Source organism: Gymnoscopelus braueri (genome assembly GCF_963280865.1).
Source record: "Gymnoscopelus braueri genome assembly, chromosome: 12".
NCBI lineage: Eukaryota > Metazoa > Chordata > Actinopteri > Myctophiformes > Myctophidae > Gymnoscopelus > Gymnoscopelus braueri.
In genome coordinates this window covers 1,019,715-1,091,803 of record NC_137614.1, presented here as the reverse complement: position 1 = coordinate 1,091,803, position 72,089 = coordinate 1,019,715, and the positions used below count along the sequence as shown (strand labels likewise).

Sequence of the window (72,089 nt, the reverse complement as noted above, 5' to 3'; positions counted from 1 at the left end):
TATTTACTTAAGTAAAAGTACCAATACTGCAATATAAAAATACTCTGTTACAAGTCAAAGTCCAGAATTAAACATTTACTTGAGTAAAAGTACAAAAGTATTGGCATCAAAATGTACTTAAAGTACCAAAAGTAAAAGTACTAAATATTTGAAAATAGCCTATGTATAAAATAGTGTTAAAGTGGTTAATGTGTGTTTCATTATATCATAATTTATATCTGCAAAGTAAGTAGTAACTAAAGTTTTCAAAGAAATGTTGATAGAGCTGTTTTTCCTTATCACCCACACAGAGTACAAATTATGATCAACAAGATTAACTGTAGTGGAGTAAAAGTACAATATTTGCCTCTGAGATGTAGTGGAGTAGAAGTGAAAGTATTGGAAATTGGAAATACTCAAGTAAAGTACAAATACCTCAAAAGTAAACGTAATTAGTTACTTTCCACCACTGATCATTCCAATGATTTAGACACGTTTCATTCACGCTCTGCCAACATGATTCAGTCATGTTATTTTAACATCATTCCATTTATTTATAAATATTTTAATCATGTTCTGGTAACACAATTTAGTCATGTTAATTATTCCATCTACATGATATGATCACATTAGTCCAACACAATTCAAACAGTGCAAATTGATTTTATTTCAAATGCAGGGAAACATTACAGTAAAGTGCATTCTGTAAAACTTTAATTAAAAACACCCCCTTCCCCATTAGTCACATTCAGAGAGATTCACAGTTTGAGATAGTGGTTTTCTCTTATATCCAAACAGAGGCAGAAGCTATTGGAGTAAGATGGACTAAGCCATAATACTCAGTATAGGGTCACTAGGCTGTTCAGTGATTATTACTTACACGGGGTACAAAGGTGTGGTGCACCTCCATAATGCCACGTGCCATGGAATGATGGAGGTTGAAACGCTGGGCTCCCACATCAGGTATTGGCCTCCTGTAGGGAGTGATGAGGGGGAGGGGGTGCTGGAGGCATGGGTACCCTCCATCTGCCAGGATGAAATGGCCTGGAGGAGGGTAGAGTGACCTCAAGTACAGTGGGCTGTAGTGGAGCACTCTGATTGCAGACTGCCTGCAGGATGATGGATGAGAACAGTTCCCTGTTCTGGTAGCACTTGGTAGGGTCTTGGACCTGGTAGGGTCTTGGCTGAGTTAGGGAAAGAATGAGAAGAATTAGGTTGGTCTGTATCTACTCAACCAGTTTTAACTGAGTGACAGCATTGTAACATTCAACACAGGGTCCTCTCAATCATGAGCTAAAACTGTAATATAGCTCTGATTCTATCTGTGGTTTATGAGATGCACTATGCTTTGAGACTGTCACTTTAGCTTTTTCCCCAGAACTATACAGAGTGGTTTGATCAAGTCTGATTTCACTTGGCTGTGCATCGTGTCTGGACACACACACACACACACACACACACACACACACACACACACACACACACACACACACACACACACACACACACACACACACACACACACACACACACACACACACACACACACACACACACACACACACACGCAAAGTAACAAAGTACATTTACTCAAGTACTGTACTTAACAGTACAGTTTTGAGGTAGGCCTACTTTTACTTTACTGGAGTATTTCCAATTTTTTTATACTTTTACTTCTACTCCACTACATCTCAGAGGCAAATATTGTACTTTTACTCCACTACAATTATTTGAAAACTTTAGTTACTTTGCAGGTATAATTCATAAATGATTACATTATTATAAAACATACACTAACCACTTTAGGTCCATTTTATACTATTTGAAAAAGGTAGATCTACAAGCTCACATGCAACGCGTTGTGAGCTTGTCGATCTGCTATTTTCAAATATTTTTGTACTTTTACTCAAGTACATTTTTAATTCCGGACTTTTACTTGTAACAAAGTACTTCTACATTGCAGTGTTGACACTTTTACTTAAGTAAAAGATTTCAGTACTTTTTCCACCACTGCATACACACACACACACACACACACACACACACACACACACACACACACTACTTACATTTGAAATTACATTCTGGGGCACTGGGGCCAGTATCAATGGGGTCTTCCTCCACTGTTGATGAGAAATGCAATAAAAACATTACTCAACATGGGCTCCTACGCTAATAACGACCAAAGTTAATCCAGAGCTTAATTTGACCATTAACATAATTTAAAACAAATACTAATCGGACTTGTGACATACAACCCACTACATATCATGTTTAACCACAATTAAACCAGCCGTAATATCTCATGTTTAACCACTGACTATCTCAGAGCGGGGGGGGGGGGGGGCATTTGAAAAGGACTAGCCGAAAACAGCTGGCTGTGTTCGGGTATAAGCAGCACCGCTGGCCGCTGCTGTGGATACATCCCCCGGTTCTCGGAGTTGTCCGATAACGCATAGGTTCTTTTTAAGTAGGCTCTTTCATGATACATTTACCACATATGAAGTTTAAACAACTACATACTATCCTAAAAAAAAATTAAAAGTACATTCCGTGTCACAGCAAGACTTTTAAAAGGTTTTAAAACTTACAGCTTTGGTCCGCCCTTACGGCTGGCTCAGGCTGGCTCCAAGTTCGTTCCACAGACAACCGTAGGAGCAACGGGACAACGGGAAGAGTCAGGCCGAAAACAGGCTGCATTAAACGGCTACATGAGTTTCACTGACCGCCCCAGGACCCGACGTGACGGTTCTCTGAATTATTATTTTCAAATAGTATCACCAGATATATGTAGTTTAAACAACTTAATGCTATCCTAAAATATCTTAAAAGTACATTCTGTGCCACAAAAAAGAAGTATGAGAGCGTTTTAGAAGTTATTAAATTATAGCGGACAAAAATAAATAATGGCGGACGCTCAGATATTTTCGAGCTCTCGGGCTCAGTTCGCGTTGCATTGTGGGCCTCGGCCATCCCCCGAAGTGCTTGAAGCGTACATCGGGTGTACGCTTAGGAATGGGGGAAAATAAGGCACATTCAAAGGGTAGATTTGAAGGGGTCTTCGAATTGGGACAGCACTTGGCGCGCCACTGTGACGTCATCGCCCTTAAAATCCGCACTTCGCAGGGCGCAACCCCTGAATTGAGACACACCTAATGTCTCTCCACAAACACATTCAAGCTGACTGTGTGAAGAATGTGCTTATAGTGATCCAGAACTTCAGGAGAACATCATGGTCTTCCTCACAGTGATGAAGGATCTTCTGGTGAAAAGTCTGCTTCAAGCCACATCTCTGTGCGCTACACTTCAGTGGACAAACTTACACTGTAATAGAAATGCTTTCACAAACGCCACACTATTTTATCGTGCTTGTGTGCATTGTCATATTTGATGAGGATGAGGATTTCCATTTTCTTAAGTCAAGTCATCTTGAAAAAAGTATCCTTAACCACATATTGCCCTATTCTGGGGGCGAATATCGGGGGAAAATAGCAAATCAAGAAGCTCACAATACGTCACCATGCTTACGGATCATTTACATTATATTACAGTAAAGTGGAATAATGCTGTGGAATAATGTTTGTGAATCTCACATTGTTGTGCAGGCCTTTAAAGAAAGATCAACATGATGCATTTAAACTAAAGTGTCACAATGCAGACCTCAACAGATTGAATATTATATATTTTAAATGTCATGTACTTTTTTCTACAATGATGAGGATTAAAAGGTTCAGTTTTCAGCAGGTTCACTTAATTTAAAATCACTCAATATAGGATAATGTCCTTGGTGTTTTGTCTGTCGTTTTGATCGATTGAATTCTTCATTAGTCAGAAATTTAATCAGCATGGAGGTACAGTATTTTAGGCTAAAAGGACAACACAAAAAGTCCTGGGGACTTGTTTCCATTGTATTCAATTCCAATAGAAATTATGGGATCATTTTTCTTGTGTGTACATTGCCAAAACTTTCAAATGAATATCACAACTATATATATATAACTATATAGAGATATAACTGTATACATACATACATACATACATACATTTACATATACATATACATATACATATATATATATACACACACACACTGTATATAAGACCGCAAACCTCACTTAGAAATAACAAAACGATTGTCCAAGTTAATTATTGCTGAAAATATTGTTACAAACATGGCTCTGGTGGTACAGAAATGTAATTGAACTAGCCAGTAAACTACAGCAATTAACAATGCCATTACTTTTCCAAAAATATGTTCTATGCAGCTCTTTGGGTCCTGGTCAATCAGTTTCAGAAAATATGTCAAAACTACTGCATGTTCCCATTGCTGTCTTTTGCAAACGGTTTAGTGAATCAAACCCATAACTGACGGAAAAAGAAATCTCAAGTAATCATTCAGCATCATTATAAACTCAAAGTGAAAACTTATACACACATCATAAACTGAGGAAATAAACTTTAAGGATTAAATGGGTAAAGTCAAGTACAAAAGTCAAACTTTAACACAATATATTTTTAATTAACACTTTCCTATTGTGAAGGTTTGGAAAAAGACTGTCATTGTAGTGAAACATGACTGATATTTTTAAATTTTTAAAGTGTTCGGCGCGAGTAAATCGGTACAAACACGGAGAAGGACACCAAACCAGCTAGACGGCCTTACAGTAAGAAAGATTATTTGGTTGAGTTTATTGTTGTCGGGAAATGTACATCCTAATCCCGGCCCACCGACCGTGAAGAGCACGGAGACTCGCTATGATCACAACTACAATGGCCTAAGCAACTTCACAGCTGATTTCAAACGCGACGGAAGCGCCCGACAAGGTCCGGTCCACAACATGCAGACAAATAACTTTGTTTGGCAACGGCCCACCTCACCTGATAAGAACGAACCCCAGCAAAGAGCTGGAGAAACAAGGATGGATTATTTGTCCCGGTTAACATCCGTGCTGGCTCCAAGACCTGCATTCTCAAGCAGACGACCACCGCCTGAAGGAATGTGGCCGGTGACGAGACAAGGGCTTCCCCAACAGCAGCGTCACCAAGAGGATTTCCTCATGCGCCACACGGGCCCAAGACAACCGCAGGGTATCTCTCAGAGAAAAGCACAAGAAAAAGGTGTTTTTTCCCCTGTTTCTACCATCTCCTGGCACCACCGCTTGGCGTCGACGCGGGACAATAGCTTCACCCCTCCCCCACCCCCATTGAAATAAAGGGCTACAATGTCATCAGAAAAGACAGAAATCTCTCTGGGGTGGGGTTTGCATCTATGTGAGATCAGACATTATTTACGATGTGATCCCAGATATGGATAACAACCCCACTGAATCGGTTTGGGTCAACACATGCAAAACCACTGATAATTGGCGCCATCTACAGACCCCCAGATCAAAATGCTTTTTATGACTTGATTGAGGATCATGTGGCGGGTTTAGGAAACTCTGAGACGGTACTAATTGGTGACTTTAACACCTGTGTTCTGAAGAAAGACTCAGCTACCTTTAAGTCCCTCAGAAAGTTCTGTGACCTGCACAGCTTTACCCAGCTGATAAAGCATTTTACAAGGGTAGGCATTGCTTCTCAATCAATCATAGACCTAGTGTTGACAACGGACCAATCCAGAATTTCCAAGAGTGGGGTGATTGAGTGTAGCTTAAGTGATCACAATATCATTTTCTGCACTCGGAAGATTCACGGACCTGGAGCTTATTGTCACAGGACAATCAGCTGCAGGTCTATGAAACACTACTCAAGTGATCTTCTAACAACAGCTCTTGGAAAAATGGACTGGTCCCATGTCCTAAATTGCACCTCTGTGGAGGAGTCCTGGTCCTGTTTCAAAAAAGCTTTTTTGTGTGTACTTGATAACATCGCACCCACAAAGGTGGTGAGGGTCAAAGCTAGCACAGAACCTTGGATGAAGGGTGACATTTTGAATGCCATCAAACTCAGAAACAAAAGCTACTCCGAGCTCAGGAAAAACAAAAGTGAGCAGCTACTTGAAAAGTGCAGAAATCTACGAAATGTAGTTACTAAATTGATCAGAAATGCCAAAAAGAATTTCTTAAATGAGAACATAGAGGCAAACAAAAGCCACCCACAAAAACTGTGGGAGGCACTAAAACAATTAGGCTGCAACAGAAAAATTCAGACTAAATCTACAAACATTTGCATTATTTCAAGTGGCTCGCTCACTACCGACAAGCAATTGGCAGCGGACTGTTTTAACAAACTAGATCCTGGCAACTATAGGCCTGTTTCCATCCTTTGTTCCATCTCAAAGGTTATAGAGCGATCAATCCAAGAACAAATCAACAGCTACCTCAGCGAGCGTAAACTGTTGTTTGAATTCCAATCAGGCTTCAGAACATCCCACTCCACTGACACATGCCTACTATATTTGACCGACTACATCAAACGTGAGGTAGACTCGGGCAAATACTGTGGCATGGTCATGCTGGACCTCCAAAAGGCGTTTGACACTGTAAACCACGCAATTCTACTTGTTAAGCTGAGGGCGATTGGTTTTGATTGCACATCACTAAATTGGATGAGATCTTACTTGGAGGGTAGAGAACAAGTGGTTGACATCAACGGAACCATGTCCTCATCCCTCCCGGTGAGCTGCGGGGTTCCTCAAGGCAGCATTCTAGGGCCGTTACTGTTCCTTCTATACATTAACGACATGAATGCTGCCTGTAACTGCAAACTGTTCCTGTTCGCTGATGACTCGGCACTACTGATCTCGGGTGAGGACAAGTTGCAAGTTGAGGAAGCTCTCAGCTCTGAACTCTCAAAAATCCGTACCTGGCTTACCGATAACAAACTGTCTCTACACCTTGGGAAAACTGAATCCATCCTATTTGGGACCAAACATTCCCTCAGTACAATTAAGGTAAATGACTTCAAGGTCAAAGTCGATGACACAATCATCACTAGCAAAGAAGAGATTACCTATTTGGGATGTATTCTTGACAAATACCTGACAGGTGAAAGCATGGCAACAAAGGTGGTCAAAGGAGTAAACCAGAGAACCAGATTTATGGGCAGAGTTTCCTCTTTTGTCAACCCTCAGGCCCTCAGGACCCTCTCAGGGGCCCTGATTCAGCCCCTTTTTGACTATGCTAGCTCCTCTTGGTACTCCAACACCTCAGTGTCACTGCAGACTAAGCTTCAAACCTCCCAAAACAAACTGATCCGACTACTTCTCGGACTGGGGCCCATGACCCACCTCTCTCCCACTCACTTTGCCAGACTAGGCTGGCTCAGGGTGGAAGACTAAAAATGGGTCTGGTCTTCAAAATTGTAAATGCAGATTTTCCCGATATGCCCCCTATACCCGCATATCTGTATAAATACCTCGAAAAAGTTAGTGACACCCACAGCCACGAAACTAGAGGGAGCGTAAACAACAATCTGGTACCACCCACCCATAAAACAAACATGGGCAAATTCTCCTTCTATAGCACAGCCACCAAGGAATGGAATAGTCTAACCCCATCCCTCAAAAAATGCAGTTCGCTGGGCTCATTCAAAACAGCCCTAAAAACCCATCTTTCTGGAGGCCGAAAGAGGAGCTAGTACCAGTTTCCCTGTAGACAGACGACCCCCCCCCTCCTCTTTTTGTACATATTTTGTATTTCCTCATGCTTTTTTTGTATGTCATTTTTATTTTTCCATGCTCCCCCCCCCCTTTTTTTGTACATATATTTTTTAAATGCTTTTTTTGTACATAGTGGTATTTTTTCTGTATTATCTGTATTTTCATGTTGATTTTTGAACTGTTTGGTTGCTACTATATATGTCTATGAAATTAACTCAAGGACCCCAACGGAAACAAGTCCGCAAGGACTTTTTTGGCCGGACCTTTTAGACAAAAGCATTATAAATGTAACTGTGTTGTTTTACATTCTTTTGCCTAATACAAATTTCAATCAATCAATCAATATATGACTGGAGGCACTGTGTTCATGTGGTTCTGAGAGAGAGAGAGAGAGAGAAAAAAAATTAACATATTACCCAGTGGTAGTTATGAAAATCTATAAGTGTAAACTTGTAACTAATTAAACTTATCACTTCTCCAATCTATATTAAAAAAAAAAAATCAAATACTTTTTTATTGGGGATAATTCAATAGTATGTCACTGCATAGTCAATGCATAGACAGTCAATCTATATAATTATATATTATATATATATATATATATATATATAATTATATATATAATTATATAATTATATAACATTCCTTCACTGAAATAGCTGATCTACAAGCTCATAATGTGTAGTGACACGTTGCGATCTTAAAGATTTGCTATTTTTTACAAATATTCACCTATGTGCAACTATTATGACATGCCCAGAATAGGGAGGCTAGAATTCATATGGCTAAACCATATTGTATACTTTAAATGTTAGTATTGTGTTTGTGTGTAAGTAGCACAAATGGCTGATCTACAAGCTCGCAACGGGACAATATTATAATCACAATATTGATATTGATGTATTTAGTCAAAAGTATTGTGATATGTATTTGGGTCCATTAGGCCCAGCCCTAGTAAATAAGCAGGCTGACATACTGACAGCCACCAGAGAGCCATGTGTCACAATGATCTGATGCAGTTAGTGCTAGATTAGATGGACTCGTTTTGTTTCACTCTCAACCTAATAAAGAATGTTTTTACGTGCATGACTTTTTACATCTTGTGTAAACAAGGCAGGCATGACAAACAGCCAGGTCTTGAGGCTTGTGAGGCTCATCAGAGTGAACTGCAAGGCTGTCCAAGTTGACATTCCATGGTGGATGAAGTAGGTTGTTACCTGTTTCAGTGATTATATTTTAAGTCTGCAGTGTCACAAACCATCCCTCTTATAGATGGCTAGCCTCCTGCAGAGCCACAATGTAAAGATCCAGTGGTGGTATATATGCACTCAAAGAACGCCTCTTGACCAATCAAATTACTCGACAGGAACCAACTGTTGTTTAAACCTAAATATCGCAACATGATCAAAGAGGTGAACTGGACTCAGTGCCAACAGGTGGGGGCCAGCATTAGTCAGGACTAAGAACACACTCTCAAACTCTCCGCCATTATTTTCGCTGACCGCTCACCCCCAGCGACTCTTGTATTTGTTTTACTGTAATCTCTCAAGAACAGATTCTGCTCTGCGTTTGAATCTGTCGGGGGGGTTCGTCATATCGCGTACGCACTGGCCTGCAAGTGGGCGTGCCTTCAGATCAGGAAGCAGGCCGCGCTTTACCCAATCAAATGTAGTGGGCGGGATTCACGTGTCCGTCGATCCTTCCCCACTCGAAACAAACCAAAACTAATTTAACAATAGCGTCCGCGGAGCAGACAAAACCACGGAAAGATATTCACATTTTAACTTACTCTTTCATCATAGAAACAAGTGGGCTTATAACCAAAACGATCCATGTTCTCTGGGAGAAGTGGTGTTAGTGTTCCGTGTAGAAATATTTTTAGTGGGAATGAAAACATAGTCGCACCACCGGAAGTGATGCGCTGAAGGCAGACCAAAACCCCGGTTTCCTTGCACACGGGTGCTACGTCAACTTCCTCCCAGAGCCAACTGAGATAGTCAAAAACAGCAGAGGGCGCTGTTTTTCCTTTTCATTTGGCGATGGGTTCCCAGATTGGTTTTACTGAGGTTACGGTTAGGAATAAGTTTAAGGTTAGCCATAGCTTTACTGAGGTTAAAGTTAGGAATAAGGTTAGGTTAGGGGGCACGGTGGCGCATAGAGGCGGCCGTCCGTTTACCTCGTACGGTCCTTTTTGGGCCAATCGCGGTTCTCCCCCGCGTCCACATGTCGCCAATAAAAATCCACCCGATCCACTTGTTGCCAGTGAAATCTCTTCCCCCTGTCGATTTGTTTCCAAACAAAACGCTCCTGTCAGCTGTTCATTTGCTGCCAATAAAGTCGGCTCGCTCCTGTCCATTTCTCCCCGCCCCGCCCTCCCCCGTTCAAAACAAACCGTCCCATGCGGGATTTCTGACCAATCACAACACTCCGTCTTTGCTGCTGATCCGGTCTGGGTCTAAAGCGGATACGGAAACGGTACTTGCATTAATGTGTGTGTACACATGACCGGATACGGTAGGCGGGCTCTAGACAGGATCTGAGCACAGAGCAGCAAATAGAAACCCCGCGGGGGTTTCAGGGGGTGTAAAACACCGCGTTGACCTGAGAGTGACCCACCTCTGGTCTGGATGGATGCAACTTTCCGACGTGGAAAACAAACCATCGCCACTTATTTGAAAGATTTGATGAATGGACACTGGCTGACACGGGTGTTGTCATCATCCTCTAACTCAAGGTAAATATCGTGACTTCTTCAAAGTAGCCTACTTTTGTAATTCAATTGGTAGTCTTTAGCCATGGTTCACATGACGCTCGTCCGTCACAAACGTCATGGAACCACTTGTTCCTGGTTGTCTCCGCCAGGCCGAAAGGCATGGCGAGAGAGTATGTTTTGCCCCCCGTCCGTCAGTCCGTCCGTCCGTCCGTTCGTCAGTGTGTGTGTGTGTCCGTCCTTGTCTGCGACCAGCTAATCTCCGCCACCGTTGGCCCGGTCGCTGTGAAACTGCACACACACACTCCCTGGATGTCCCAGCAGAACCTCTGCCCCACATTTTTCAGATCAGGCTGTCATAGCGCCACCATGAGGCCGACTTTTGCAAAACACATTTTTGGATATGACTCCTACAGATTTTCTCCAAAAAACACGCAAATCAGTACACAGTATCTCTATAGTCATGTGATCATCACGGATCTGTCCGATTTACCAGATTCCATCCTGATTGGCTAAGATTGGCTCCCAAAGTTTGCAGGATTGGATCATTTTGAACACAATGCCTCAAATCATGAACGAAGCATGCGATTTCCGTGACATTTTACACGTAGATTCCCACTTGGCCCAGGAAGAAATGCCACTTGAAAACTTTCTTAACAGCCTCATGATGGCGCTATAATAGGCCGAATCACGTTTTTCCCTATAACTGCACCGATCTGCGTGAAACTTTGCATGCACACTCCCCAGAGGCCAAGGAAAAACATCTGCCCTGCATTTTTCACATCTGCTTTTTATAGCGCCACCATGAGGCCGACTTTTGCAAAACACATTATTGGATATTACTCCTACAGATTTTCTCAAAAAAACACGCAAATCGGTACACAGTATCTCTATAGTCATGTGATCAACACGGATCTGTCTGATTTAGCAGATTCCATCCTGATTGGCTAAGATTGGCTCACAAAATGTGCAGGATTGCTTCATTTTTAACACAATGCCTAAAATCATGAACGAAGCATGCGATTTCCGTGAAATTTTCCACGTAGATTCCCACTTGCCCCAGAAAGAAATGCCACTTCAAAACTTTCCAATCAGCCTCATGGTGGCGCTATAACAGGCCTATTGACGTTTTTACCTATAACTGCACCGATCTGTGTGAAACTTTGCACGGACACTCCCAAGAGGCCAAGGAAAAACAACTGCCCTGCATTTTTCACATCTGCTTTTTATAGCGCCACCAGGAGGCCGACTTTTGGAAAACACATGTTTGCATATTACTCCTTCAGATTCTATCCAAAAAACAAAAAAGCAAATCAGTACACAGTGTCTTTATAGGCACCGTTGGCCCGGTCGCTGCGAAACTGTGCACACACACTCCCTGGATGCCAATACAGAACCTCTGCCTCAAATTTTTCACATGGGCATGTTATAGTGCCACCTGGAGGCCGATTTGTGCAAAACCATTTTTTTTTACATTACTCCTACAGATTTTATCCAAACTTCATGCAAATCGGTACACAGTATCTCTATAGTCATGTGATCAACACGGATCTGTCCGATTTCCCAAGGTTCGCTTCCAAAATTTGCAGGATTGGTCCGTTTTGAACAAAATGCCTCAAATCATGAACGCAGCTTGCGTTTTTTGTGAAATTTCACAAACACATTCCCACTAGGTCAAGGAAGAAATGCCACCCTTTTTCACATTGGCCTGTTATAGCGCCACCAGCAGGTCTAATTTAGCAAAACACATTTTTGGAACAAAATGCCTCAAATCATGAATGCAGTGTCCGATTGCCGTGAACGACCTAAGAATAAATGCCACCCTTTTCACATTGGCCTATTATAGCGCCACCAGGAGGCCACAATAACGTACCTGACCTGGCGGAGACCTGTGCTCCGAGGAGCACTTTTTCTAGTTTTAGATTTTTTTACATTCACAACTGCTACATCTACATAAACGTTCAGATTTCAAATATAAAGTGCTGACCCCCATGCCACGGATGTAACAAGTTTAGCCGCAAAAGGTCTAAGTATCTGTATATTCTGTAGTGTTCAATAAAAAGCTTTTTAATCCGATCGCCGGCCATTTTCTCCGATGCTTTCATCAACGCGACACTACCGGCTGGGAGATGTATTGCACTCTGATAAATCACAAAGAAACTTGAAAATAGCCGCCGATAGGATTAAAATGCTTTTTATTGAACAATACAGGAGATATGGGTACTTATCGTGGTCCGGCTCAACTTGTTACATCCGTGGCTCGGGGGTAAGCACTTTATATTTGAAATCTGAACGTTTATGTACATGTGAGAGTTGTAAATGTAAAACAATCTAAAACCAGGAACTAGTGGGTCCATGACCTTCATGGACCCACTCATAAAAACAATATACATTTAAAAACATTACAAAAAAGTACATTCAACTTTATAGTCCACACTTTGTAAATACATTTTAATAGATCCTGTCCTGTGGATTAAATGGCGAAGTTACTGTCCTGTTATTGCAACATTAAGATAATCTTTTAAGGATCACACAAATATAAACATAATTGACCATATAAAACATGAATATAGTATGTTAATGCACACGAGCAAGTGAGGTGGGGAAAAACACTTTGGCTCATCAACAAATGGCTGACCAGCATTACATAACTGCATTAGGTATATACTGGCTAGCATTTAACAACCTGTCATGATGTTGCAGATTACTTCTAAAAATATATATAAGGCCATAGGAGCTGATGTGTGGATGTCAAGGCTGAGGACCTTTGCTGCCACAGGGGTTTGGCACACTGATGCTGGTAACAGGCCATCCTCAAAGCAGCCCAAATGGCACAGTCTTTATACAAAGGTAAAGCTAAGTATGAATAAGTAATTGATTATAATGATCATCTTTATTGAAAGTCTGTTTGGCATGTAGGTGTGTTCCAGATGTCGGGGGAGGGGGAGAAGTGGCAACGCCACCTATGAAAGATAAACAGCAGAGTTTAGAATGGTTATGCTATAGGTTTGTTTTGTGTCATTTTACTGACAGTCAGTGACATAAAATAGACTCATGCTAATGGTAGTCATAGTTATGATAATGGTAACCTGAGTTCTAAGAATGTAAATGTCATGGCTATGTTTCTCAACACTTACCTGTCCTCTCCTGTCGCTCACTCCCAGGGTGCATGACAAAATAAAGTCCCCGTGGCAAAAACAGCTGCTTTTATGGTTCCGGGAGGGTTCCATCAGATAGGATTGTGCAGGGGGTGGGGCAAATGTTGTAGATTGATGTTTGTTGGTTTTATTGTGGTGTTTGGGGATGGTAGTTAATATAGATCAGTTAAGGGATGTCATTTTGGGGTTTTGATGGTATTAGGGTTGCCAACATTCAGAAATTGAAAAACGGGACACATGCGCGCGTGCATGTGTCGCCAGTGCGATTTGGTACTTTTTAATTTTTTTTTTGTACTTTATTTCGGTTTTAGGGTTAGGTTAGGGTTATGTTATTTAATTATTTTGGGGGAGCCAACCCCCCAAACTCCTGAAATGCATATAAATCTATGAAATTTATATTAACTCATTCAATGCCATGCTTATTTATGGAATTTTGGTTTTGAGTGCCATAACCAAAATTAATTGTAAAAAAAAAAGTGCTTAGGAGCCGAGATACAGCCTTTTTCAGTAAAAAGTTAAACAAGAAGTGAATGGAGCAGCAAATCTTCAAATCATCATATCTTGGGTTCTGAACATGTTTTTCATTTTTTTCATGACGTCTCAGACGTCATTGGCACTCTGGGCTTATGAAAAACGTGACGTCTGCGACGTCATTGGCACTCAATGAGTTAAAAAAGCCAGCCCCCAAACCCCTAAAATACATAGAAATCTATGAAATTTATATTAAAAAAGCCAGCCCCCAAACCCCTAAAATGCATAGAAATCTATGACATTTATATTAAAAAAGCCAGCCCCCCAAACTCCTAAAATGCATAGAAATCTATGACATTTATATTAAAAAAGCCAGCCCCCCAAACTCCTGAAATGCATAGAAATCTATGAAATTTATATTAAAAAAGCCAGCCCCCCCAAACCCCTAAAATACATAGAAATCTATGCATTTTGGAACAGTTACTATAACAGTTGCTAACCTGCTGCTGCAGCCGCAGGGGGAGGAGGAGGAGGAGGAGGAGAGGAGAGCAGAGCTCTTTCTTTCAGAATAGCCACACAGTTTTGGGGCCAGGTACGTTGGCTGTTATGCTGTTGTAGCTCAGTCCGTGTCTAACTAACTATAAGCTAGTTAGTATGATATACTGTAATCTCACATGCAGCAACTTATTTTCGGTAGACTAATTCCAATGTTAGTTGCACCTTTATTTTGTTTCGCTCGCTTGAACCACAGAACCAGCGCACATTTTTCCACAAACACAATGAGGAAAGTCTCACACAGGCAGACACCAGAGCACGCACACTGAGCCTGCCCTGTCAACAGAGCGGCACCCCCAGGGTCCTAGCGCCCTTCTCATACAGCACACAAACCCATAGACAGGCAGACGCACAGATTTTTTAAATTATTATATGCATCTTCCCTTTACCGGGACAAGTGAAGTCCCGTACGGGACGCGCCTCTTTTGGTCAAAATACGGGGCGTCCCGGCTAATACGAGACGGTTGGCAACCCTAGATGGTATATTATTGTGTTTTGAATTGGGGGGAGGGGGTATGTGAAATAGGGGATGATAGAGCACCCCTGTGGTTGGTAGCACCTGAGGGTGGGGAGTATAAAAGGCCGCTCTCTGAGCCAGACTGTAAGTAGGTCTGGTCAGGGTAATATGTGCCCGGAATACATGGTTTTATTGTTACGATGTATGTCATGGACGCTGTGATATTTGGAATAAGGGCCCACCATTATGGTTTGATATATTTCCTGCCTCTGCCTCCTCGTGACCGCACAATCAATCCAACAAGGGTAAAAGGAGTGGACCGAGTATAGACCCCGGTCAGTCAGTGAAGTATATAGTGTTTAATCTGGTATCTGGGCACTGGACAAGTAAAGCCTGGTTTAACCCCTTGTCATGAATTGCCTTTTTAACCAATGCATTTTCCTTAGGCTTCCAGTGCCTATCTGCCCCTGAAGCTACCAGCCGCAATCAATCTGTCCCCCCTGGAGCTACCAGCAGCAATCAAACTGCCCCTGAAGCTACCAGCAGCATTCAATCTGCCCCTGAAGCTACCAGCAGCACTCAATCTGCCCCCCCCTGGAGCTACCAGCAGCACTCAATCTGCCCCTGAAGCTACCAGCACCACTCAATCTGTCCCCCCTGGAGTAACCAGCAGCACTCCATCTGCCCTTGCAGCAACCAGCAGCTCCCCAGTACCATCTGTCCTTGAATCAGGATCAACTACTGTCCTCTCTGTCCCAACTGCTGCCACATCTCATGCTCCCTCTCAACATTCAGCACGGCCTGTGTTCAGACTTGAAACGGTGACTATATACCATGCATGTCCCTGTCATCTTTACATTTTACCATGATAAAGGAGATGATTCGATATTGTGTTGTTTGTAGCCTATAGCCTTTTTTTGCTCATTCTGACATTATTTTCCTGTTTGAGAAACGTCGTTTTGGTGGGACCCTCAGTGATGGGCCCCTTCTAGCAGCTAATGTCCGCCCACTCTTCCTCCTCAACCGCCTGGTATTCAGCATGTCTACCACCTGCCACAGAGTACAGTAGGGCAAGCTAAGACAAGAAAAAGGTCAAAGGATGAAGTTGAGGCCACCCCACCTGCTGTCCGTCAACGACTGTTATTATTGTGCAAGTGTGAGCCCTCTGCCACCTACATAACTTTTTTGTAAACTATTGTTGGAGTGAAAATAGCAGATCTACAAGCCGATACCACGTCGACGTGCTGTCAGCTTGTAGATCGGCTATTTTCACTATTTTAGCAGATCTACAAGCCCACAACACGTCAACGTGTTGTCAGCTTGTAGATCGTCTATTTTCACTATTTTAGATATTTTTAAATGGGCTTAGTAAAAAAAGAAACTATTTTGGACATGCAAGGTTTCCACCCATATCACAATGTTGTATTATGTACATTTATAGATTAAAAGTATATTTACTTTTCATGCAGTTGAATACCTTTTCTTTATTTAGTGAATGTTATACTTTTACCTCAAGGATCCAGATTACTTCAATGTGTAACATACCAGGCATTCTTCTATTTCCCTGCTCCACTAGTAGGCCTACATTAGTCAATGAGTTATTTGCTGTAAATCATCCTCTGAAACAGTATTCTGAGACTTGAGATACATCCTGTTTGATCCCATTGGAGAGGAGATAAGTTCAGGTGTCATAATATGCAAGATGTTTATTTATTACATTTCCTACAGAGTAAAATGAAATAAAAATAAGTAGTAAAAAGTGTGTAGATTTATCATAATGGCAGCAGCATTAGTTAGAATAGATAGACTGATCTGCATTTGCAGTGGATCTCTGAATAAGTGAAAATAATTATGTACAGTTTAACGATAAAACATAAAATATACAGTGAATATATATATTTATATATACTGTGTAGTGTGTACATCTATCACCAGTGAATAATCTACAATATAAGTCTAGGAATGAAGTACAGTCTCTGAAGGGTCATGCTTTAAAGTTTGCCAATGTAGGCCTACATGTTGTACATGTGATCATACAATAGTACAAATAGGTTAGGTGATGGTGAGAAAAGCGATTTCTTGGTCCATTTAGATGTTTAAAACAATAAGAACATTTATTTTTTTAATTCATTGCAGGTTTTTTTTTCATGGCGTAGGTGGGGATCAAACCCACGACCAGCCCCAGCCTTTGGATTCTCACCAAGCATACCTAAAATTGACAAAGTCCCAATTTTCATTAATCTATCGTGTATACTCATAAAGTACATGGATGAATCACTGGGGAGAAGCACAAAAAGACGGGCCTGTTGCATTTTTCATCTTTTCCACGTTTGTTTTCTTTTTCTTTCTCTCTTTTTTCTCCTTCCCCCTTCTTCCCCCTCTCCCCTTCCATTTTTTTCCCCCTTCCCCCCCTTGGTAGGCGTATGTTCCCCAGCCCTGGCGCAGTCGGTAGCGCTGTCGCCTCACAGCTAGAAGGTCCTGGGTTCGATTCCCGCCGGGGACGCTGTGGCGTGTCTTCTCCTGCGCGTCATCAGCGCCCATGCCCTAGGTGGGGTTGGCGAAAGGGCCTACTCTGTGTGGAGTTTGCATGTTCTCCCCGTGTCTCCTAGGGCAGGGGTTCCCAAAGTCGGGGTCGCGACCCCAGACAGACGGTGGGGTCGTCATTTTTTTATTAATTTTTTTAATTCAACATAATGGATGAAATGATTACAAATAGTACATTTGACCATTTTAATACATTTCAAATGCACACCGAACGTGCAAGTTTATGTGCATAAATTACCTCCAGGTTTAGGTGGGGTCGCGAGTCAATGGCCTTATTTTTTTTTTTACCGCCTTATTTTGGGGTCGCGGGCTGAAAAGTTTGGGAACCCATGTCCTAGGGTAGTTAATACCCTCACAAAAACATGTAGTAATCCTGGTCACTATACTGCCTCCCCCTGGTCAGCCGGGGCGCCTGATGGAGGGGAAGGGAACTGGTTGGAATAACGTGTTCCTTCCACGCGCTACGTCCAACCAGGGAAACTCCCCCCTGTCAGGTGACAAGAAGGTCAGTTGGCTCTCATGCATTGAAGGAGGCATGAGCTCGGCCCTGGCCTCCCTAGGCTGGTGGGGGGAGTGTAGTGCCCAGGATCACTTAGCAAATTGGCACCGGGTGAAAAAAAGGGTTACAAAATCGAGATAATTTTTTTTATAAAAATAAATAAATAAAAGGAATAAGGTTAGGTTTAGGCATAGTTTTACTGAGTTTAAGGTTATGCATACGTTTAGGGTTAGCCATAGTTTAACTGAAGTTACGTTTAGGCATATTTTTACTGATGTTACATTTAGGAATACCTGGTGGCGACCATTCCGAGGTCGCCGGATTTGACCCGTGGTGAGCGTGTTTTGGGGCGAGTGTTCTTGTATTCAGGACTAGCAGGCTAGCAGCTGATTAGTGTAACTCTAAATGTTTTAATGGTGTAGTTTGTGGCGTCCTTACCTGTCACAAGACCCAGCACTGCCTGACTCTACTGCTCTTGTCCCAGCGCTGTCCATGGTCTCTGCAGGGTAGGAGGACATCTCATCCTGGTAAGGTTTGGACCTGGTGAAATCTTTGTCTTTACTTTTGGACCCTATGGGCCGGCCTGCCCCCTTCTTCTTGCACTTGTTGTCACCCTTCACTCCCAGCAATGAATGAACCTCTGTACAGAAAATGATACACAATCCAATGAAATTACTCAACCACTATATAACAATGATTGCTATAGGAATGTATAGACATTTAACTTAAACCCTGTTTAACACATTGAATGCCAAAAACGGTCCGGACCGTTTTTGAGGATCCAAACGAGAAGTGCCGAAAACGGTCCGGACCGTTTTTGACCCAATTCTATTTTTATACATGTGGGCCACGTGGGGCGCTAAAACGAAACTTTGACATCACCCAAGGAGTTTCTGAGAAGAAGAGGCTGGATCTGGCTCCATGTCAAAAATCCTTCCGGTCGGCGTTTTCAATGTTATCTCCTTGACTAAAAGCTTAATATCTCCATTTCTTTTTAATCTGGTGGAAGCGAGCCGTTTTCGATCGGCGATCACGTTGCAATGGAGGATCGCGTTAGAAATATTATTGTTCCAGGCGTTAGTCGGGACCCTCCGCCGTCTCGCACGCACGCTTTGTTTACATGCACTTCCGCGTCGGGGCTTCTGCAGCACGAAACGTATAACGCAAGTGGATGGAAGAAATGCAGGCACTCAACGTATAATATTTTAATAAACCTCTGGCACCCAATGTGTTAAAGTCAATTCTGTCAATTTCAACTACTGTACAACAATAATAATGATATTATTAATACATATTTGTTCCCTCTCTCTTACCATCACTGGGCGCCCCCTGCAGATCAATGGTGGAGGTTCTGCTCTTCTTTTTAACAGGGTCTCCATCAGAGGGGGACTGTTTCTGTTTCTTATCTGCTGGCAGAAACACAAATGAAAGGGAATTTTGTAAATATATTATTAATGTTATTAACATAGAAATAGAAATGCCCATAATAATATTGATTGAATTGATTTAATTTGCTCATGTTGACATCAGATTGTGTAATTCCTTTGCTTTAGTATTCAGGACATGTCACTGTCATGTTGGATTACAATGAATGATAATATTGTTGCTGACGGGCAGAAACCTTGTATCTCCATTCAGTATCACATCTGCTTTTTTGCCCTATTTTATACCATGTTGTAGGACACAGTGTCACAAAGTAAGAGTGGTATTTCATCCTAAGCATTAAAAAAAAAACTACAGATAGAGCTGTATTTTTTACCTGTATGGGTCCTCATGTGCTTCTTCAGATGACCCATTTGAGCAAAGCCTTTGGCACAAACTGTACAGGGAAATGGCTTTTCCCCTGTATGAGTCATCATGTGTCTCTTCAGATGACCCATGTGAACAAAGCCTTTGTCACAAACTGTACAAGTAAAGGGATTTTCCCCTGTGTGGGTCCTCATGTGCATCTTCAGCTCATCCATTCGAGGAAAGCCTTTGGCACAAACTGTACAAGTGAAGGGCTTTTCCCCTGTATGAGTCCTCATGTGTGTCTTCAGATTACCCATATGAGTAAAGCTTTTGGCACAAACTGTACAAGCGAAGGACTTTTCCCCTGTGTGGGTCCTCATGTGTATCTTCAACAAATCCATTCGAGCAAAGCCTTTGGCACAAACTGTACAAGTAAAGGGCTTTTCCCCTGTATGAGATCTCATGTGTATCTTCAGAGAACCATGTTGATTGAAGCTTCTTTCACAAAACGAACAAGAAAAGGGTTTTTCCCCTGTATGAATCCCCATGTGTTGTTTTAGATTACTGATTTGACCAAAGCCTTTGCCACACTGTACATTTAAAGCCTTTCTTCCCTTTGTGAATCCTCATGGATGGAGTTTGTTTTGATGATTGCAGGTCCTGGGACACCTTGTTGCTCAAAAACAATCTTCGTTCTTACACATTTTGTGTCTGTGTGATTTCAGTGTGTTTAAAGCTGACTGATCTTCCCTGGTCTCCTTCCACTCATCACTGTCTTCAGTGTCAGATTCAGAACAGTGTGAAGAGAGGAGCTGGCCATCACTAGTTGGTTGTGATGCTCCACAGTCCACTACATCAGCTTGTGTTTTCATGTGTTCAGTTGAGGTGCTGGCTAGAGGCTCTGTCTCTCTATTTTCATCATCATCTTCATGTTTCACTGCTAGTAATGTTAGCGATGACCCAACAGCCTCACCTGGTCTTAGAAGTAGCTCCTGCTGTTCCTCTTTAACCTGTGGAGGCTCTGGTTCCTCCTAGATCAGACTAGGATCCCCCCCCTGCTGTTCAATGAAAATGTCCTCTTTACACACAGGTAGGTGCAGGAAGTCTAGACAAAAGATGAAATGAGAGTAAACCACTGAATGTTTGAACTTAAAAAAGGTTTAACCATAAGATATGGTGTCTGGGAACATTCTGGGACAGTATATTGATCCACCACTCATTAGCAACATTGCATCAGCACAGTTATCTGACATTACGTTAATAGGCTATTTATAGCTCCTGTACCACAAATTAATCACATGCACATCATGCTCAATGCAGACTGAAACGTATGTTTCTGCTGTGATATTTTGTCCATGTTGTAATTATTCTCGTGAGCCACACACAGACAGCTAATTTAATTTGAAAGGCACCAATGCTGTCGAAGTATTCTGTAATAACTCTGTTGCAGCCTTACATGTTAACATTTAACACATTTAATCTATTATATCCACCAAAAATGTAAGATCATGAAGCCTGTCTGGGTCATGTGACTCTCCCCTTTCTCGTTAATGAGCAGTTCAATTTTGCACGTAATAAAAAAAAAAGAAAGAGAAAAGACGCTATTCTGTTCAAACAGCAGACTTCAGTGTGGTAGAGAGTATGTTTAATAAAATCAACTATTTGGATTACTACGAGGCTGAAGAAAGCATTGTCCCTCGTGTCAAATGATATAATTGGAGCCCTAGTGGTCTTCAGTACAGGGTGTTAGGTACTCATACACAGTGGATGGTTATCTGCCATCTATTGTCTTCTAAATACACACAACAAGCTGCCAGTGAGAGCAGCATCAGAGTGGTTGCTGTACACATACAGAGTAGATAATAGATTATCATTAATTATTTTGCCCCCAAAACATTCATTGAACCCCTTTGGTGGCTGTGCTTATTAACAAATAATTTAAGGTTAAATATTGTTATTCTTTTTATCATTATACTGTACGTATATCAACGAATCAACGGAAAAACATTCTAATTGCTTTATTTTATAGTTGACAAAATGTATCAATTTGATTAAGCACTAAAGCCCTACTTCATACTTTTTCTTATAATGGTGTCTTGCAAAAATAACAAACATGGCAAATCTACAAGCTTACAACATGTCATGATGTGAGCTTGTAGATCTGCTCTTTTGGTTATTTTTTGTAAGAAAATAGGGATGCCAGGTTCTCAGTAGTTAACTGTTGCAGCCCTGTTGGGCTTAATGATCCATTTACGCTACTGTAATTTAAAATTTAAAAAATAAGGACATTTCAAAATGTCCTCCCAAGATCAATGATTTTGTTTAAATAATACATTTAATTGATTAGTTTGATTACCTTTTCGACCCCTACAGTTATGTTGATTTAATTGGGAGCACAGCTGATTGGTTTAGAAGATTGACACAGTGCAGTGGCACTGGTACAGCTGGCACTAAACAGCAGGTCTTTGCCCTGGTATTTGTACAGCCTGCTGTGGTAAAATCCTCACCTGTCCAATTAAAATGTTTCTCAAGTAGGATAAAAGTGTTGTAAAATGCATGATGAAGACATTCTGGCAGTTTCTGATTTAATGTGGTTGTGGAGGCGGAAAGCTCTCTCAAGGGATGTTTGCTTTTTACAGTGGATATTAGTGATATAACTAAAATACCACTTCTACTTTCACAATACATAATTTTAAAAAGAGAAATGCACTTCACCTCCTCTATACGTAATGAAACCCAGTCCTTGCTAACTAGAATGGCTTCCCTATTTAACTCTTACCCTGCCAGAGTTTTTTCAAAAAGTCTGTAGCCTCTGCCAGGGTTTTGACCGATTTTGGTACCTTTTCGCATAGCCACAGAATATTTTTCTCCAGTATGATTGATCCCAGATAATTTCTAATCACAGATGAGATTCAGGTGTGGTTTCACAAATGTCAACGAGGTCAATTTGACCTTGTTGTCATGTGTTGTTTGATGTTTGAAAATAGCTCAAAACCAGTAGTTTCAAACCAAAAAACATTGTGAATTGTTTGTCCGTTTCAATTTTAACATTGAAGTGGATGGAGCAGCAAATCTTTGGGAATTGTTATCTCCTTATTCGTTTGGAATATCGAAAAGGTGTCAATCTTAAATAATTAGAGAATCTTTTTAGATTTTTTTATTTTTATTTTTTAATTTCTTTTTTTTTTCTTTTTTTTCAAAGACGTTTTTAAACGTCTTTGGCAGGCAATAGCTGAAGGCCCAAAGACGTTTATAAACGTCTTTGGCAGTTATAGAGTTAAAGTAAACCAACCCTGTATATTAAACACCTTAACCAAATGAACCTTAGCGTGCCTATTCTGGACCTCATAATAGGCAAACATTCAGTGGAAATACAGATCTACAAGCGATTTTGTGTAGAGGGAAAAACGTATTAAAGAAATTAATGTCCCTGGGGGACCCCAGTTAATGAAGAATGTATATAGGGTATTAAGTGTTTAAAACAACGCTGTATTGAGTATGTGACAAACACCTTGAAACTTGAACTTGACTTTGTTTCCGAACATACACCCATCTGACCTAAAAGCATCTAGGGGCTTTTAGACTTAGTCTTGCTAGAATAGAATTGATAAAGTGATATTTTATTTTATTTTACCTGAGAGAGCGTCACAGCTTGTCTCAGGTTCCTCTTCCTGTTCCTCTTTAATCTGTGGAGGTTGTGGTTCCTCCTGGACCAGACTGTGGCTCCTCTCCTCATGTTCAGGGGAAACCACTTTACACACAGACAGAAGGAGGAGGAGAGAAGATGTAGCATCAAATTCAGCAGAACAACTCGAAGTGTTTTTCTCATTGGATGAGATTTATTCGAGATGTATTCGTATTTGTTAATTTGAAGTATTGAAAATACTGAAATGACCTACAGGATTTTACCAGGCCTTACCAGGATTTTTTTCCTAATGCATATAATCTATTATGGCAGCCTGCCCAAATAGATTACTCTACATCAAGACAATAATACTGCTTCAAATAAACTAGGATACCAGGTAATCATCAACCTAGCAAGTGGTCTAAAGTAAACAACATGCTATTTACATTACATTTTGACCATTTATGGTCAAAACGAATGAGAACACACACCGAAAGCATCTTCCAGGGGATGGTAAGTAACTAGCTACACTACAGATTACTTAGTAAAAGTATCTAGTTACTTTGAAGCTACTTACCTAATGTGGTTGGTATAATCTAGCTGAGGGCATGTTATGACATTGAGTGATTGAATAAAACACGACTACAAAAGATACAAATGAATGGATGAATTAATCTCTCTTTAATTGCAAACTGCAAACAAAACTCATCTGTTAACTTAGCTATAAGTATCTTAGCTATGAGTATGTACAGTCCAACAGTGGTAAACATGTTAACTTAGTAGTATCTTAGCTATGAGTATGTACAGTCCAACAGTGATACACATGTGGTATAAATGCAGCATTAACACACCTGCTCTGTGTAGTTTGATGTGTGGCTGTAGCATCACGTGCAGCAGTTTGTTTTCTCTCTCTAGCAGAGTTTCTAGTGTCTCTATCTCTCTCTGGAAGAGGTTGCACAGGAACTCTGCAGCCGCACTGAGGCGCTCCAACACAAACACTCTGACAAGCTTCACACAACAAACATCAACACCACGCTGTTTTTCCAAAACACACAATATCTCCTCTCCCACCGACGTCAGCTGTTCATTTATCGACAGCCTTACAGACTCTATTTGACACATTTTACCTCGTTTATCACACATTTTTCACCACGATGTTTCTTCTACTTGTTTCTAAAACAACGCACTTACTTGTCTTCCGGTCGGGTCAACGTGTTTCGCACATGCGCTTTAAATGGTCGATGCAATGTTGCTTTCGCCCCCTGGTGGAGGAGGGGTATAACTGTCACTGAAGAAAAAAAGAAAGATAGAAAGAAAGAAATGTCACTGCAGATGGATGGATGGATAGATAGTTAGTTAGAACTGTATTGATCCCCTTGGGAAAGAGGGGGTTGTATCAGCAAATGCTGAAACTGTGAAGTACAGGTATTAGAACATAAAACAAATAGGTCTGACACTAAACATCACACAGTCTGAATGATGTATTTACATAATATCAAATATAGGCTAAATATAAATACAATCTATCAACATTGACAGATAATCAGTGGTTTAACGGCTACTGAAAAAATAAACATTCCGGGTCAACGTGTTTCGAGCGTGCGCAGCAAAGGATCCAGGCACTGTTGGCTTTATTGATTGAATTTGATTGATCGAATAAGTTAACAGTTTGCAAATAGTACAGTGGTACGATACAATGATGCTAAAGGGATAACACAAAAATCCCTTTGTTTCCATTGTGGTCCTGTATTCATAGATAGAGTGAAAAATATGAAATGAAATAAATACAATATGACAATCAATTTAATAATACTGAAATAGTGTGTGACCATGAATCATAATTGTTTCACAATGACTCATGTGATATGTCATTGTCACTCTGTTAACACTGTATTTCATATTGTTGTTAGATGTTTGTATAATAAACTGCTCAAAAAAAGTTAGGAAACTTAACTTCGGTCAATAATATCTCCCCTTTAATAATACCAATTGGTATTGTGTTTTATATCATTTTTATTGTTGATTAGTCACCTTTACAACGAGGTACAGCTTGTAAGGATCGGGCATTCGTGGAATGAGCAACACAGCTGAATGTGTGGGTAGCGCCTCCATAAAATGTGCCAAAATCAACCAATATGTTTCTGTTGGTTATCACTCTTGTTTTGAGCAACCTGCCAGCACACACCTGCTGAGAAGTGTGTGCCAGTAGTCACAGGTGTGTGACTGCCTCACAGGTGAGTGACTGGCACCTGAACATGGGTTCTGCACCTTTGTTGAGTTGGAGTGTGTATGCTCCAAGCAGCAACACTGCCCCCATGGAAAGATGCCACGTTTGTCCCTTCAGGATGAGGCCTGTGCAATAGGGCAAGTGAAGCTGGTGTTCCGTTATCCAGAGTCACAGCATTATTTGGTGTCAGCCTTGGTACCTTGGAACATCTAGTATATATTTATTCATTTAATGTTACATTTATATTTATTTTTTGCTTTACATCGTTTAGGTATGATTGACATTGCAAGTTGGTATTATTCAGAAGCAAAAAAATAATAATCTAAAATTAAAACAATATATATATATTTTAAAAAAGATATATATATACAAAAATTGCCATAATTTAGAACTGAGATTGCATAGGTGTCTGAATCGAGATCACGATCAATGCTCCAATTTACACACGTCAGTTTTATTCATCGATTACGCAGGAAATAATTAACTTATTACAAAAATATAAAATTCTCTCTAATCAGTAACATGTAGGTGATACTTATGTCTATCAAATGTGGTTTTATTGAAAGGCAATCAAAGTCCAGAGCTTAGAAGCCAAACATCGGGTGTGTGTGCTCCAATCCCCACAGTGCGGCTGCAGAGTAGTTGCCAGAATTTGCGAGAAATACGCAACCAGGTCTATGAAAACAAGCCCAAAAGAAGCGACTATAATAGGCCACATGAGCACTTCAAATCTATATATGTCATCCATTAAACAATGTGCATATTTATATATGTTGGAAATAGATGATCTACAAGCTCACAACTGTTCAATCATTATTTACAAGCAACTTCAGAAAAACAAGCTCAATGTGGCTTTTAATAATCAGACCAGGCAACACTGCAGACAGGGAGATAGGAGAGCGTATAATGGATTGGGGATAATGGCTAGCACAGTCTTCTCTTAAAGGTAATGGCATCTGGCATGGTGATCGGTTTTATCATTGTAACGCCCCCCAAACCACACCTATGCATAATTTAACGGCTAACGCAGGTGTTTAGCGGGTAAGGGCACCAGCTTCGAATGCTATCAATGCATTGAATGGGAGATTATCACGTTTTATCAGACCTTTGAATGGGCGAGTAGGCGACGAGTAGGCGCGATTTAGACCTACCCGCGATTTGTCAGACCATTCATGGGGCGTAATCAGGAGCTACTGACTTACTTGGAGGCGGAGCAGTCCCCACAACAATATTTACGATTCTGTGCCTATCGGTACATAACTCAAACGGCGCTGAGTAGGCACAGGCGAACGTCACACCGTTCAGGACGGCAACTTGGTCGCTTTAGCTCCCTCGGTGGTCCTTCACGGGGTGACAGTTCGCCTGTGACTGCGCGCCTCCGTCATGGTCCGAAACCAAAACCAAAACCGAAACTGAACTATTTAAGTCATCTCCGTTGGTAGGTCAGTATGTCTTGATAACACCCAATGAATGGTCTGATAAATCGTGGGTAGGTCAGTATGTCGCCTATTTTGTCCATTCAATGGTCTAATAAAAGGTGATAATGTCCCATTCAATGCATTGATAGCATCCGAATCAGGTGGTAAGGGAGGTGTCCCATGCCTCTTGCCTAGTCCTAAATCCGATATTAGTGTCTTTAGCAACTTGAACCTGGAATAGGGCCCATGGCGTGCTGATGATAGCCCCACGCGACACCGGCAGCAGATAAAAAAACTAAAGAGTTTTCCCCCCTGTATGAGTCCTCATGTGTTTTTTCAGATTACCTTTTTGAACAAAGCCTTGGCTACAAACTTTACAAGCAAATGGCCTTTTCCTCGTATGAGTCATGTGTATTTTAGTTGGTCCAAGGTAATACAGCTGTGGCCACATACTATACAAGTAAATGGACTTTCCCCCATATGAGTCATCATGTGCTTCTTCAGATTTCTCTGATTAAAGATTTTTCCACAGTGTGTACAAGTAAAGGTCTTTTCACCCATATGAGTCCTCATGTGAGTCCTCATGTGTCTTTTTAAACTATGAACGTGACCAAAGCCTCTGCTACAAACTTTACAAGTAAATCGCTTTTCCCCTGTATGAGGCCTCATGTGTGTTTTCAGATTACCCATCCAACTGAAGCCTTTGCTACAAACTGAAGAAGTAAATTACTTTCCCCCCCGAATCAGTTCCCGTATGAGACCTCATGTGTATTTTTAAATTATACATCAGACTAAAGCCTTTGTTACAAACTTTACAAGCAAATGGCTTTTCCCCTGTATATGTCCTCATGTGTCCTACTAGACCCGCCTTTTGATGAAAGCTTTTGCTACAAACTTTACAAGTAAATGGCCTTTCTCCCGTATGAGTCATCATATGTTTTTTTAGATCACACTTTTGACTAAAGCCTTTGCTACAAACTTTACAAGTAAATGGCTTTTCCCCTGTATGAGACCTCATGTGTATATTTAGATTACCCATCCGACTAAAGCCTTTACTACAAACTTTACAAGCAAATGGCTTTTCCCCTGTATGTATCCTCATATGTGCTTTTAGACCACCCTTTTGACGAAAGCCTTTGCTACAAACTTTACAAGCAAATGGCCTTTCCCCCGTATGAGTCATCATGTGTTTTTTTAGATCACACTTTCTATTAAAGCCTTTGCTACAAACTTTACAAGTAAATGGCTTTTCCCCTGTATGAGACCTCATGTGTATTTTTAGATTACCCATCCGACTAAAGCCTTTGCTACAAACTTCACAAATAAAGGGCTTTTCCCCTGTATGAGTTAACATGTGCTGCTTCAGATTTATCTGATTAATCATTTTTCCACAGACTGCACAAATCAAACTTTTCTTTCCTGTGTGACTGTGCATGGAGTGAGTTTCTTTCGATGATTTCAAGTCCTGGGAAATCTTGTTGCTCAAAGACACTCTCTGTCCTTCCATATGTTGTGTCTTGTGTGACTTCAGTATGTTTAAAGGTGACTGATCTACACTGGTCTCCCACTCATCACTGTCTTCAGTGATGTCAGATTCAGAACAGTGTGAAGAGAGGAGCTGGTCATCACTAGTTGGTTGTGATGTTCCACAGTCCTCTACATCAGCTTGTGTTTTCATGTGTTCAGTTGAGGTGCTGGCTACAGGCTCTGTGTCTCTGTTTTCACCATCATCATCTTCACTTGTCACTGCTAGTAATGTCAGCATTGGCCTATCAACCTCTTCTGGTCTTTGAAGTAGCTTCTCCTGCTCCTCTTTAATGTGTGTAGGCTCTGGTTCCTCCTGGACCAGACTGGGGCTCCTCTCCTCTTCAGGGGAATCCTCCTCTTTACACACAGGGAGGTGCAGGGAGTCTGGAGAAAAGTTCAAATGAAAGCATCCATTTTAACTTTAAAAAAGTGGTATCAAGTGTTACCTCTATTTCATAGGTATGGTAGTTGGAGTAACTTATGCTCCAACTACTTATGCTGTATTGTCTGCAACTACTTTACCGACCGGAAATATAACACTGTCTCTGTTTTGTACTGTAATCAAATGTGACCGCCCGGAATCCACAGCGAGTCTTTTCGGGGACATCTTTTAGCAGAACAGAAAAACCTCAGTTGTTTTTTTCATCTAAAATGTGTTAAAGCCACAGTGGCAATCCGGTAATACCAGGCTACATTTCACTTAAATGTCTGATACCCAGGGGGCAAAACCCCCCTTTTTTTTGGCGTGCTGCATTTGTCCTGCCATAAAAAGTTGGCCACCAGAAATAATATCTATGACCCAGTAGGATCACAATCTATATGGACAACCCCGTTAACTTGCTGCTGGAAATCCAATATGGCCGCCTCAATATTGGCCCCTATCATAAAATAGCTTTGGCGTTTGAACCAGATGGGCTACAAATGCAAACTTGGTGTCGATTTCATAGTTTATGAGCATAATAAAATGAACGGAATACTTATCTTTATGATTGGGTGTGTCTGGACCCCTAATGTGCATGTTACCAAGATGGTGGCTACTCAAAAATGAGCTATCCAGGGGCCAAAGCGGTTTTTAACAGGTAACGAATGTTGTGATCCAGAATGTAGCTTTTATAATTAAAAAATTCACATGACTCAACAACCTAGTCAACTAACAAGCTGGGTCCAAAAAACAAAACACCTGCTGCTGCTCATAGCACTTTTAATTGTAGTGCATAAGGCCTAGCCAATATATTCTATATGAACAAAATGTCTGTTGACATTGTTGTAACCATATTCTGTGTAAATTCAACATTTTGAATGGCCACACAGTGTCCTTTAAATTCTGATAATTATCTAAGTTAGTTGATCATTTTCATCATTTCAATGATAATCTGTGATCAAGGATGACAACTTGGATACAAAAAAATGCAAGGAGCTGTATTTCAGAACCAGTAGGTTTCTGTCACATGTGACATAAACAGTCACCTCAGATCATCCTTCATCAGCAGCGATCCCAATCTGAAACTTCTCACGTTAAGCAGCAGCATGAGTGTCAGAGTCTCTTCATCCACCTCTGACAGTAGAAAGACTTAATCAGATGTTGCTGAACCACCTATTCCCAAGTGTTTCTTGTCAGCAAAAGACAGACAGAAGTCCAGGTCTCTTAAGCACATTGGGATGTTGGAGAGACTATTATAGACTTCGTCAGATGGCCTGGCTGAAGACCTTTTACTTGTGTGGAGCCTAGGGAGAATGGTTTCAACATCACAGTTGCTGAATGCTCCTCCAGATGCAGAAGTGGGTTTACCTGGCTTTTCAGCATTCTGTGCAAACCTCCACCCACATAGACAGGTAAGCATTATTGGCTACCTTCCACTCATCCCAGCATCGCCAACTGATCGTTCTGTCCTAAAAAAAACTGATGAAATGACTGGTCACTACATCACATGCACCATTATCACTGGAGATAAGGCTACATATGAATGCGCAGTTGCCATCAGAAACAAGCACCAAGATGAGTATGGCAATGTAGTCCTGTTGCTGGGAGGCTTCTGCCAAGCTCACAACTACATGAAGGCTATTTGCATGATTATCGGGGATGCAGGGGCAGAGGATCTTCTTGCAGCAGCAGGTCTCTGTCAGGAAGGAACTGCCAAGAAGATGTTTGGTGAAAAGGTTGAATACTACCAAACCTTACATGCCATCAAGGTCCTCAGTGAAGCCAAGTGCCGCCTGCTCTGGGAAGCCTTTGAGGCATGGGCAGCAGACAGGGACACACAGCCCTGGAAGCCACAAGTTGAGTCGGTCTTGAAGATCCTGTTTGAGAAAGAAACAACTGGCATTCAGAAGTTAGAAATTATCCAGGTGAGGCGTCCAGAGATGGCAGTCCTAGGAGAGCAGCTGCTGCTTTTCAGGAATCATTGAATGAGCAACCAACTGCAGTCCTCTGGGCAACCTTCCTGGAGATGTCAGATATTCTCCAATGGTTTATCTACTACGAGCGGGAAGGTGACTGGACAGGACATCTCTCTGAATCAGCAAGAATGCTACCTGCCTCACTGCAGCAGGCCACTACAAGTGCGGGCAGCAATCTTTGCCTCTGTATTTGGCTGAGATGAAGAGATGATGGCAGCCACAACAGTGTTAGTGTTTCTCTTGACATGCTACTGGAGCAGACCTATAATGCCGATGCCAAGGAAGCAAGCGGTCTGGATGGCATTACACTCAGCCCTGCTGCCTGGACAAAATGGGTCTACACAAAATCAATCACTGCAGCTGTCTCTGCAGAGCTCAAGTCTATGCCCCACCTCCACTCCTCCAACCCACACCATGAGTCTGGTCGGAGTCGTGTAACCCGGGATGAGAGATGGTAGTCAAGGTCATGGCAGCAGTGGAGACTAACCCATTTACAGTGACCACATCATCCATGATCAACAAATCTACAGGACAGTGTGCTAATTACACAGTCAAGGACAACTTGATCAGTGTGAAAGAACTAGGGATGCCACCGATGTTTCGAATATTCGTTAATAATCGAAAATGATTTTTAAAATTCGATTTTATTTATATATATTTATTATTATTATTTAAGAGTTTTTATTTTTTACTTTTGTATGCCTTAGTTTCAACCAAAATATATGCTAATACTAATAAAAGTAATATAGTATTAATAATTTTAAATGGCCATTGGTCACACCACCAGTTTGTTTTACTGTAAACTTAAGAGTGGTGGAAGCCAGCTGCGCTGTCTGTGCAGAGTGCAGTCTGCTGCTGCCTGCTGCAGCCTGCTACACACTGACCCCTCCCCCCCCTTAGTCTCAGACACACGTGCGATTGATTGATTAAGAGGCGATTTACAGAACAGTGAGAACAACAAAAAATGTACAAAGCGGCACGTCCAAAAAAGAGTTCCTCGTGGAACTACTTCGAACTAACAAGTGCAAATGAAGTAAAATGCAAGCTCTGTGAAAAGACTTTGGCCTACCACAGCTCAACTTCAACAATAACAATGCGATCGCATTTGAGTGCGAAACATTCCAAAGAAGTGTCTACAGACTCAGAGAAAGACGCAGCACAGACTGCGTGTCACATTTCCACCACAGCACAGTAGCAACACAGGCGCTCCGCAAGAAACATGTTTGTTTGTTTAATTCTTTGCCTCCCCCCTATATCTTTATGGAAGTAACAAAAAACGATACTTGCATAAAAACAAATTTTTGCTCTTTTTTTATATATAAACCTGTGATGTGACAATAAAGCTAATTCTGATTCAGGCTGATCAAGAAGGACTGTCAGATCATCGTCTGATACAGACCTGTCGTACTAGGTGGAATTCAATCTACGACATGCTTGAACGCCTGCTGGAGCAGTGCTGGGCTGTTGCTGCTGTTCTTTTGGACCGAAATGTCACGAGTCTGTCAGACGACAGGACCCTTGACCTGGCTGATGACAGCTGGATCGTGATGGTGGAGATGCTGCCGGTGTTGCGGTCCTTGAAGTAGATTACTACTGCCCTGTGTGGAGAGTCAGTGGTTTCCAGCTCTATGATTTATCCCGTCACAGCAACTTTGCTGACCAAACACCTGCTTGTTGCTCCAGAAGAGTCTAAGAAGGTTGCGAAGTACAAGCAAACTGTGTCTGTCACTGAAACGGCGACTGAAACCCGAAAAGAAAGTCCCGTGAATAATCAAAATCTAAAAGGGAAAATCTCAGCACCTGGCAAGAGCAATGAAATTGCTGCCCTCTTGCGCATGACCCAAATCATAGCCAGTGGTGGAGAAAAGACACATCCAACTCACCGTCCGTGCACTGTTGTCAACAACAAATTCCATGTTAAGAAAAATCACAAATACAAAAAAAAATGCCTTTTTGCATGGCCAGCTGGCCGTATCCTACTTTATCCTAAGTTATGAACAACAAAATCTGTGAAGAAATCACATAAAAACAAAACAAATCGGACATTTTGACCAGATTGTATAGGGTCACACTTTTAAGTAGTCCTCAGTGATTAGCAACCATCAGGGGATCGATCATACTGGAGATAAATATTATGTGACTACTTGAAAAGGTTATAAAACACAAAAACCGCTGGCAGTGGGTGAGTTTATTCATATATATACTCTGGCAGTTAAAGAGTTAACTAATCTAAAAACATTGGGCCATAACAGGAGTTATTAAATAGACCCACGACAGTATTAAAAACAAACATTATAAAGCATGTACGAGCTCGGCCAATCAGAGGCAGTAACGTAGGACGCGCAGCTAGCCAAAGCTTTTAGCTGTGTCAGCTAACAGGGCAAACCTATTGAGTTTCCTCTGCGACGAATGGGGTGAAAATTAGAAACTTAAGTCGGCCCTTGGTCCAACACATCTTTACCTGGGTGGGCGGTTTAAAGAAGAGACAAGGAGTGTGGTGATCAAGGAGGGGTCTATTAAAGATGTCTCTGCACTAGAATCCACACAACAGGAGGCTGATACAAGAATAATACTCCACAAACAGTACAGTGTCCAGAATGACAAAGTTGACAGAGTTGTCATCAATACCAATGACACAGACATCATCATCATGTGCCTTTACTATGCAGCAACCCACCTCAGATGCCTTCCAGAGCTTCCAAAAGCTCTCGTTTTGATTTACTCAACATCCTTTGCATGTGCAAGGTTCTACAACAAATGCATGGATTTTGAAATAACTTCACAACAAGGCTGGCACAGTCCGAGCTCATACATTGGTTATTGTCTGTGAATGTTTTCCCCAGAATAGGGATGCTAGGGTGGCTAAAGATGTGTTGTATTTGCACATATATTTTGCCTAGTCTACGATAAATGATCAAATCAATAAACCAAAATTATAGAAAATAGACGATCTATAAGCTGAGCTTATATTTTCACTTTTTTCACCTCACCATTGTACAACATAGTATAATAAAGGGTTAAGTGTTTAATCAGACTTATCGACTTAATCAATTATATCAAATCTTTTATTTTGTGTCACTTAAGGTAAATACGAATAATAAAAATAAATAAACTTGATTATTCAATTAACATACATATTCAATTAACATACATAAGCAAGACTAAGTTGGTTATTGTTACTATATGTTGGTTAATTGTCCAGCCCTAGTAGGCAGAGATTTTATTTTAGAGGATAAGCTCCTTGATATGCAGCATCTTGTTTTCAAGGGGGTCCTCTGATATCTTATGTGAGACTAGACACCACCACCTGTCTGAGGTGTCTGAATGAACAGAGCGCCACCAGGTCAGTAGATGGATGAACTTGGCTCGGCAAATAAGAAAATGTGAGCACAACCTAAGTGTCAACAAGTAGTTTCTTTACCTGGTGCACGGTTCAGAAGAGTTCATACAAACATTCATTAAAATGTCCTTTAGGCATCTGTTATTTAAACAGGCACAGGCATACAGTATGTATGGAAGGGATAATGTATGAGGAGGTGGTCATTATTGAAATTTAAAGCCTGACAGGGTGATTATGCACCTTGGCTCCGCCTTGGTGCATAATCACCCTGAAGGGCTTTAAATTTCAATAATGACCACCTCCTCATATATTATCCCGCTTATTACACGGCTACTTAATACATAAATAAATTAATTGACCCAAAATTAACAACAAAACTAAGTATTTCTCTCATGTTGGATATAGCATAAAACCAAGCATCCCAGGTTGACATGAGCAGGTGTTCTGAGTCTCTGATTAGACAGCGGTCCGTTATAGAGCTCATCGGTCATTATCCAGAAATAATGACCAATGATTGACCAATCAGAATCAAGCATTCAACCAAGCCGTGTAATGTACAATAACCATCATGAAATTTAAACTTTACTTTATTTCTGAATCTGACCTAGCAGCCTCAATAGGCTGAGTGTAGGGCTTTTAGCCTTATTAGATTAGATTAGATTACTACTTATAAAGTTAGTTTATATATATTTACCTGAGAGAGTGTTACACCTGTGTAGTAATGTCAATGTTGACACATCAGCCTCCTCTTCCTGTTTAATCTGTGCAGGTTGTGGTTCCTCCTGGACCAGACTGGGGCTCCTCTTATCCTCATGTTCAGATGAAATCTCTTTACACACAGACAGAAGGAGGACAGAAGAGGTAGAATCAGCGCCACAACTCAAAGTATATAGCTCAGCTATAGCTGTAGAATACAACACTCGTAGACGTATTTATGATTCTGACGTTTTCAATCTACGAGAGTTGTAGGGTTGATCCCCCATGGCCAAATAAAGGTGCTTACCCCCACGCCCCTAATGTTAACTCTTTTTACGGCATAGTAGTTTAATGTAATAATTAATTTTAATGCCGTCTGTGGCCGAACGCCATTTCTCACCCTCGTTTACATTGAGTGTAATTCCGGGTTTCACCGGATGCGCCCCGTCACTACCGCCCATTGGGAACTTCCGACAGAATCGGCCACTGACGGCATTAAAACACTTCTTTATTGAAATATATGGATTATTACATTAAACTACTATGAAGTAGAAAGAGTTAACATTTGGGGAGTGGGGGTAAGCACCTTTATTTTTTTCTGAAAGTCCCGTTGGCCATGGGGGATCAAACCTACAACTCTCGTAGATTGAAAACGTTAGCAGCATAAATACGTCGACGAGAGTTGTATTCTACAGCTAGCTCAGCTACTAGTAAGCTTGTGTTGAACGTATGTTCACTTGTTTTGAAGCATGAACCAACCTGCTCTGTGTAGTTTGATGTGTGGCTGTAGCATCACGTCCAGCAGTTTGTTTTGTCTCTCCAGCAGAGTTTCTAGTGTCTCTATCTCTCTCTGGAAGAGGTTGCACATGAACTCTGCAGCCGCACCAAGGCGCTCCAACACAAACACTCTGACATGAAGCTTCACAATACAAACATCAACACCACGCTGTTGTTCCAAAACACACAATATCTCCTCTCCCACCGACGTCATGTGTTCATTTATCGACAGCCCTACAGACTCCATTTGACTCATTTTACCTCCTTTATGAGACATTTTCACCAAGCTCTCTGTTCCTACTGTAATATACTTATATAATGTGTAAAATTCTCTGTTCCTACTGTAAAATACGTATATAATGTTTAAAGCATAGAGTTATAATATATCGGTAGCACAACGATCAACAATTCCACCATTACGCTTAACGGCTACTGAATATAAACAACATGCCTTTACTTCCGGGTCAAAATGCGTTTCAAGCTTGCGCAGCAAAGGGTCCAGGCACTGTTGGCTTTCGCCGCCTGGTGGAGGAGGTGTGTAACTGTTACTGAATAAAAGGTAGATAGATAGACAGACAGACAGACAGACAGACAGACAGACAGACAGACAGACAGACAGACAGACAGACCATTTTCTGACGTATAAGGTCATTGTAATCAGCTTATACAACTGTATAATTACAGTTATAACTAAGCACTCATAAGACTTAAGTACTCATAATGCAATCATAACACATTATAAAGCCTATTATAATGTCAAGGTCAAGCATCACACTCCTCCATAATTACAGGTTACTCACAGACTTTTTCATAGTAAGGATCTTGTTTCATAGTAAAGTAAAGTAGAATAAATAGCATTAAATATGTGAAAGAACAACACAAAAGGTTTCTGCCTACACCTTCACTCATTACTTTATACTTATGCCTGCCTACTACACCTAATGACCACTTGACTTATAGTCACACTATAATGCATTATAACAGTGATTATAATACATAAGAACATTATCATACTGTATTACAACTATGGCAATAATAATACTGTGTGATCCTTGCAAAGAATTATGTCTGAGTGTAATTATGAAATATTATGATACTAGACCATCATTATGAAGTGCTCTTTAATGTTATTATTGTAATTATTATTTTTATAAAGCAATACTATTATTTATGAGTTATTTTAACTGTACATATACCGTGTTATAAGCAGATCATAATGCCTTATAATTACGTTTATAATGCATTATAGACATGGAATGCATAGCAAGTGTTAATAAGAGGGAGTGAGAGAAAGTGGGTGTGTGTGTGTGCCTGCGTGCATGCGTGTGTGCGTGCGTGCGTGTGTGGGGGGAGGCTCAGGGGTAGACAGAAAGAGGTAGAAGAAAAAATGTGAAACATTTAGTGATTATTAGAATGTAAAGGAGGAAAAGTAAACGCTTCAAATGCCAGAGTCATGACAGATTTTTGTGTGAGGTTTACACAAGAATTGGACAACTGGTCTGCTTCGAGTATTGTTTGATTAATTGGTGTCATTACGAGACGTATTAAGGCTATGGTGTGTGATAAACAAACGTAGCAAATAATCACTGTTTATTTCAGTAGGACGACCAGAGCCTTGTTGCATGTAGCACTGGTCCAAAACCGACACAGAGAGAGAGGCAGTAGGCCTACATCTGGGAGTTCAAGCAGCCCAGAAGTTCCTCACCAAACACCATGGCCAGTCTTCACCTCTCAAAATTGCTGCATCATGAATTGTGCACGTTGTAGCCAGTGGTGGAAAGTAACTAAGTACATTTACCTAAGTACTGTACTTAAGTACAATTTTGAGGTATTTGTACTTTACTTGAGTTTTTCCAATTTCCAATACTTTCACTTCTACTCCACTACATCTCAGAGGCAAACATTGTACTTTTACTCCACTACATTTATTTGAAAACTTTAGTTACTAGTTACTTTGTAGATATAGATTATTATTACAAAACATACATTACCCACTTCAGCCCTATATACATTTTGGCCATTTGAAAATAGCCGATCCACAAGCTAACAATGCGACGCATTGTGAGCTTGTAGATCTGCTATTTTCAAAAGATTATTTATACATTTGAAAACTTCAAATGGGACATTCTGCAGAATGAGTACTTTCTACATTTGGTACTTTAAGTACATTTTAATACCAATACTTTTGACCTTAACTCGAGTACATTTTGAACTCCTGACTTTTACTTAACAGAGTATTTCTATATTGCAGTATTGATACTTTTACTTAAGTAATAAAGATAAACCCTAATGATCCACTGAGGTACAGGAGTCAGAGCAGCAACAGAACAGCAGTAGTGAGAATGAAACGGGAGACAATGATTGATTGAAATTTGAAACACACATATACAGTATGTATATAGTATATTTATGTATTCATATAATATGCAACCTGCCCTGACTTGCACTACAGGTTGTGCCATAATGTTGAGAGAGGATGCATGCTTCAAGAGAACAGATATATACATCCAACAATGCATCACATCCCAACGTGTTGATTTTTTGTTTTTTCCTGCATGTGACAACTTGGTACTATGGAGTTTAAATTATAGTCTTAATATACAATGTTAAAAGAAAAATCATGTTCATTTAACTTCATAACTCAGCATTACTCATGATGCAAGGAGGAAGGAAGAATGATCCATCTGTGAAGGAAGACAAGACTTAGACTAATAATTAGTTAATGTAATGTGAATGTTTCAATTCGAAAAGAACCGCAACTGCTCCTGTTGCAGTATGCCTTACATTTCATACATTTATCCATTTAATTTCACATTTGAAAGAACCACAACAGATGTGATTCTATGACCTTTTACCAGTTACCATTTGTATGATTATGTATTTATCTTTGGGACAGCAGTATTAAAAAACATTAGGTAAAAGCAGTTTCTTGCATTAATACAAAATAAGATAAGGGTTGAAATCTGGTTTGAAATGCCCAAACATGTCTACCGATGATGTCACTGTTAGGCAGGTTTCTGCCTAGGTTTCTGTCCACAGACCTCCTCTGAGACACAGAGTGAGTAGACAGAAATGGTGCCATCGAATAATGAGCATTAGTTAGGACCAACCAATTATACTATGAAGATAGGTTGAAAAATTGTGACGTGTTCCTTTAACCCCTTAACTCTGCATTATACTTTGTTGTACAAAAACACATTGTGGGGCGTTGTGAGCTTGTAGATCTGCTACTCTCATTATTTAGTTTTACTCTTTAAATAATCGTTCATTAATCGTAATCAGGGATAAAGTTATAAATAATGGTGATAATGATTTGTAGTCATAAGGCCCAGCCCTAGATCATACATGTGTCTGATATCATGTATCTATTCAGATGTCTGAATCTATGTGCATTTCGACCAAAGTGGCAGCTAAAGATTTCCCCCCTGTATGAGTCCTCATGTGTCTGTTTAGATTACTTGAGTCACCAAATCCTTTGTTACAAACTTTACAAGAAAGGGGTTTTTCTCCTGTATGAGTCCTTGTGTGTATTTTTAGACAACCAATGTCGCGAAAGCCTTTGCTACAAACTGTACAAGTAACTGGCTTTTCTCCTGTATGAGTCATCATGTGCTGCTTTAGAGCACACCTTTCAAAAAAGCTGCGTTCACAAACTGTACAAGTAAATGGCCTTTCCCCTGTATGAGTCCTCATGTGTCTTTTTAGATTACTCAATTGACAAAAGCCTTTGCTACAAACTGTACAAGTAAATGGCTTTTCTCCTGTATGGGTCATCATGTGGTGTTTTAGATGGTCCTTTTTAATGAAGTCATGGCCACAAACTATACAAGTAAATGACTTTTTCCCTGGATGGCTCTTCATGTGTACTTTTAGTTGACTCAATTGACTAAATTCTTTTCTACAAACTTTACAAGTAATGGGCATTTCCTCTGTATGAGTTCTCATGTGCTTGTTCAGATTTCCCTTACGATGAAACATTTTGCAACAAACTGTACAATTAAAACCTTTCTTCCCTGTGTGACTCTGCATGGAGTGAGTTTCTTTCGATGATTTCAGGTCCTGGGACAGCTTGTTGCTCAAAGACAATCTCTGTCCTTCAACATGTTGTGTCTTGTGTGACTTCAGTATGTTTAAAGGTGACTGATCTACACTGGTCTCCCACTCATCACTGTCCTCAGTGATGTCAGATGCAGAACAGTGTGAAGAGAGGAGCTGGTCATCACTAGTTGGTTGTGATGTTCCACAGTCCTCTACATCAGCTTGTGTTTTCATGTGTTCAGTTGAGGTGCTGGCTACAGGCTCTGTGTCTCTGTTTTCACCATCATCATCTTCATTTTTCACTATTATTAATGTCAGCATTGGCCTATCAACCTCTTCTGGTCTTTGAAGTAGCTCCTCCTGCTCCTCTTTGATGGGTGGAGGCTCTGGTTCCTCCTGGACCAGACTGGGGCTCCTCTCCTCTTCAGGGCAATCCTCCTCTTTACAAACAGGGAGGTGCAGGAAGTCTGGGGAAAAGATCAAATGAAAGCATGAAATATTTTAAAAGAAAGAACTTTAAAGAAAGTTGTATTTAAAGTAGGATAAGTTATTTTCTTTGGTTAAAATAAGTATTAAATATCTATATATTTTGATAGTAGACTGAAAATGATTTTCAGACCATGTCCCAATATGTGATTTGTGAAACCCCCCAACCTTTCATCGGTCTACCCCTGTCCTAGACATGGATAAAAGTCGGTGTAAGAGAAAAAAAAAACATAAATTAATAACATGGCGCGTGCAGCGCACACCAATTTTTGCGGTGGTAAATGGTGCGTGCCAATCCAGGCTTCATTTTACAGAAGCAGCTTCTAAGTTCCGTTGTATTCTATTGCCAATTTGGCCAATTCAAATACTCATATCTTCAAATTATTACTGTAGGGCTTGACTGTACAGCCACATGGTGCATAGCAGCAGTGTGTTCAAGTTAAAAACCCAGAGGAAGACACATGTAGCCTTCAGTAGTCATTTGAACCATTATGCACCTTGCATAAGGGAAGAGGAAATGTTGCAAGTGAGAACCAAAGTCAATTACAAGAGAGACCGTTAGGACCCATTGGTTTGGCAGCTAAAATTGGATACAGGATAGGTGGGCAGTGGGCACTAGGGACATCTGGGCACCTTGATGTTTAGCTATTTGGTATACATGATGTGAACATGCACTGTACATCATTATCAGACTTAATTTTATCCTTCAACTTCTTATGTATGCCCCAAAACGACTGGATATACAGGTTTTGTAGCAATTGTAGAAATATTAGACCTTAATTATCGAATGTTTAAGCATGTTTGTTCTAATCTAAATGTATACTTTACTTAAAAACATTTCCCAAATATTAGCCAATTTTACACAGGAGGTGCCCACCTATATAGTGTTACCTGTGCAACAGAAAACTGCTTTATGGCAGCAATGGTTAAAACAATTAAATAATAATGAACCGGGTCACAGCTGCTGTTCTGCTCTGCAACACACTACAGTGCTACAGTCTGACATCCCACTACTCCGACTACGTGGCTTCCGCATGCTGTTAGGGTTAAGGCAGGTACACACTGCAGGATATTTGGTCCGATAATGCTGTCTGTGACCTTTTTTGGCGCTCGCCGACAAAACCTCCCGATCTGACGCAGATCGGCGAGATAATGCTCGCTGTGTGTGAAAGGCACAGCGACACCATCTGGCCGCGATCATCCGCTCTGGGATGGCTTTGCGACCGTTTTGTGTGTGTGTGTGTGTGTGTGTGTGTGTGTGTGTGTGTGTGTGTGTGTGTGTGTGTGTGTGTGTGTGTGTGTGTGTGTGTGTGAGACACACGCTGTGTCTGAACAGCGTTGCCAGATGTTGTGAGAGAAATAAGCAACCAGGTTTATGAAAACAAGCCCAAGAAAAGGCCACTTAAGCACTTTAAACCTATTTACAAATACATTGGATATTTGAAAATAGCCGATCTACAAGCTCACAACGCATCGCAGCTATTTTCAAAGAAAAATCTTGAGAAAATTGTGGAATATTTTCCAAATCCACACAAATCTTGTATGGGGGTCTATAATGGCACAACATATTTTCAGAAGGGGGGTCTGCGGACAAATACATATTATGTGTTGTTTAAACCACTGGTTTAAACAACATTAGGAAACAAGGCCAAATAAGCAACAACACAAATAAGCCCAAAAAACGTACCCCGCAACAACCAATATTTACAAGCAACTCTACAGAAAAACAAGCCCAAAGTCGCTTATAATAAGCGGACATGGCAACGCTGTTACTGAGTTTCATTGCGTTCTTTTAAGCTGGTTGACTTGTTTCAGAGAGAGAGAGAGAGAGAGAGAGAGATACATACAGAGAAATAGAGAATTAATTATTTAATTTCAACAATCAATAGCGTCCTGTCTCAGTCTCGCGCATATCACGGGAGCTGTGCACGTTTTCATGAGACGTCGGTTAAAATGAATTGGAATAAAAACAAATGTATGCATCGGGTCTGGATAGCATCCTAGTGAACTATCCTACAGTGTGTGATCCCTAGTCGGTGATCAATCGTATAGTGTGAAAACCACAAGGATATGTGAGAGACGATTTCAAGAAATAGAGTCCTGTAGTGTGAAATGCTTAACGATCAGACGACCCAACCGACCACTTTAAAAGTCCTACAGTGTGTACCTGCCCTTAGGGATAGGGTTAGTAATGTCGGAACAATGACATGTCGGAACAATGACATGTAACCGCAGTGATAGTGTGTGTAATCATAATTCTAAAACATAAAGAACGGTAAAACGTTCTCCACTAAAAAGCTGTTTGCACGTTTCTGCCCGACAGCAGATACATTTTTTATTTTTTTTTAATTGTTCATTTACAGCCAAAATATAGGCTAATACTACTGTACAGTAAATTGCCATTGATTTATTGTTCACACTGTTGGCTGTTTGTAAACTGCAGAGGAGCTCTTCTCTGTCGCACAGCTATCCGCTTAACATGCAATTGCTGTAGCCCCGCCTCTGCCGATATGCAAGCCCACAACGCCTCGCGGATGCAATGCGCTGTGGGCTTGTAAGTCAGTTGTGTTATCTGCGTGTTTTTTTTGGGAAGCATGCATCTATTACTTAATAACCACAAACTAGTCAAGCAATCCAGTAAAACAGGTTTACCAGTCCATTATGCATGTGACTTATACAGGCACTATTCATTGCCATCCTTAGACTCCTCTGGAAGAAACATAATTATGGAATGTCATTGTCACATTCCTCAAGTTGACATGGCCCATAGACATTACTACACGGTAGTCCATATATTTAACAGGAACAGCAGTGTCTTGCAGGTAGTGGAGCAGTTGCGTAATGTTGCGTAACATTCATACAGGTTCCACCCCCAGTTCATGTCATCCATATACCCAATTATTTTCCCATCCAGATCAAGCTCGAAGACGTTTGGTAGCAGATTCAATTGGGGCAGACGTTCAGGCATTACAAGTGACAAAGCTGAGGGTGTTACAGTGCATTGTTACAGGGAAATCTGTGCACTTCACACTGAAGAGGACAGCCATTAATTTGGTATCCAAGGTCCTCAATGACCTCTTTGGTCTGATTAGGGGCAATGAATGCATTGGCACAGGGGGAAAAGGGCTTATTTCAGTTTTCAGCTTTCCCCTTCACCTCAACACTTGGTGTTGTGTCATGTGATATGTTGTTTTGTGCTGTATGGTTATGTGTTGTTTTTTGTTGTTGTTGTTTTTGAACAGACTGTGAAGACAAATATCCCTTTGGGGACAATAAAGATTATTATTATTATTTTAGTTGGAGTTAACTCTCTACAGATTCACAGATTCATTCATTTCATGGAAACCCCCTTCCCTCATGTGACCTCTGATTGACCTATTTTTGGTGAATGTTCCACCAGAATAGGGATGCCAGGGTTCACGTGCTTAACCCATTAAGACCTGAGGCCGATTCTACAAAATGTCTTCTAAATCTTTTTTTAAGTTTTCTGAAAAATGTATCTTGTAAGTGGTCCTCAAACTCATGTATTGGTCCGCCGACCCCATCTCAAAATATTTTGTCCCCTAGAAAAAAAGATTTGATACATTCAAAGTTTTTTCAAAAATAGCAGATCTACAAGGTCATAGCACGGCACGAAGTGATGCACTATGAACTTGTATATCTGCTACTTTTCAATAGCCAAAGTATGAAATAATGGTTGAAGTGGTTACACAGATGCTTTCTCGGTTATAATGGGTTAAACATGTTTTTGCCCATATATTGAATTTAGATTTCTCCGAATTTATGTATGTAGGCAGATCATATGGCTACGTCCGACTAGGCACCATGACTGAGGTGATTGAATGAACAGAGCGCCACCAGGTCAGTAGTAGGGTTGGGACCCGGTTATTTTTCCAACCCGGTTCCGAGATTTAGGAGCCGGTTCCATCGTATTTGCATTAACGGTTCCCGCAAGCGGTTCCTGGAATTTCTCATCTGTCTTCATTTGGCTCAGCTGTGTGCATGCAAGCGACTGTGGTGACGTCACGCCACCTACAAGTGTGTGTGGGGTGGTTACACCCACTGCTCTACAATCTAAAGAATGCTGTGAATGTCCGTCGAGCGAGAGACAGAAGTGAAGTGCATATAAATAAATGCAATACTTTCAGACAAAGGTGGTAGCACGTTCACTATTAGGAAACATCTCCTACAAAAAGTTAGTTACAACGTATAAGTAACTTAGCCCTGAATCATGCACTTTCTCCATTTACGGCCCGTACATCTACATAAACGTTCAGATGTCAAATATAAAGTGCTTTCCCCATGGCCATGGATGTTACAATTATGTACGGGCCCTCAGAAGTAACCGTTTATTCCGTATTGTTCAATAAAAAGCATTTTAATCCGAACGGTGGCCATTTTCTCCGTATTTCCTCCATGCTTTCAACTATGCAACCCTATTGGTTGGGAGGTGTATTGCACTGTGATACATTATAACTCTGAGAAAATGGCCACTGATTGGATTTAAACGCTTTTTATTGAACAATACGGAAGATAGGGGTACTTCTGAGGGCCTCATATAATTGTATGTGATGGTTAAGTTTAAATAATGGTTGTACAAGTTGTAATAATAATAATGTTGTATTATTTTTTTGCTGTAGTAATCAGGGAATCGGCTTTTCTTGTTCTACTACTCTCAGGGATACGCTAAAAGCTCTGAACCCAAAGTATGCACCACCATCCAGAGACAAACTTACTAACACTCTAATAGATGCATGGTACTCAGTGGAGAAAGACAATGTAACGTCAGAGCTTATAGGCCTGTGACAAACAGCCAAAAAGGGCTTTAGTTTTCGAGGTACCCCTACCGGAGGTAGAACCAAACACAACATAGTTTTTCTTCATCTCTAAGGCTTCCCATACATGAAATGGATTGTTGTGTAAAAATATTTTATTGCAAAAGTGGTGAAATTGATATCGAAAGTTATACACCCCAAACAAAAAATAAAGCCTGGCCGTCTGGGGGTTGAGGCATAAAAACTCATGTAGATTCACAATGGAAGCTCTGACAGGTTTAAAACTTGGCATAAATTAAGTCAGGACATTCCTCTACATTCAAAAAAAGACTGAATGTCAATATCTGAATGTAAATAGGAGATACAGTCATTTGAACACATACCTACATAGGCGGAAATGTTAATCTATGTAGAATGTTCTCTTTACTTTGTAGTGACTCCGACATGGATTGTCATAGCAGGACATATGATGTCTTGTTTGAAAGATGTGGTTCTACTGAATCCAGCAATATCAATTGTGTAAAAGTAGCTTTAATACTCATGGAGTTATGTCACTAAACGTATATGGTGTCCCAAATGGGGAAAAACATGAAACAGTCCTAATGAAATCTACAGTATCACACAGATTAGTTTTATTTTCAATTCACTTATCAAGGGTGGAAAAATGTCCCAAAGTTGAGAAAATTTGAAAATATTAGGCAACTTCAACAAGAAAAATTCAGGCGTACAGTAGTACAAAGAATTATTTAGCAAACCTGACTGAGGGAAACCAAGCTCCACCCATTTGATGCACAAAGTTATCCTCATAACAGCAAGTCATTCACTTCTGTAGAGTCTATATAATTTAACGTATTAGGTTACAGGTTATACTATTGTATTTGGCTCCACCTGCTCTGTCTGCATCGTATTGCCTGCCTACTTGGGCTTCTTCATAAACTGATAGGTAAATCATTGCAAATATTTTGGAAAGTGAAAGGATGAGAAGGACCTTGCCAAATCAAGTAGCTAATCAGCTAGCTGGAGAGTGGGACCGTACGGGGAATATAGGACCTAACCTAAACCTAACCCTAACCTTAGTGGGGGAACATAGGTCCGGGGAACATAGGTATGACCCCCTGGAGAGTGACCTAGCTTAAAGTTACATTTAGTGTAACAGAGCCTGTCCAGAAGCCTGGTCTGGACCCTGATGACTTTGCTAACTACCGGCCAATCTCCAACCTTCCTTTCCTCAGCAAGACCCTGGAAAGAGCAGTAGCTGCACAGCTCCATCAGCACATGTCCAACCATGAACTCTTTGAACCTCTCCAGTCTGGCTACAGAGCCCACCACAGCACAGAGACCGCCCTGATTAAGATCACTAACGATCTCCTCAGGGCTGCTGATTTAGGCCACATCAGTAGCCTATCCTGGTTCTTCTGTATCTCTGTGCAGCCTTTGACACTGTCTCCCATTCCATCCTCCTCGACTGCCTTTCCACCTACCTCAGACTCACCGGATCCGTTCTCCTGGTTCCACTCATCCTGTCCAACAGGCAACAGTTTGTCTCCATAAATGGATCCAGCTCCCACCCAGCCGACCCACGGAGTCTACCAAGCACAAACAGGACCGGAGAGATTGAGGCCATCCTAAAATAATTCGGCGTAGACCGGAAATGTATTGTTGGAGTCACTGTGGACAATGCCTCCAATATGGATGTGGCTGCGAAGAGGCTTAAGATCCTAAAACTTGGATGCTTTGCACACACATTAAACCTGGGGGCACAAAAGGCCTGCAGTGTTCTGTCGGTGAGCAAGTGGGCAGCCAAGATAAGAGCAGTCATCGTTTGGATGAGGAGTGTGTGTGTGTGTGTGTGTGTGTGTGTGTGTGTGTGTGTGTGTGTGTGTGTGTGTGTGTTAGGGATGTCATGGTACCCGTTACTTGCACACCGATAGCACCGTTTGGGTGCCGTTTTTAATAAAAGTTCATTATTTATGTGGCTTTCATGCACGTTCTTGTAAATTACTACGGTTGTTATCAATATTTAGTCGGATATTGGACAGTACAAACGTGTCTCCTCCTGCTCTCTGTCTCTGCCTCAACGAGTTAGAGTGCAGGCAGACAGGTCGCATGCAGGGCTCAGAGCCACAGCGTATCACGTGACGAGAGTGGGGGGAGGGAGAAATAAGGCAGATGTGCATAGCAAAAAAGTTGCGCAGCGAGGCTGTTTATCAGTGCCGCGGGGAACATCGTTACACCAGTAAAAGCTCTTCTTAAGCCAGAGAAGGTGAACCAGTAGGTTTTCTTGGCAAAGAATATGTAAGTTAAAGCACTGCAAAGCATACTAATGCCAATATGTAAGTAGCAGCCTATTAGCACTGTAGCCAATAATGCCAATGTCGTTTTATTCTGTTTTTTTTTTTTTAAGTCTGACTATATATGTTGTTTGTTTTGGTGATTTAGATGTTTGTATGGTGTTGGGTTGGTAATTGGCAATTGAACAGAGTTGGCTATGCAGGCCTGTTGTTTAAGACTTTAATATGTAACGTAAGCCTGTTTGTTATGGTAACTGGAAGTCACCCCAAAACACGCACTCCCCCATTTTTTTCACGGACCAGCGGTTCTTGTATTCATTTTTACTGAAGATAAGGTTAGAAATAAGTTTAGGTTTAGGCATAGTTTTACTGAGGTTAAGTTTAGGAATAGAGCACTGAAGTCTGATGTCACTGCCACTAGAGGGCGCTGTTCCACAGGTTCGTGGCTTTATTTTTTGTGTTGAAATCCCCATTTGGGAATCTTAGATCACGTCATATAAGAACTGTGTTCCAAACATAAACACACCTGCCCGGCGTTTTTGGGGGGTGGCTCTGCATCGTTTATGATATTCATTCATATTTGATACAGCCTGTTTCTGGCGAAAATTGAATTAATTCTGCCTTAAAAGTCTTAAGAACTACTACTTCCGGGTCTGATATCACTGTCCCTACTGCAGCCGCGTTTCTTTGGGTTGTTTGACTCGTTTCTAGTTTATATTGTGTTACTCTTTGGGTAAATGTGTACATTTACACCTTCAGTCGATGCTTTATATCCATACGAGTAAAATCGCCGGGGTGGCGTGTTTATTTTTGGAACAGTTCTTATATGAAGCGATCTAAGATTCCCCAATGAGGATATCAACACAAAAAGTAAAGCCACAAACCTGCGAAAAGCGCCCTCTACTGGTAGTGACGTCAGGACTTTGGTGCTCTATGAGGTTGGTTTAGGCATAATTTACTGAGGTTACATTTAGGAATGCCAGGTGAATACCGCTGGATTTCCCCCGGGGCGACTGTGTTTTGGGCCTTTTGTTATGCGTCCGTCATTATTCGCAAGATGTCGCGACCATTAAACTGCCTAGATATTTTTGTATCAAACAGACGCTTTTTGATTGATCACTTTATTAACAGTTTGCACAAAGACTGATTTATACAAAATAATGTTAAAAGGATAACCCAAAAAAGTACTTTACTTCAGCCCTAAATGATCATGAGCTAGTGCTTGATGTGAAAACCCGCTGGAACTCAACATACTTGATGATTGAAAGGTTCTTGGATCAATACCAAACATTCAAGCAACCGTTCTGGATCAAAGAGTTAGGAAGGGAGCGGAGAAGGACTTGTGAGTAGAGCATTTAAATAATATTATTGATAACATTACTATTTCAGTTAGCCTTTTTTTTTAATTTTTTTTTTTAATTTTTATCCCACGATTTTGTAACCCTATTTTTTACACATAGTGCTAATTGTCTATGTAATCCTGGGCACTACCTTCCCTCTGCCAACCTAGGGAGGCCAGGGCCGAGCTCATGCTTCCTTCAATGCATGAGAGCCAACTGACCTTCTTATCACCTGACAGGGGAGAGTTTCCCTGATTGGACGTAGCGCGTGGAAGGAACACGTTATTCCAACCAGTTCCCTTCCCCTCCATCAGGCGCCCCGGCTGCCCAGGGGGAAACAGTATAGTGACCAGGATTACTGCATGTTTTTGTGAGGGTACCTACCCTAGGAGACACGGGGAGAACATGCAAACTCCACACAGAAAGGCCCTTTCGCCAACCCCACCTTATGGGGTATGGGCACTGATGACGCGGAGGAGAGAACACGACCCCAGCGCCCACAGCGTCCCCTGCGGGAATCAAACCCAGGACCTTCTAGCTGTGAGGCGACAGCGCTACCGACTGCGCCACCGTGCCCCTTATTTCAGTTAGCCTTTAGTTTTTTGCATTTATAATGTATTTAACTCATTTATTATTATTATTATTATTACATCTCAAATACCTTACTTCTAAAGTACATTTCCCTAACCATTTTAACATTAAGTACTCCATATACTGCATTGTTGGTAGATTGGAAAAAAGATTTAGGAAAGCAGACGTTCATCAAGCTTATGAGAATCCTCTACATTGTAGAGGTTGTAGAGTCTACAACCACCTCTAACGGCTGTATCGAGCGAGAAGATGCCAACTTGTGGGCACATTCTTCCAATCCTAAAGAAGCTGGAGGCTCACTTCACAGTAACTGATGGAGACTCGTCCTTTGCCATCTCTATTAAGGAGAAGGTATGGACTGACCTGTCAAAGCGCTATCAGGTAATGAAATGGATCAAATTAAATACAATTTGCCATCTTGTAAATGAATCTGAATACTTTACAAAGTCACTGTGCATCTATTCATCTATTCTCATGTTGTGTGTTTTATAGGATGATGAGATATCAGCATTTCTGGAGGAGGCCACTATAATCGACCCAAGATTTAAGAGTAAAAGTGGACAACAATGAAGCCTGGGACTGGATGAAGACAGCAGCAGTGAAGACTGTGGGTCCAGAGCTAGAGCACCAGGTAAACACATTGGCCATCATGTAACAAGTTATAAAAACAGCTGTCAGCCTAAACTGTGAACTACTGGCAACCTAGTAATGATGCATGGAGGACAGGAGGACTGTGCAGGGAGGGAGTCAGAGTGACTGTGAGACCACCCAGGGCCAGATGACCAGTGTGAGTGTCAATGATCAGGAGGAGGAAGGTGAAGAGGAGATTGTGGAGGTAAGGATTAAGGAAGGACATTGTGAATATTTTCATTTTCTTGGGAACAGTCGTCTTAGTGTATGACCTTTGGTCATATTAAAATCATCACCAACAGGATGTTTTGTCTACTGATATTTCAGACGCAGAGTCAGCCTCCCAGTCCCAAGAAGATGAAAATAACACCCCTAGAAGAGCTCTTTCAAGAGGAAGAGAAAGCAGTTAGAAAGGGAGCTGAGACCATGATGCGCCCCCAGTCAGCTATAAATCACTACAGGAACCTGGCCCCTTTGCCCATGAGCACAGACCCTGCTGCTTGGTGGTGGAAGAATAGGCACTCTCTCCCCATGCTGTATGATTAGTCTGCCACATCGTCAAATAAAAAGGAAAAACAGCGCCCCCAGCATTTTTCACTTTTGCATTTGGCTCTTGGGGGGGGGGGATTAACCAGACCTATTCTCACTGGAAACCTGAGTTTGGAGCATGCCCTCAGCCCTCCACTTCCGGTGAAGCACCTATGTTTTCATTCTGACTAGATAACATTTCTTCCACCACGGAACACTATGGGTTGCATGACACTATCCCGCAACCAAAAAATATGACTCTTACCTGTTATTTATGTAGGTACGGGCATAAGTATGCGTACAATAAACACCTTGAAATTTACACCAATCTGACCTAGCAGCTTCTAGGGTTTGAAAGTGGGGTTAGATAAAGTTAATATTCTTTTACCTGAGAGAGTGTTGCACCCGGTCTTCCAGGTGGACATTAGTATCCATGTTGACACATCAGCCTCCTCCTCCTGTTCCTCTTTAATCTGTGGATGTTGTGGTTCCTCCTGGACCAGACTGGGGCTCCTCTCCTCATGTTGAGGAGGTTGTGGTTCCGCCTGGACCATACTGGGGCTCCTCTTCTCATGTCCGGGGGAAACCTCTTTACACAGAGACAGAAAGAGGACAGAAGAGGTAGCATCAGCACCACAAATCAAAGTGTAGTTAAGCTAGTAAAGCTGGCTGCCCCCAGGCTCTGGGATATTTTGCCCTTACACATCAAAGAGGCCCAGTCGCTAGCTACCTTTAAATCTCTACTGAAGACTAATTTTTTCTCCCTGGCCTTCAGTGACAGCTGATGTAACATGTCTTTCCACTGACTGGTGCTAATGTTTGTTTTTGCTTTTATTTGCACTTAATTTTCGTATGCTACGTCTGCTTACATTGCATTGTTTGCTCTTTGTTGTGTGTTTTTACCTGTACAGCACTTTGTTTGATTCTGTCATTTGAAATGTGCTATATAAATAAACTTTGATTTGATTTGATAGTAGCTTAGTAGCCCTAGAATGGCTGTACTAGCCCTAGAATGGCTGTGATATTACATACTTTTCATCAGGGCCGGATATACCATATGGGCACTTTCGGCACGTGCCCAGGAGCCCCTGAGCATGAAAAGGACCCTCCGTGTTTGTTTTGCTCCGCGAAAATATCACCCATTCTCTTGATCATGATATGTTTATCCAATCGGAATTAAAGTCGTCATGAAATGGCGTTATTGTTAACATTTTATCTAGGAAACAAGGGTGTGTTTTGATGTAACCAATCACAGTGTCAGATGACGGTCCCGTTCCCTCCGAGCTATGGGATCGCTGGACTCACACACACTGTACTAAGCAGAGCACAGCTAAGGGGGAGAGAGAGACAAAGAGAGGAGCAAATAATGCTGCAGCACTTTTGTGTACTGCATTGCTTATTTCTCACCTCCAATGTTTTCAGATACATATTTGAATGTACTGTTTAAGTTTAAAACAAGTAATGTAGTCTGACCGTCATTTTGCGTTGGATAAAGAACGTAGCAGACCAATTGTGTCTCCCTAATTAAAATCAGGTGCGAGTGGAGGAACGTTCAGATGGCAATCAAACTGAATGGATTCAAGATTTATTTATGTTCATTAAGGTCTTATCTATGTCAGTGGTTGCCAAACTGGGGGTCGGAGTCCCCAAATGATTTTAGGGCGGGTCCCCAGATGATACGCTTGCCTTATACGACATTATTTTCTCACTCAACAGTAAACAAACCAACGTACAGTATAGTGTGTACAGGGTAGGCTATCTGCACATTTCTAAAGTTACAATTTAAGACCTTTTTAATACCAAATTGGAAAATGTTTCAAATATTACATAAGAAAGAGGCAAACAATGTGAAAATAGCCGATCTACAGCCTTGTAGATCAGATAAGCTTGTCCTGGACAGGCTTCAGAAGTACCTCCTCAGGAGACTTGGCACAGATCTGAATCCATTTGATTTGGCGTTAGGAAAAAGTTGCGACTGCATGCCCTTGCTGACGTCGACCCCTGGCAGGGTTCGAACCCACGACCAGCCGCACTAAAAGTGTGTGCTCTAACCGCTACACTATGAAAAGTATTAAAAAGCACTTGTGATTAAATCTCATAACGCCATTGTATCCTCAAACTGTCGGTCAAACCACCTAAATCCAACTGACATAACTCTCCACATTCACTGGTCAAAAACCTCAAAAACTTCACTTGAGCTGGATTTGGGTAAAGTATGGCGACGCATTGTGAGCTTGTAGACGGGCTATTTTCAAATGGCCGAAATGTATAGGACTGAAGTGGTTAATGTATGTTTTGTAATAATAATCAAAATCACTAATAAGTAACACTTAACTAAAGTTTTCAAATAATTCTAGTGGAGTAAAAGTACAATATTTGCCTTTGAGATGTAGTGGAGTAGAAGTAAAAGTACAGAAAATTGGAAATACTCCAATAAAGTGAAAATACCTCACAATTGTCCTTAAGTAAATGTACTTACACCACTGGTAATATCACAGCCATTCTAGGGCTATAGTAGGCCTAGAATGTTGAACGTATGTTAATTTGTTTTGAAGCATGAACCAACCTGCTCTGTGTAGTTTGATGTGTGGCTGTAGCATCACGTCCAGCAGTTTGTTTTGTCTCAAAAGTGGTGAAATTGATATCGAAAGTTATACACCCCAAACAAAAAATAAAGCCTGGCCGTCTGGGGGTTGAGGCATAAAAACTCATGTAGATTCACAATGGAAGCTCTGACAGGTTTAAAACTTGGCATAAATTAAGTCAGGACATTCCTCTACATTCAAAAAAAGACTGAATGTCAATATCTGAATGTAAATAGGAGATACAGTCATTTGAACACATACCTACATAGGCGGAAATGTTAATCTATGTAGAATGTTCTCTTTACTTTGTAGTGACTCCGACATGGATTGTCATAGCAGGACATATGATGTCTTGTTTGAAAGATGTGGTTCTACTGAATCCAGCAATATCAATTGTGTAAAAGTAGCTTTAATACTCATGGAGTTATGTCACTAAACGTATATGGTGTCCCAAATGGGGAAAAACATGAAACAGTCCTAATGAAATCTACAGTATCACACAGATTAGTTTTATTTTCAATTCACTTATCAAGGGTGGAAAAATGTCCCAAAGTTGAGAAAATTTGAAAATATTAGGCAACTTCAACAAGAAAAATTCAGGCGTACAGTAGTACAAAGAATTATTTAGCAAACCTGACTGAGGGAAACCAAGCTCCACCCATTTGATGCACAAAGTTATCCTCATAACAGCAAGTCATTCACTTCTGTAGAGTCTATATAATTTAACGTATTAGGTTACAGGTTATACTATTGTATTTGGCTCCACCTGCTCTGTCTGCATCGTATTGCCTGCCTACTTGGGCTTCTTCATAAACTGATAGGTAAATCATTGCAAATATTTTGGAAAGTGAAAGGATGAGAAGGACCTTGCCAAATCAAGTAGCTAATCAGCTAGCTGGAGAGTGGGACCGTACGGGGAATATAGGACCTAACCTAAACCTAACCCTAACCTTAGTGGGGGAACATAGGTCCGGGGAACATAGGTATGACCCCCTGGAGAGTGACCTAGCTTAAAGTTACATTTAGTGTAACAGAGCCTGTCCAGAAGCCTGGTCTGGACCCTGATGACTTTGCTAACTACCGGCCAATCTCCAACCTTCCTTTCCTCAGCAAGACCCTGGAAAGAGCAGTAGCTGCACAGCTCCATCAGCACATGTCCAACCATGAACTCTTTGAACCTCTCCAGTCTGGCTACAGAGCCCACCACAGCACAGAGACCGCCCTGATTAAGATCACTAACGATCTCCTCAGGGCTGCTGATTTAGGCCACATCAGTAGCCTATCCTGGTTCTTCTGTATCTCTGTGCAGCCTTTGACACTGTCTCCCATTCCATCCTCCTCGACTGCCTTTCCACCTACCTCAGACTCACCGGATCCGTTCTCCTGGTTCCACTCATCCTGTCCAACAGGCAACAGTTTGTCTCCATAAATGGATCCAGCTCCCACCCAGCCGACCCACGGAGTCTACCAAGCACAAACAGGACCGGAGAGATTGAGGCCATCCTAAAATAATTCGGCGTAGACCGGAAATGTATTGTTGGAGTCACTGTGGACAATGCCTCCAATATGGATGTGGCTGCGAAGAGGCTTAAGATCCTAAAACTTGGATGCTTTGCACACACATTAAACCTGGGGGCACAAAAGGCCTGCAGTGTTCTGTCGGTGAGCAAGTGGGCAGCCAAGATAAGAGCAGTCATCGTTTGGATGAGGAGTGTGTGTGTGTGTGTGTGTGTGTGTGTGTGTGTGTGTGTGTGTGTGTGTGTGTGTGTGTTAGGGATGTCATGGTACCCGTTACTTGCACACCGATAGCACCGTTTGGGTGCCGTTTTTAATAAAAGTTCATTATTTATGTGGCTTTCATGCACGTTCTTGTAAATTACTACGGTTGTTATCAATATTTAGTCGGATATTGGACAGTACAAACGTGTCTCCTCCTGCTCTCTGTCTCTGCCTCAACGAGTTAGAGTGCAGGCAGACAGGTCGCATGCAGGGCTCAGAGCCACAGCGTATCACGTGACGAGAGTGGGGGGAGGGAGAAATAAGGCAGATGTGCATAGCAAAAAAGTTGCGCAGCGAGGCTGTTTATCAGTGCCGCGGGGAACATCGTTACACCAGTAAAAGCTCTTCTTAAGCCAGAGAAGGTGAACCAGTAGGTTTTCTTGGCAAAGAATATGTAAGTTAAAGCACTGCAAAGCATACTAATGCCAATATGTAAGTAGCAGCCTATTAGCACTGTAGCCAATAATGCCAATGTCGTTTTATTCTGTTTTTTTTTTTTTAAGTCTGACTATATATGTTGTTTGTTTTGGTGATTTAGATGTTTGTATGGTGTTGGGTTGGTAATTGGCAATTGAACAGAGTTGGCTATGCAGGCCTGTTGTTTAAGACTTTAATATGTAACGTAAGCCTGTTTGTTATGGTAACTGGAAGTCACCCCAAAACACGCACTCCCCCATTTTTTTCACGGACCAGCGGTTCTTGTATTCATTTTTACTGAAGATAAGGTTAGAAATAAGTTTAGGTTTAGGCATAGTTTTACTGAGGTTAAGTTTAGGAATAGAGCACTGAAGTCTGATGTCACTGCCACTAGAGGGCGCTGTTCCACAGGTTCGTGGCTTTATTTTTTGTGTTGAAATCCCCATTTGGGAATCTTAGATCACGTCATATAAGAACTGTGTTCCAAACATAAACACACCTGCCCGGCGTTTTTGGGGGGTGGCTCTGCATCGTTTATGATATTCATTCATATTTGATACAGCCTGTTTCTGGCGAAAATTGAATTAATTCTGCCTTAAAAGTCTTAAGAACTACTACTTCCGGGTCTGATATCACTGTCCCTACTGCAGCCGCGTTTCTTTGGGTTGTTTGACTCGTTTCTAGTTTATATTGTGTTACTCTTTGGGTAAATGTGTACATTTACACCTTCAGTCGATGCTTTATATCCATACGAGTAAAATCGCCGGGGTGGCGTGTTTATTTTTGGAACAGTTCTTATATGAAGCGATCTAAGATTCCCCAATGAGGATATCAACACAAAAAGTAAAGCCACAAACCTGCGAAAAGCGCCCTCTACTGGTAGTGACGTCAGGACTTTGGTGCTCTATGAGGTTGGTTTAGGCATAATTTACTGAGGTTACATTTAGGAATGCCAGGTGAATACCGCTGGATTTCCCCCGGGGCGACTGTGTTTTGGGCCTTTTGTTATGCGTCCGTCATTATTCGCAAGATGTCGCGACCATTAAACTGCCTAGATATTTTTGTATCAAACAGACGCTTTTTGATTGATCACTTTATTAACAGTTTGCACAAAGACTGATTTATACAAAATAATGTTAAAAGGATAACCCAAAAAAGTACTTTACTTCAGCCCTAAATGATCATGAGCTAGTGCTTGATGTGAAAACCCGCTGGAACTCAACATACTTGATGATTGAAAGGTTCTTGGATCAATACCAAACATTCAAGCAACCGTTCTGGATCAAAGAGTTAGGAAGGGAGCGGAGAAGGACTTGTGAGTAGAGCATTTAAATAATATTATTGATAACATTACTATTTCAGTTAGCCTTTTTTTTTAATTTTTTTTTTTAATTTTTATCCCACGATTTTGTAACCCTATTTTTTACACATAGTGCTAATTGTCTATGTAATCCTGGGCACTACCTTCCCTCTGCCAACCTAGGGAGGCCAGGGCCGAGCTCATGCTTCCTTCAATGCATGAGAGCCAACTGACCTTCTTATCACCTGACAGGGGAGAGTTTCCCTGATTGGACGTAGCGCGTGGAAGGAACACGTTATTCCAACCAGTTCCCTTCCCCTCCATCAGGCGCCCCGGCTGCCCAGGGGGAAACAGTATAGTGACCAGGATTACTGCATGTTTTTGTGAGGGTACCTACCCTAGGAGACACGGGGAGAACATGCAAACTCCACACAGAAAGGCCCTTTCGCCAACCCCACCTTATGGGGTATGGGCACTGATGACGCGGAGGAGAGAACACGACCCCAGCGCCCACAGCGTCCCCTGCGGGAATCAAACCCAGGACCTTCTAGCTGTGAGGCGACAGCGCTACCGACTGCGCCACCGTGCCCCTTATTTCAGTTAGCCTTTAGTTTTTTGCATTTATAATGTATTTAACTCATTTATTATTATTATTATTATTACATCTCAAATACCTTACTTCTAAAGTACATTTCCCTAACCATTTTAACATTAAGTACTCCATATACTGCATTGTTGGTAGATTGGAAAAAAGATTTAGGAAAGCAGACGTTCATCAAGCTTATGAGAATCCTCTACATTGTAGAGGTTGTAGAGTCTACAACCACCTCTAACGGCTGTATCGAGCGAGAAGATGCCAACTTGTGGGCACATTCTTCCAATCCTAAAGAAGCTGGAGGCTCACTTCACAGTAACTGATGGAGACTCGTCCTTTGCCATCTCTATTAAGGAGAAGGTATGGACTGACCTGTCAAAGCGCTATCAGGTAATGAAATGGATCAAATTAAATACAATTTGCCATCTTGTAAATGAATCTGAATACTTTACAAAGTCACTGTGCATCTATTCATCTATTCTCATGTTGTGTGTTTTATAGGATGATGAGATATCAGCATTTCTGGAGGAGGCCACTATAATCGACCCAAGATTTAAGAGTAAAAGTGGACAACAATGAAGCCTGGGACTGGATGAAGACAGCAGCAGTGAAGACTGTGGGTCCAGAGCTAGAGCACCAGGTAAACACATTGGCCATCATGTAACAAGTTATAAAAACAGCTGTCAGCCTAAACTGTGAACTACTGGCAACCTAGTAATGATGCATGGAGGACAGGAGGACTGTGCAGGGAGGGAGTCAGAGTGACTGTGAGACCACCCAGGGCCAGATGACCAGTGTGAGTGTCAATGATCAGGAGGAGGAAGGTGAAGAGGAGATTGTGGAGGTAAGGATTAAGGAAGGACATTGTGAATATTTTCATTTTCTTGGGAACAGTCGTCTTAGTGTATGACCTTTGGTCATATTAAAATCATCACCAACAGGATGTTTTGTCTACTGATATTTCAGACGCAGAGTCAGCCTCCCAGTCCCAAGAAGATGAAAATAACACCCCTAGAAGAGCTCTTTCAAGAGGAAGAGAAAGCAGTTAGAAAGGGAGCTGAGACCATGATGCGCCCCCAGTCAGCTATAAATCACTACAGGAACCTGGCCCCTTTGCCCATGAGCACAGACCCTGCTGCTTGGTGGTGGAAGAATAGGCACTCTCTCCCCATGCTGTATGATTAGTCTGCCACATCGTCAAATAAAAAGGAAAAACAGCGCCCCCAGCATTTTTCACTTTTGCATTTGGCTCTTGGGGGGGGGGGATTAACCAGACCTATTCTCACTGGAAACCTGAGTTTGGAGCATGCCCTCAGCCCTCCACTTCCGGTGAAGCACCTATGTTTTCATTCTGACTAGATAACATTTCTTCCACCACGGAACACTATGGGTTGCATGACACTATCCCGCAACCAAAAAATATGACTCTTACCTGTTATTTATGTAGGTACGGGCATAAGTATGCGTACAATAAACACCTTGAAATTTACACCAATCTGACCTAGCAGCTTCTAGGGTTTGAAAGTGGGGTTAGATAAAGTTAATATTCTTTTACCTGAGAGAGTGTTGCACCCGGTCTTCCAGGTGGACATTAGTATCCATGTTGACACATCAGCCTCCTCCTCCTGTTCCTCTTTAATCTGTGGATGTTGTGGTTCCTCCTGGACCAGACTGGGGCTCCTCTCCTCATGTTGAGGAGGTTGTGGTTCCGCCTGGACCATACTGGGGCTCCTCTTCTCATGTCCGGGGGAAACCTCTTTACACAGAGACAGAAAGAGGACAGAAGAGGTAGCATCAGCACCACAAATCAAAGTGTAGTTAAGCTAGTAAAGCTGGCTGCCCCCAGGCTCTGGGATATTTTGCCCTTACACATCAAAGAGGCCCAGTCGCTAGCTACCTTTAAATCTCTACTGAAGACTAATTTTTTCTCCCTGGCCTTCAGTGACAGCTGATGTAACATGTCTTTCCACTGACTGGTGCTAATGTTTGTTTTTGCTTTTATTTGCACTTAATTTTCGTATGCTACGTCTGCTTACATTGCATTGTTTGCTCTTTGTTGTGTGTTTTTACCTGTACAGCACTTTGTTTGATTCTGTCATTTGAAATGTGCTATATAAATAAACTTTGATTTGATTTGATAGTAGCTTAGTAGCCCTAGAATGGCTGTACTAGCCCTAGAATGGCTGTGATATTACATACTTTTCATCAGGGCCGGATATACCATATGGGCACTTTCGGCACGTGCCCAGGAGCCCCTGAGCATGAAAAGGACCCTCCGTGTTTGTTTTGCTCCGCGAAAATATCACCCATTCTCTTGATCATGATATGTTTATCCAATCGGAATTAAAGTCGTCATGAAATGGCGTTATTGTTAACATTTTATCTAGGAAACAAGGGTGTGTTTTGATGTAACCAATCACAGTGTCAGATGACGGTCCCGTTCCCTCCGAGCTATGGGATCGCTGGACTCACACACACTGTACTAAGCAGAGCACAGCTAAGGGGGAGAGAGAGACAAAGAGAGGAGCAAATAATGCTGCAGCACTTTTGTGTACTGCATTGCTTATTTCTCACCTCCAATGTTTTCAGATACATATTTGAATGTACTGTTTAAGTTTAAAACAAGTAATGTAGTCTGACCGTCATTTTGCGTTGGATAAAGAACGTAGCAGACCAATTGTGTCTCCCTAATTAAAATCAGGTGCGAGTGGAGGAACGTTCAGATGGCAATCAAACTGAATGGATTCAAGATTTATTTATGTTCATTAAGGTCTTATCTATGTCAGTGGTTGCCAAACTGGGGGTCGGAGTCCCCAAATGATTTTAGGGCGGGTCCCCAGATGATACGCTTGCCTTATACGACATTATTTTCTCACTCAACAGTAAACAAACCAACGTACAGTATAGTGTGTACAGGGTAGGCTATCTGCACATTTCTAAAGTTACAATTTAAGACCTTTTTAATACCAAATTGGAAAATGTTTCAAATATTACATAAGAAAGAGGCAAACAATGTGAAAATAGCCGATCTACAGCCTTGTAGATCAGATAAGCTTGTCCTGGACAGGCTTCAGAAGTACCTCCTCAGGAGACTTGGCACAGATCTGAATCCATTTGATTTGGCGTTAGGAAAAAGTTGCGACTGCATGCCCTTGCTGACGTCGACCCCTGGCAGGGTTCGAACCCACGACCAGCCGCACTAAAAGTGTGTGCTCTAACCGCTACACTATGAAAAGTATTAAAAAGCACTTGTGATTAAATCTCATAACGCCATTGTATCCTCAAACTGTCGGTCAAACCACCTAAATCCAACTGACATAACTCTCCACATTCACTGGTCAAAAACCTCAAAAACTTCACTTGAGCTGGATTTGGGTAAAGTATGGCGACGCATTGTGAGCTTGTAGACGGGCTATTTTCAAATGGCCGAAATGTATAGGACTGAAGTGGTTAATGTATGTTTTGTAATAATAATCAAAATCACTAATAAGTAACACTTAACTAAAGTTTTCAAATAATTCTAGTGGAGTAAAAGTACAATATTTGCCTTTGAGATGTAGTGGAGTAGAAGTAAAAGTACAGAAAATTGGAAATACTCCAATAAAGTGAAAATACCTCACAATTGTCCTTAAGTAAATGTACTTACACCACTGGTAATATCACAGCCATTCTAGGGCTATAGTAGGCCTAGAATGTTGAACGTATGTTAATTTGTTTTGAAGCATGAACCAACCTGCTCTGTGTAGTTTGATGTGTGGCTGTAGCATCACGTCCAGCAGTTTGTTTTGTCTCTCCAGCAGAGTTTCTAATGTCTCTATCTCTCTCTGGAAGAGGTTGCACATGAACTCTGTAGCCGCACTGAGGCGCTCCAACACAAACACTCTGACATTAAGCTTCACACTACAAACATCAACACCACGCTGTTGTTCCAAAACACACAATATCTCCTCTCCCACCGACGTCATGTGTTCATTTATCGACAGCCGTACAGACTCCATTTGACTCATTGTACCTCCTTTACGAGACATTTTTCACCAAGCGTTCTGTTCCTACTGTGATATACTAAAGCTCTCTTTTCCTACCGCAAGGCACACATATCAACAATTCAGCTCAACAATTCCACCATTACGACTAACGGCTACTGAAAACAAACAACATGCATTTACTTCCGGGTCACCGTGTTTCAAGCGTGCGCAGCTGCAAAGGATCCAGGCACTGTTGGCTTTCGCCCCCTGGTGGAGGAGGTGTATAGCTGTTATTGAATAAAGATATTATGAGATGAGATGAGATGAGATTAGCCAACCACATAAGGTCAGCATGATTCAGTATTAATGAACCAATGAGAACCAACATTGGGGACTCATGGGAAATTCAATCGTGGTCTGACCGTCCTGCAGATGGTGCTATAGGCCTACTCCACTTTATGATTGTTGTTTCTGTCTACAGAGAGTGAGAGAGAGTGAGAGAGAGAGAGAGAGAGAGAGAGAGAGAGAGAGAGAGAGAGAGAGTGTACTGTATATTTACCTATAATTTACACTCCTCCATAGTAGCAAATTGTCACTGCAGAAAAAAAGAAAAGTACAACAACAACAACAAAACTATCTATCTATCTGTCTGTCTGTCTGTCTGTCTGTCTGTCTGTCTGTCTGTCTGTCTGTCTGTCTGTCTTTCTTTCCATCTTGTCTCCCTTCACAGCTGGATCATTCTTCCTCCTAGCATCATAACTGCTTTATTACATTTTTGTGTATCTGTTTTTAGTTTTTGAATATTTTAGTTTTGAGTGTTTTCTGTCTTCTGAATGTATTTGATGTTGCCGTATGTGAATGACTCTGCCTGTTGAGTGATGTGTTCTGTGTAAGGCGGCGGGTAATGAAGGATAGGGTAGGCTAAGCCTTCCCAAATGTTATGCTGGGAAATTCTGGGAATTGTGCAAATTATATATAATATATGTGCGCAGCATTATTTAGTTAATTTTTTGATAATAAATCAGTAAAATCAGGCAAAAATAAGAATTAAATAACCGAATCCTAACCTAACCCTAACCCTAACCCTATAACTGAAAAAAAAAAACCAAAAAGAAAGTAACAAAATCCGCGGCAGAACCCCAGCCTTCCCAATTGTCAAGCTCCACCGCCGCCTATGGTAACTGCGTTGTTGTCTCGGCTACATTGAAAATGAGGGCCTGCCCCTCAATTGTATTTCCGAGCATAAATAAAGGTTATGATGATGATGATGAGTAATGCTGAATTATTAAGTTACAATAAAAGTGATGTGTTTTTGACCCAGGTATAGGCCCTACTGTATATTAAGACTATAATCTATACACCATAGTAGTAAGTTATCACACGCGGGGGGGGGGAACTAAATCAACACGTTAGGATTGTGATGCATTGTTAGGTGGTAGATCTGTTATTTTGAAGCATGCACACTCTCACAACATTATGGCACAACCTGTAGTGCAGGTCAGTGCAGGTTGCATATAAATAGTAAATAAGTAAATAAATAAATATAAACACTGTATAGTTACAGCAACTCAATTTTGGGCGTCAATGCACAGTTCAGCATAGTGTACAAATAATGAGCATTTCATTATCAATAGCTACTGTATAATTAATAGAAAGATTGAAAAAGTGCGAAAGCCCATGCTCTCCTTGTTTCCATTGGACAGTGCTACTGTCATCTCTCTCTGTGTCTTCATGATGATTGTGGAAATGTAGGTTTTGGACCAGGCATTTTGACATTTTGACATTTTGGCAAGTGGACTAATACGGCGGAGACAGGTCACTCCAACGAACTGCAGCGGCCAATGAGGTATCTACGTCAGCGGTACTCAAACCTTTTTGGCTAAGGGCAGCCCTGTACATACCTTTTTCATCCACATATAAACGATAAAATAATAATAATATTTGCTGCACACGGCAAGATTTTCGGAAAAGTTGGCAGCCCTGTCTTAAGGATCCCCATTAGTCTACTCTACACCGTAGTGGAGACTATTCTTCCTGGGGTCCAGGCAAAAAAAACATCACAATTGTCACGGTCCGCTCCTCGGGCCGTGGACATTGACTGTAATTCTCAGCCCTTGGACCTTTTCTGCCCTTATATGGTCGTGGGCACTTTAGGCCTGTTCTTTAGGCCTGTCACCGTCTGCTCCTCGGGCAGTGGACTTTGACTCTATTATTTAGACCTTCCTGCCCTTATAGGTCGTAGACTTATTAGGACTGTTATGTTGTATCGTTCCTTGTGTTCTGTTACTCTGTTGTTGCGTTTGCCCTGCTTTTGTGTTCCTTTATTTTGTAGTATTGTTTCCTGTTCTGCTTAGTTACTGTTACCTGTCTTGTTTCACCTCCCGTTTGATTAGTCTTGTTCTCCTCCTGTGTCCTTAGTCCCTCAGCCTATCCCAGTGTTGATTGTCTGTTGAGTTCACCTGTGTCTTATTATTTCCCTGTCTATTTAAGCCCTGTGTTTGCACCTTGTTCTTTTTATTATGTTGCGTGTAGTGTGTGATCCTGGTTTCAGTTCCTGTTTGTATACCTACCTGAGTTATTAAACCCTTTAATCTGACCTGTTCAGCATCTGTCTCTCCTGCACTTGGGTCCTACATTCTGCCCTGACTCAGACCGTGACAAACAACAATACATATCATAAAATGAAGTACAGCATGTCAATGCTAGTGCGAAAAAAGAAAAAAAAAACTTGCTTGTGGACTCTAACCTGAGCCTGGGGACAGCCTTGCCCCCGATCAACCATAGGCTCTGAATACCATGGAGAGACAAATGATTATCCTTGACACGCTACTTAAAGGTATACAATGTAACTTATCTAGCTTTCTTCCTTGACATGAAAAGGGTTGACTGGTTTAGAAAGTGACATCATTGTGAAAGTAGCAGGAACTATAAGTCAGTCTTAAGGGATAATGAACAAGGGATATACAACAACATGCTGGACTCCAGAGGAATAAACTAAACCCCAACAGGGTGATGCAAGCAGCACCCTGATGAGACACTGATTTTTAACACATCCTGGGGGACCACACTTGAAAATCACTGCTGTACCATCACTGATGAGCTATAAGTCTGGGAGTCTGCTAAAAAAAAATCACTATGATTTCCTGTTAGCATATACCTTGGGCCATCACAAGTTCATACTGACCACCCCCAACTCGGGGCCGTTTGGTCTCAGGGGCCCCAAAACCCCTTTTTTGGACCGAAATTATGTTAATGTCAATATTAATTTACTAAAATTCCATAAATTGTCTTACACATATGAAATTCGGCATGAAGTATCCTGACACATAGGGGTAAGTAGCAAAATAGGATTCTAGTGCTTGCTATTTTTAGATATGACCTACAACATCCCCAGAAACACAAAAAAAATACTGTCCGCTTGACAAATAACAACAAAGATGATTATATTCCAGCACTTTATGCTGCATATCACTGCCTCAATTGTATATAGAAAACTTCCCATGTCCCTAAGCTTCAATTTGAGCCCAAGATGACCTTTGTATCTTGAAAATTACTCTTTATGTAGCCAATAGTCTGCACTATACCTCAAATCTGGAAAAAAATGAATATTCATAGTCATAGTAGAGGCCCTAGGAGGGGTCCACGCGCGATTGCTTATTTCTTTTCTAGTTTGGATTTTTGGCATCCATAGGACCTCTAATATAGGGATTTCGATGATCCCAAGAAAAAAAGCGGTCCAAAGTGTGTTATTTTTCAATGTTTTATTACCCCTATGTGACCTGCAGGATTGCTGAGTGGAACGGAGGCGAGACTGTCTTTCGGAGACTGTGGCGTGCTCAAATTTAGACCTAGCCCAAAGATAGAGATACCATTTGATTCTAGACAACCTCAGGTTTCCAATGCGACCAACGGTGCCATGCTACCTTGTCGGGAAGGGGGCTAAATACCTAATGATTCGACCATCACCATTTTCCAAATGGTCCCTTGACCTGTCACCTCAATATATGTGAATGTAAATGGATTACATGGATACCTACAAGCCTCCCCTGTGCAGACATGCCAAATTTATGCCAATCTCATGCAGTTTTGGGCAAGAACCATGACGTTTTTTTGCATGCAGTACAAATATGTAATTTCAACCTATTGTAAAATGAGACCACTTTACTGTATCTATAGCTGTATGAGACCACTGTACTGCATCTAAAGACCACTGTACTGCCTCTAGATTCCACTGTACTGCATCTAAAGACCACTGTACTGTATCTAGACCACTGCCTCTACATTCCACTGTACTGCATCTATTGCTATATGAGACTACTGCATTTTATCTATGCTGCACAGTGGTCTAGATGCAATACAGTGGTCTAATACATACAGCTATAGATAAAATGGTACTGCATCTGTAGACCACTCTAGTGCATCTGTAGACCACTCTAGTGCATCTGTAGACCACTCTAGTGCATCTGTAGACCACTGTAGTGCATCTGTAGACCACACTAGTGCATCTGTAGACCACTCTAGTGCATCTGTAGACCACTCTAGTGCATCTGTAGACCACTGTAGTGCATCTGTAGACCACTCTAGTGCATCTGTAGACCACACTAGTGCATCTGTAGACCACTCAGGTGCATCTGTAGACCACTCTAGTGCATCTGTAGACCACTGTAGTGCATCTGTAGACCACTCTAGTGCATCTGTAGACCACTCTAGTGCACCTGTAGACCACTGTAGTGCATATGTAGACCACTCTAGTGCATCCGTAGACCACTGTACTGCATCTGTAGACCACTCTAGTGCATCTGTAGACCACTCTAGTGCATCTGTAGACCACTGTAGTGCATCTGTAGACCACTCTAGTGAATCTGTAGACCACTCTAGTGCATCTGTAGACCACTCTAGTGCATCTGTAGACCACTGTAGTGCATCTGTAGACCACTCTAGTGAATCTGTAGACCACTCTAGTGCATCTGTAGACCACTGTAGTGCATATGTAGACCACTCTAGTGCATCCGTAGACCACTGTACTGCATCTGTAGACCACTCTAGTGCATCTGTAGACCACTCTAGTGCATCTGTAGACCACTGTAGTGCATCTGTAGACCACTCTAGTGAATCTGTAGACCACTCTAGTGCATCTGTAGACCACTCTAGTGCATCTGTAGACCACTGTAGTGCATCTGTAGACCACTCTAGTGAATCTGTAGACCACTCTAGTGCATCTGTAGACCACTCTAGTGCATCTGTAGACCACTGTAGTGCATCTGTAGACCACACTAGTGCATCTGTAGACCACACTAGTGCATCTATGGACCACTGTAGTGCATCTGTGGACCAATGTACTGCATCTACCGAGTCTTCACGGCGACCGCCCTCCCAGGCTCTGTAGACCACTGGACCAATGGTCTATAGATGCAGTACAGTGGTCTTTTGATGTAGTACAGTGGTCTAGAATATAGACAATAGGTTGAAATTACATATTTGTACTACATGCACAAAACTGCATGGTTCTTGCCCGAAACTTCATGAGATTGGCATAAATTTGACATGTCTGTACAGGGGAGGCTTGTAGGTATCCATGTAATCCATTTACATTCACATATATTGAGGTGATATATTTCCTCAATTTGGAAAATGATGATGGCCGTTTTTCCCTCGCCAAAATGCTAACTTTAAGTGGACGAGCCTATCAGTGTCCTTAGCCAGGTAAAGCTGGAGATTGACAGCGAAAGTTGGGCAATCAGGTGGCGAGTTCTAGTGAACCCGAATGGATCCGAGTGCAGCCGACCAAAATGGAACGACAGCCATAGACCGCCGAAGTCTGACGTCATTTACACATCCTTTGTTTGTCTACCTGGTTCGCAGTTTTCCACCCCCGTTCTGAATCCCATAGACGTATTTAATATCGCGTCAAATAAGAACTGTGTTCCAAAAATAAACAAATGACCACGGCGGGTTGACTCTTATGGATATGAAGCATCAACTGACGGTGAGAAAACGCTAATGTTACTTCCGCCAAATTAGTTACATTTTCGCCAGAAACAGACTGTATCAAATATAAGTGACTGACTATCATAAACTATACAGAACCTCCTCCCTGACAATAACGCCGACACGCGGTGTTTATTTTTGGACCACAATTCTTATATGAGACGATTCTAAGATGACCCAATGTTATTCTCCATAGAGAAATTACTTCCGCAAACCTGGGGATGAACGAGTGACGTCAGGACTTCGGTGCTCTATTGTTTTATGTGCACTGTTTTCGTCTCTCTTTTAAAACTTCAAACCGCTCTTTAACTTTTTTTCTGAGGCATGGAATTTACTTTTAAGATTTCGTTGGGATAGAAGTTGTTTAACTTCATATGGTTAATTAATCATGACAGAGCCTATATATTTTTTTTAAATCAGAGAACCGGCAGGGGCGGGCAGTGACACGCATGTGTCCGAATAAGGCAACCTATTTTGGGCATGGCCCTTTCAAAAGTCCCGTTGCGTCACATTGGTCTGGAGGTGGTAAAATCGAACTGCTGATTGGCTAAAGGGGAACAACTGCTGATTGGCTGAAGGGGTTGTCAGTCAACGGTATTACTCCCGCCCAACTCCAGCCCACAGTCAAAAACACACACAGGTTCTCATGCCAGACTCCTTCCTGAAATGAAATGGAAATTAGATTTTCCGGAGGGAAGGGCTTTACCAGGCTACTGATGAGCATGCCATGGAGAGTCTGTCTGTCTGTCTGTCTGTCTGTCTGTCTGTCTGTCTGTCTGTCTGTCTGTCTGTCTGTCTGTCTGTCTGTCTGTCTGTCTGTCTGTCTGTCTGTCTGTACCTCACTGATGAGCATGCCATGGATAGTCTGTCTGTCTGTCTGTCTGTCTGTCTGTCTGTCTGCCTCTACCTCACTGGTGGGCATGCCATGGTGAGTCAGTCTGTCTGTCTGTCTGTCTGTCTGTCTGTCTGTCTGTCTGTCTGTCTGTCTGTCTGTCTGTCTGCCTCTACCTCACTGGTGGGCATGCCATGGTGAGTCTGTCTGTCTGTCTGTCTGTCTGTCTGTCTGTCTGTCTGTCTGTCTGTCTGTCTGTCTGTCTGTCTGTGTCTGCCTGCCTGCCTGCCTGCCTGTACCTCACTGATGAGCATGCCAAGGAGAGTCTGTCTGTCTGTGGGAGGGGAGGGGAGAAGTGGGGGGTGATCATGATGTGCAGACCAGCCTCACTGAAGGATGGCTTGTGGGGGTTCAGGATGAGAAGCTCATCTACCATCAGCTCTGGAGGACCCTCCTCATCAGGGACCCCACCTGTAGAGATCATGCCCTGCACCTGTTCAACTCACTTGTCCAATTGGAGTCCTCAATGCTGAACTTCTGACACTGCCACTATAGCCTGGCTTCCAAAGCACTGCAACTCAAAATGAAATAATAAAGAAAAGCATGCATGCACACAAAATCAAAAGGAATCAATACAAAGCCAGCTATAATACAAATGAATAAGCAGTCTGTCACTTGACACTAGCGCCACCAGGAGGCCACAATAACCTACCTGACCTGGCGGAGACCTTAGCCCTTGAATGTCTGTGATCTTACATACATTTCATGTATTCCAAATACACAGTCATTGATCAGTCTGGTCGACGCGCTGTGTAGTCACGAGCTGCGCGGGCGTAAAAGTGCTCTAAACTCCGTCTGTACTCACCCAATAATTAATTCCTAAGACTTGGAGTCAGATAGTGTCCTCTAGTTTCATATCCATTTGAAAGTTCTACCAGAAAATGTGTGTTTAGTGAAATATCTCCACTTTTCCACGAGCTGCACGCGGACGACTTTCTGTACGGGCTAGGGGCGCGATTTGAGTGTGTGTGTGTGTGTGTGTGTGTGTGTGTGGGGGGGGGGCAGGCTGTTGTGCATTGTCTAAATTCCTGCACTCTGGCGCACTCAGGTGGCTGCTTACAGGCAGTGCACGCATGTGAGTCACATGGGTGCATGCTGCCAATGAGAGCGTGAACACAGAGAGACACACACACAAGCCGAGCACGGTTTCATAGTAAGCTCCACTTGCGCGGGGGCGCCTCCTTCCGCTGCGTTCGCAACTAAATCATTTATAGGCCTATATTTGTAAGATTCGGCTCATATTTTCTTTCTGTCATTTTCTTTTCTGCACACACACACACACACACACACACACGCACACACGCACGCACGCACGCACGCACGCACGCACGCGTACACACATGCACTGTGTGTGTGTGTGTGTGTGTGTGTGTGTGTGTGTGTGTGTGTGTGTGTGTGTGTGTGTGTGTGTGTGTGTGTGTGTGTGTGTGTGTGTGTGTGTGTGTGTGTGTGTGTGTGTGTGCACAATGGCACTCACAGATGGAGAATTAGAACATTTCCTTTTCAGTTAAAAATAGAACAAAAACAAATTATTAAAGGCCTGTTAAAGGGTCAGGATGTTGTGGGCATTTTACCTACAGGGTTTGGGAAAAGTGCCTGTTTTGGGCTTGTTGGTCAATTAATGGACAAGGTAGGTTTATATAACATGTCATAATGAGTATGTCTCTAATTGACCTGCTATGAACATAATGTAATTATGCAACATCTAAAAGCTACATCCATGTAGTGAGCACTACACTCTCATTATAAGCCCTCTTAAGGCACTGATGTCAGATCAGGTGACACATTGGACAGAGCTTGGGGTTCCAGCTGCAGCCATCCATAGTGACATCCCACATGACATCAAACTTAATGAGTAAACCTTGTATACCACCTTATACCCCTGTTCTAATACAGATTGATTGGTGTGCTAATGGTAATGATATTTTGTGACAGAGATTCTTGCTGGGAACATAAAGATGCTCTTCATCTCCCCTGAGAGCCTGTTTGTGGACCCTTGGTGGGAATGGTTGAAGAGCAAAAAAAAACTCAAATATGTCTCGTCACTGTGGATGAGGCTCACTGTATCACTTCATGGTATAGTACAGTATTTACTTATAAGCTTATTCATTTTTGATGAAGTAATGAAATAAGTAAACAAAACATACAAATGCCACCAAATGTTTTTATTTGCTCCAAAGACATACCCTCTTTGAGACATATTGTCTCAAATTATGTAGCCTACTTACATTCCTTACTGTTAAATAAATTTTTTGCCATTTTTATATTTGTAGCGGAGAAACGTTTAGAGCGGCATATTTGAGAGTGCCAGAGGTCAGGGGTATCCTAAAATGCCCTGTGTTGATGCTTACCGCCACTGCCACACAGGAGATGGTGGATGACATCATCAATCGGATGAATCTTGAGAAGGAATCTGTGTTAACTGTATCAGTCAGCTGTAACAGGTATATCTTAGTTTAATGTGTTTCCTATACTGCAGGTAATATCATGATTACTACATGAAGTACAATTTACAACACACAATAAGTAAGTAGCCTTGGGAAACAACACTTCCCGAGCCATGTGGCCCATAGGTCAGGAACATATCTCCTGTTTCTGTAGCGTGAGATAGCTTGATGTACAAGTACATCCCCTAGACATGATGATGCTAGTATATCAACAGGGACTTACTCCCAATCCACCCCTTAATGCTGAGTGCTAAGCAGGGAAGCATTGGGTACCATTTTTATAGTCTTTGGTATGACTCGGCCAGGGATTGAACCAACCTCCCATTCTCAGGGCGGACACATTCTAACCACAAGGCCACTGACCTGCAACACACAATATATACAATATATACAACATATGACCATGTTTTTCAGGCCAAACATCCATATTAGTCCGTGAGCCAGGGGGGTTGGTCATTACCATCTGAGGGGATTAATGCTCATAGTGATTTTTGTCAAGGTATGCATGTCTAGAGTTAGAAAATATGTGATAGCCTTGCACCAATGGTAGCTTTATGGGTGCTATCATGCATTTTATGTTATAACACTAGGCGAAAATTACATGGGTCAATATATGAAAACATACTATTAACCCCCCCCCAAAAAAATATACAAAAGGTTTTTCAATTGGTTCTGGTACGTCTAGGCATGCTTAAGAACATACAAAAAAATCTAGGAAATTATATTTCTCGTAAAGCCATCATTTTCAAGATGGCGTCCAATATGACTGCCAGGAGCTTAAATGGCTTTATGATACTGTTCAACCTAGAAAGGTGGTTTTGGTGTCTAAAACTAGGTCTTAGGGTTCAAGAAATATGGCTGAATCAGTGAAATTACCATCAGTTAATTTTTTATTTCCAAATCAAAGATGGTGTCCATCCCATGGTGATGTTCCATTGTACTAAATTATGTTAAAAACAACAAAATATTGCAGTTGTGTGAGGGAATCTGTGAACTTCGTGAACGTGATTCATATGGGGACCTGGGGGGGCATTCATAGGTGTAGAATCTATTTCTAATGTTATATTTTGACTTGCTGGTCAGTCTTTGGCCTATGTGCTAAAGGTCAGGTCAAGGTCTCTCTCGCACCTTATCGTCCAACCAGGTGTCCAAGCAGGCAGCAGATATGGTCACTGGTTGACATGTACAGCAGGCCCTATTCACCTCACAATTGACATGGAGCCGTTTGTTGACACCTTGCAGGTATATAAGCTCTATAATGTAATTGTGCATCCCGGTGGGATGCATGTTATACAGTCATTCTTCAGCTGCATTGCAAAACTGATGCAAGGTTCAGCACTGGAAGTGGAAATGCATGTGGTTGCAGAACATGACAGGCAAGTTCAGTGGTCAGTCCTGAGTGTATCAGCAGCACTCTGAAGTGGTTTCTATCAACTTGGCCAAAGACATTTGAACAGATACAGCAGTAGCCTACCTGGACACTGCACATCTCCATCCTACTGGCTGACAGTGGGTAGACAACTTCTTCCTACACTTCACATCCACCAGTTTGAATGCGCAGGGAGACACATTGACATTAACTTCACCTTTTCTCTCATGAAGCACATGACTGAAGCACTTCTTCCATGCTGGCCATGTGCAGTGTGCTTGATATCTAACCCAGTGCCTGCTGAAGATGCATGTGCTCCATGCCATAGCATAGAGGCTAAGCTAGACCTTGTCTGTCGG

General features: G+C 41.6%; 2 protein-coding genes across 2 annotated transcripts; both read right to left on the bottom strand.

Moving 5' to 3' along the window:
* Nucleotides 1–38,184: 38,184 nt before the first annotated feature.
* On the bottom strand, nucleotides 38,185–54,675 carry LOC308097421 (uncharacterized protein; the record flags this gene model as incomplete). The annotated part of the gene is made up of 6 exons (XM_080445181.1): nucleotides 38,185–40,219; nucleotides 50,782–50,982; nucleotides 52,960–52,984; nucleotides 54,075–54,169; nucleotides 54,349–54,442; nucleotides 54,601–54,675. The coding sequence occupies 6 exons, from the start codon at nucleotides 54,673–54,675 to the stop codon at nucleotides 39,084–39,086; spliced, it is 1,626 nt and encodes a 541-aa protein (XP_080301307.1). The 3' UTR covers nucleotides 38,185–39,083.
* Nucleotides 54,676–58,580: 3,905 nt separating this feature from the next.
* Nucleotides 58,581–61,170, bottom strand: LOC308097420 (uncharacterized protein; the record flags this gene model as incomplete). The annotated part of the gene is made up of 2 exons (XM_080445180.1): nucleotides 60,803–61,170; nucleotides 58,581–58,825 (listed from the first exon to the last, which is right to left on the bottom strand). Exons 1-2 carry the CDS (start codon nucleotides 61,095–61,097, stop codon nucleotides 58,581–58,583), a joined length of 540 nt encoding a protein of 179 aa, XP_080301306.1. The 5' UTR covers nucleotides 61,098–61,170.
* Between the last annotated feature and the right edge of the window lie 10,919 nt (nucleotides 61,171–72,089).